Source organism: Hypanus sabinus, unplaced genomic scaffold, assembly GCF_030144855.1.
Source record: "Hypanus sabinus isolate sHypSab1 unplaced genomic scaffold, sHypSab1.hap1 scaffold_1515, whole genome shotgun sequence".
NCBI classification, from domain to species: Eukaryota; Metazoa; Chordata; class Chondrichthyes; order Myliobatiformes; family Dasyatidae; genus Hypanus; species Hypanus sabinus.
The window spans coordinates 14,904-86,992 of NW_026779591.1; the positions used below are offsets into that span (position 1 = coordinate 14,904).

At 44.2% G+C, this 72,089-nt stretch overlaps 1 protein-coding gene across 1 annotated transcript; it reads left to right on the forward strand.

The window, feature by feature from the left end:
- Window positions 1–22,540: 22,540 nt before the first annotated feature.
- Window positions 22,541–60,232, forward strand: LOC132387093 (NACHT, LRR and PYD domains-containing protein 3-like). The gene is made up of 10 exons (XM_059959444.1): window positions 22,541–22,712; window positions 32,822–33,055; window positions 45,909–46,075; window positions 46,333–46,504; window positions 46,602–46,667; window positions 54,693–56,406; window positions 57,441–57,527; window positions 58,472–58,642; window positions 58,798–58,965; window positions 59,129–60,232. The coding sequence occupies exons 1-10, from the start codon at window positions 22,667–22,669 to the stop codon at window positions 59,214–59,216; spliced, it is 2,913 nt and encodes a 970-aa protein (XP_059815427.1). The 5' UTR covers window positions 22,541–22,666; the 3' UTR covers window positions 59,217–60,232.
- Window positions 60,233–72,089: the final 11,857 nt, after the last annotated feature.

Consider the following 72,089-nt stretch of genomic DNA (forward strand, 5'->3'; position numbering starts at 1 on the left):
CATATTTCCAGCACACTGGAAGCGGACGTTCGGTACATTGTGTCCTTGCAGACGGAGGGTTAAACAGAGTAATCGCACCCTCGGGACACTGCTCCTCGTGATGTGTTCAGCATATAGATTAAATACGCAGGGTGACAGTATGCAGCGTTATCGCTCTCTTTTCCCACTCTTGAACCAGATTGTTGTTCCGTGGTCAGTTCTAACTGTTGCTTCTTGATCTTCATACAAGTTTCTCATAAGATCAGATGTTTAGTTATCCCTATATCATTAAGGACTTGCCACAGTTTATTATGGTCCACAATGTCAAAGGTTTTAGAGTAGTAATTAAAACATAGATAAGTACCTTCCTGGAATTCTCTCGATTTCTCTATTATACAGCGTATGTTTGCAATTTGGTCTCTGGTGCCTCTGCCTGTTCTAAAACCAGCTTGCACATCCGGCAGTTCTCGTTCCATATATTGCTGGAGGCCTGCTTGCATTATCTTTAGCATTATCTTGCTATCATGTGAAATTAGTGAAATTAGTGAAATTATTCGGTAATTTGAACATTCCTTTATATTTCCGTTCTTGGGAATTGGGATAAAAAACTCCCCCCCCCCCACCCCCCAGTCTAAAGGGCATTATTAGGTTTGCCAGATCTAAGGTCAAATTTCATGCAACACTCTTATACCATCACCCTTTAAAATTTTAAACAATTCAACTGGACTCCTGTCACATCCTGCAGCCTTATTATTGACAATGTTTTCCATCGCCCATTTGACTACACTTCCAGAATGTCTGGCTCGAGGCGATGAGGGAGTCATTGCAGGTGTCTTCGCTGTTGGGATATCTCCTGTACAATTTGGTGTTTTCCTGCCATCTCTATTTTTTAAAATATTTTTATTGATTTCTTACAAAAGAGAATACAGAGTACAGGAGGATATATATCATATGTCAATTACAATATATTAGAATCACGCTTACAGTCTCATTACCCCATACTCAAGTAAATTAAATTGAATGTTAATATTGAAAAGATATAATTTTATAATCAAAAAATATCTAAACCCACTACCAAAATAGCTGTTTGGTAAAGAAAGGAAAAAGGAAAAAAAAATCCTTATCATATAGTAAAACATATTATTAGCCAACATCTGTACTCGATAACAAATCAAAGATTTTGATAATAATTTTAAAAAGTTCCCCACAATGTGAGAAAGTCTTGTCTTGATTCAGAAATTGAACACCAAATCTTCTCTAAATTTAAACATGACATTGAGCATGAGTAGGCAGAGCAACATCTATCCAACTTAGTAACAACGCCCTCCTCGCTATAAGAGAAATAAAAGCCAAAATGTGCAAATCGGGTGTCTCCAAGATAATATCTTTTCTCCAACAATACTGAATAAGACAGTCAAATGGTTTGGTTTATAATTTACTTTAAAAAGTACAGAAAAGGTTTGAAATACTTTCTTCCAGTATTTTACAAGACTCGGGCGTGTCCAGAACAGATGAATTAATGAAGCCTCTCCATTGTGACACAATTCTGTCACAATGGGTAGATATATACGAATTGAAACGAGGCAGCTTATCTTTTGTCATGTGGGCTCTATGGACCACATTAAATTGTAAGAGGGAGTGACGGGCACAAAACGATGAGGTATTAACCAATTTTAAAATTTCATTTCAAGTTTCCTCAGAAATTATAATCTGTAAATCTTGTTCCCTGAGATGTTTAATTTTGTCTATAGCAAAGTCTTTCGTTCCCAACAACAAACCATAAATATTAGATATTGATCCATTATGAAAAGGTTTCAAATTAAACATTACACGTAATAAATTCGTATCAGGACTTTCAGGAAATGTATGTAATTGAGATCGCAGAAAGTCACTAATCTGTAAATGTTGAAAAATGTGGGTTTTTGGTAAGTTATATTTAGCTGACAACTGCTCAAACGAAAAGAGACATGCTCCAACAAATAAATCCTGGAAGCATTTAATACCCAGTCTATCGCAAACTTTCAACATTACAACAGTCATAGAAGATTTAAAAATAGTTATAAAAATGGGACTTGAAAGAGAAAATCTCAACAAACCAAAATATTGTATCCAACACCTCAAAGTATGTTTAACTACAAAACTATCAGTTAGTTTACTTAAAAATAATGGAATTGAGAATCCGAGAAGAGAGATGATAGAAAATGTATTAACAGAGTCAGCTTCTAAATAAACCCAAACCAGCCTGTTCTCTCGGTTAATATAATATAACCAAAACGTAAGATTCTGCATATTGATTGCCCAGTAATTAAACGTAATATTTGGTAAAGCTAAACCTCCATTCTTTTTTAATTTTTAGAAAATGAACTTTATTTAGTCGAAAATATTTACTTCTCCATATACATGATAATATCAAGAGGATAAAAAAAATAAAGATTTAGGAATAAAAACAGCTAAGGCTTCAAAAGCATGAACATTTAGACAAGTTATTCAATTTAGTAGAATTAATTCGGCCAATCAACGATACTGAAAGGGGCAACCATTTTGAGAGTACCCTTTTTACATAATTCAGCAAGGTAAAAAAAAAACCCTCTAAGTAAGATTCTTAGTAAATGCTACGCCGAAATAAGTGAATTGATTTCTTGCAATACTAAAGGGACTGTTAGTATCAATTTCTACCAAATTATTCAAAGGGAAAAGCTCAGTCTTACGAAAATTTAGTTTATATCCTGAAAACTGACTAAAAGAGCAGAAAAGTATGGAAGGTAATGAAGTCTCAACATTAGCAATATAAAGGAAAAGGTCTTCAGCATAAAGAGAAACATCGTGAGTGATACCTCTCCTTAAAATGCCAGTGATATCATTGGATTCTCTGAAAGCAATAGCTGAGAGTTTTAAAGCCAGATCAAGATTCAAAGGGCTCAAGGAACAACCTTGTCTAGTTCCATGTTGAAGTTTAAATGGTTTGGAATTCTGAGAGTTAGTAAGGACCCAAGCAGAGGGAGATAAATAATTTAATCCTTTGAATAAAATCGGACCCAAAATTAAATTTTCCTAAGGTTTTAAATGAATAATTCCATTCAACCCGATCGAAGGCTTTCTCAGCGTCTAAGGATATCACACATTCCAATGTGTCTTTAGAAGGTGAATAAATAACATTCATAAACGACGAATATTAAAATGGAAATATAGATTTTTAATAAATCCATTCTTATCGTCAAATATAACAGATGGTAAAATATTTTCAATCGTACGAGCCAGAACTTTGAATAGGATATTTGTGTCAACATTAAGTACGGAGATAGGTCTCTATGACGCACATTTGGTTGGGTTCTTATTCTTTTTAAGAATAAGCGAAATAGAATCTTCATAAAAAGATTGTGGTAAACTACCCAATTTAAAGGAGTCCGAGGGGACTAACTATAAATGAGATGTAAGCAATGTGCAAACAGCCTTATAAAATTCTCCAGAAAAACAGTCAGGACCCGGAGCCTTCTCAGAGTGCAATGAACATACTGCCTCGGCAATTTCCTATTTAGAAATAGGTGGATAGTTGAATAGGTGTTCTCGGTTATCATCAGAAAATGTAGGGATATTTAATTGATCTAAGAAATTATTCATTACAGTATTATCTTTCGGAGAATCAGAGCTAAAAATTTTAGAGGAAAATTCTCTAAACGTATCATTTATTTCTAAATGGTCAGTTATCACTTTTTGATGTCTTCTGCTTCCGTAAGGTCCTTCTCTTTCTTGTCTTTTACGATACTCATTTTTGCATTAAATGGTCCTTCGATTTGTCTAATATTCTTGAATAGATCTATTTAAAAAAAATTGTTGGCTTCTTCAGCTTATTTGCATCGTTCCTTTAAGTAAGTTTCTTTTTCTCTCCTTCCTATCGTCTCGAACCTTGTGTTCAGTTGGATGTATTTATTGCAACCTTCATTGGCCTTCACTTCTCTTCGCTGCTCAACCTCCACGGAAAGTCATTTTGTTTTCCTGGTCTTCTTCCTGTTTGCAATACTTTTTGTTGGCACCTCTTGTATAATGCACCTTACTTTTATCCATAGTTCTTCTGGATTTCTCTTCACCATGTTTATTCGGCATATTCCTGAAGGATGCGGGTAACATCAAACTTCTGGTACATTGGTTTTCCTAGTGCTCTTCAGTTTCATTCTGAATGTTGCAACAAGCAGTTAATGGTCTGAGATTGCAAGAGAACAGAGGGGCCGAGAAGGTTAAGTGCCCAGTTCGCTCAATGCGGTGACACCGGCTGGTGAAGAGGTCTTTCCCAAGCCATCCTTCAACAGTTAGGGTACTGAGTGCAGGAGTTGGGACATTATTTTATTTTAATTGAGATACAGCGAGTCGCGCTGGCCCATTAAGTCCCCCGATTTAATCCGAGTCTTATTACAGGACAATTTATAATGACCAATTAAACTGCCCACCTGTCCATCTTAAACCTGTGTGCATGTGTGGTTGGGGGGACGGCGGGAGCGGTGGTGCAACTGGAGGGCCCGGAGGAGACCCATGCGATATGCGATCACTGTGAGAACCTGCAAACTCTTACAGGCAGCGGCCGGAATTGAAACCGGGTCGTAAGAACTGTAAAGACTTGTGTTAACTACTGTGGGGCCGCTGTATAAGTCGTTGCTGATACTGTGTTTACAGTACAAAGTATGGTTTTAGCCACAACGTTTGAAAAGGCTCGGTTAAAGTTAAAAGAGTTCAGAGAAGATATGCGACTGTGTTGTCAGAACATAAGAAATAGGAGCAGGCTTTGGCCATCCGGACCATCGAGCCTGTACCGCCATTCAATAAGTTCATAGCTGATCTGCGTGTAAACTCAGCTCCATCACCTGCCTTAATTCCCCTACAATGTCAAAATCTATCTAACTGTTTCATAAATATATTTAGTGAAGAAACATGCTTCCCTGGGCAAAGAATTCCACAGATTCACCATATTCTGGGGAAAACAGTTTCGCCTCATCTCTGTCTTAAATCTTCTCCCCTGAATGTTGAGACAATGTCCCCTAGATCTAGTCTCATGTACCAATGTAAACTCTTTGCTTCTATCTTATCTATCCTTTTCAAAATTTTGCATGTTTCTATAATTCCCCTCTCGTTATCTGAACTTCAGTGAGTATAGTCCCAAGCAACTCAATTTCTCCTCATAGGTTAATCTCTTCATCCCTGGTTTCAACCCTGTGTACCTCCTCTGCACCGCCTCTAAAGCCAGTATATCCTTCCTCAAGTATGGAGACCAGAACTGCACACATTACTCCAGGAGCAGTCTCGCCAGTACCCTGTATATTTACAGCAGCACCCCCCTGCTCTTGAATTCAATCCCTCTAGCGATAGAGGCCAATGTTCCATTTGCCTTCTTAATTACATGTTGTACCTGCAAGCCCACATTTTGCGATTCATGGACAGGCACTCCCAAGTCCCTTGACACAACAGCATGCTGCAAACTTTCACCATTAAATAAATATCTGTTCTTCTATTATTTCTTCCAAAGTGGATTATCTCGCATTTAGCACTTTGTATTCCATCTGCCAGATCTTGGCCCACTCACTTGACATGTCTATATCCATCTGTAGACTCTCCACATCCTCTGTACAACTTGCTTTTCCACTCAGTTTCGTCTCATCAGCAAATTTTGCTACGCTACGTTCAGTCCCCTCTTCCAAGTCATCAATGTAAATGGTAAACAGCTGCGGTCCCAGCTCCGACCACCGCGGCACCCCACTCACCACAGAGTCCCAACCGGAGAAACACCGATTTATACCAACTCTCTGCCTTCTGTTGGTTAGCCAATCCGCTATCCATGACAATATACTTCCTCCGACTCTACGCATCCGAATCTCATTTATAAGTCTCTTGTGGGACACCTTATCGAACGGCTTCTGGAAATCCAAGTATACGACATCCAAGACTTCCCCTCTATCCACTGCACTCATTATGTCCTCAAAGAACTCCAGTAAATTTGTCAAACAGGAACTGTCCTTTCTGAATCCATGCTGCGTCTGTCTAATCGAACCACTCCTTTCTAAATGTTTCGCTATTTCTAAATTAATGACAGTTTCAAGCATTAACCTGACTACAGAGGTTAAGCTGACTGGCCTATAATTGCCCGTCTTTTACCTACAGCCTTTTTTAAGAAGTGGCGTGACATTTGTTGTCCTCCAATCCGCCGGGACCTGCCCAGAGTTTAGAGAGTTTTGATAAATGATTACCAACGCGTCTACTATAACCTCCGACAATTCCTACAACACCCTGGGATGCATCGCTTCAGGACCAAGGGACTTAGCTACCTTCAGGCCCTCGTTTTCACATCACTCTCTCTTTAGTGACAATGATTTTATCGAGGTCCTCACCTCCGATTTCGTTCATAACATCCCAGATTGGCATATTAGACGTGTCCTGCACCTTGCAGACCGGCACAAAATAGTCGTTCAATGTCATTTCCTTATCAACAATATCAATATCATCTTATCATCTTCCAAGGGACTTACGATTATATCCGGACGTGTATGATGTATCGCACTATCTCTATTAATGCATTGGTCGTAAAATAATTGTAGGACTCTGACCCTAAAATTGTTCAGAAATGTATTTAGAATAAAGTCTGGTATCTTTCGTGAATTTTATTTTAAAGAGAGATTTTGGTGAACGATGCGCGCCACTAGATGGCGCCTGCGTGAGTAATCAGATTGAATAAAAATTTTGCAGGTTCCTGGAATGTTTTGGATAGTTCCTGGTTTCTGTTGACATTTTCTGCTTTAGTTCTCTTGAATTTGTTTTTTTTTATTGTGTGATGTTGATATTTTTGTGTTAATCCCTGTGGCAAGGATAGGGGCTTTAAGTTCGCGTACCCTCCTTTCCATAGCCCGTCGGGCTTCCTCTCCGACTGACGCTGGCCAGTCTCTCTCGGGAGTAGTCTTGGCAGCGAGAAGTTGGTCTCCTCCCAGTCCAGGAAGTTCCGTATATGATACGGAGGAGCGCCCGTAAATCTCCAGGCAGCGGGTTAAACATTTGACAGTTCCGAGTGAGCTAATTATGAAAAGCTACAGGTTTTTAGTGGATCCGGGGCGTCGCTGATCGGACTGCGAACGTCAGCCGTGGTCCAGGGTTTTAAATTAGGGGTATCATCCACTATTATCCATGGGATTTGAGAGGTCCCTCTCCCCTGCCTGGTGGAAACTCGACCTTCTGTGAACAGAGCGTCCGTTCCCGCCCGTAGGCTCCGGAAGAATAGGGCAAGGGGGCAGGGTTCCATACCAGGCCAGCGAACATCTGGTTCCGTCACACCCTGGGCTAGCTATCCGTTCTGGGGTCTTTATTGTGGCAATCCCGCTGCCATTTCTATAATCTCGATACTATTTATGGGGAGTCATAGGGCGGCGGAGGCGCCAGCTGAGTTTACAGACCTCCCAATGGGGCTTCGGACTGACGTTAGAATCTGCCATTGGACTATTATTCTCCCATTTCTTGGTCTTTACCTTTGGGCGCCGGTGCCGCTTTCCACCTCTTCCCATTCAGAAAACCATGTAAGTCAGTTCCCAATTAGGATCCCCACGCCCATTCTCAGATTCTTCCTTCCGATATCCGAATTTTACCAAACCGAAAGAGACTCCATTGGGCCAATCTACCTGATCCAACACGTAAATCACTAGAAAAGGTAGCTGGGTACCTGTTGTCCCCTGTTTTCAACCAAACCTTATAGGCGGACGAACCCGATGGAGTTAACGTGTCCCACAATAATTGTTCTGTGTTCTTATATTTTGCAATCTTCCCCTCCGTGTCCTTATTCACTGGGGTCTCCGTGTTCGGATCAGCAGGGTGCCGTTCACCGGGGCGTCCTTTGTTCTTTTCTAGTTCGCTTGACCAAGACTTACTGGCCTCGTTTCCCATTTTAACATGTATTTCTATCATCGTTTATTCCAGTTATTAGTATTCTACGTTCTATTTCCTATGCTAACTGTGCTTCGTAATCAGCTGATTAAGATATACAGATACCAGGTTCCCCTTAAATTTAACAGAAATATATCGTCAATTAGGTCTGATCTCCTCTCCCAGTTTCATTCTTGTTCTTACCAGAGCTCAGGAACTGGGCACCGGCCGGTCAGGGGCGGCCTTACTCCCGCCTCGCCCTGGTCCTGATCTTGATTCCCGTCTCTCAGGGAAGTCTTACAGGCAGGGATGAGATTCCTGTCCGAGGGGCCAATTACTCTGTCGGGGTTCAGCTGGATCCCGTACACAGGGATCCAATCCTCGCCGCCAGATTGTCAGGGATTTTCCTTTCCACACAAGACTGGGACCTGGGTTCTCGTTAGGAGACTCTTTATTTACGTGACATGGAGAGCAGTCCCTCCGGAGAGAAACGCCCTCGCTTACAATCCTTATGGTTGATTCTAACGGGTGTGGTTTGTAAACATTTAATTATTTGGTATTGTTCTGAACAAGCTGAGGGAAAAAAAAACACTATAGTCACGTGGCCTCGTGGTGTACCGCTGAAGGCCAGTGGGCAGTGTATTTTGTCGACGTTAGAGGGCGCCATCAGGGTTTTATACTGATCCAGACATTACGCAACACAAACACGGAAGCTATACTCCCGCAAACGAATTCACCCAGCCCAGCTGACCAAATTTCTCCACGCAAGCGATAGAACCTTCCTCAGGACCCTGGTGCAACCAAAAATCCTATATCACACACAACAGACAAACCAATATATTGTACTATAATCCGGTTAATGGAATACAAAGTGCGTGCAGTAAAGCCCAGCACTGGGAAACAGTAAACATTTAGTAACCAGCTCGCTGTCAAGTGACGAGACCTCAGTGGTGGTGGGATATTCATTAGTCTCTCAACCCGAGGGAAGAAGTTATTACCCGGCATTCCTAGTGCTAATATGCATGCACCTTCATCCTGACCGCCGTGTGTCAAAGAGATCATGGGTTGGCTGGTAGGGATTGTCAACAATGCTTTGGCCCCTTCGTCTGCAACGCTCTCGGAAAGTGTCACAAACAGGGCCGAGTGAGACACCGATCAACCTCTCGGATGTTTTTACTCTCCCCTGTATTGTCTTGTGGTTCGATGCCTTGCAGCTTCCGTACCATACAAAGATGGCGCCGGACATGACGCTCTCCATGGTGCTCCAGTATACGCTGCTGTGGCCTCTTGACTTGTGTGGAGGTGTTGTGGGTCCAGGTTAGATCGTTTGTTATGTGCACACCAAAGAACATCATCCTCTCCACCCTCTCCAGAGCAGAACCATTGATGATCAATGGAAAGTGGTCGATCTCTGCCTTCTTGGTCCCCCAACATCGCTTCGCTTTCTCGTCTCCACGCTGACACTCGTGCAGTTGTTCTCGCACCATTTGACAAACCTCTCAACCTCCTCTCCGTGTGCTGATTCACCATTGTTGCTGATGATACCGACCACTGCAATATCATCACAGAACCTGATGATGTTGATTGAGCTGAGTCTGGCAGTGTTGACATCAGACAGCAGTTTGGATAGCGGCGGACTGAGTACAGAGTCCGGATAACCGAGGATGAGAGGCGAACGGATAGAGGCGTACAAGATATTGACAGTTATTGAGGAATGCTGTAGAAGAATGACCTAGGAATAATGGTGCAGTTCCCTGAAGGTAGAATCTCATGTGGATAGGTTGATGAAGAAAGCTTTTGGTATTCTGGCCTTTAGAAATCAGAGCATTGAGTATAGGAGTTGGGATGTAATGTTAAAATTGTACAAGGCATTGGTCAGGCTTAATTTGGAGAACTGTTTACAGTTCTGGTCACCGAATTATAGAAAATATGTCAACAAAATAAAGAGAGTACAGAGAAGATTTACCAGAATGTTACCTGGGTTTCAGCACCTAAGTTACAGGGAAAGGCTGAACATGTTAGGTCTTTATTCTTTGGAGCGTAGAAGATTGAGGGGGAACTTGATAGAGGTATTTAAAATTATGAGGGGTTAGACAGATTTGACGTGGATAGGCTTTTTCCATTGAGTGTAGAGGAGATTCAAACAAGAGGACGAGTTGAGAATTCGGGGGCAAAAGTTTAGGAGTAACACGAGGGGGAACTTCTTTACTCAGAGAGTGGTAGCTGTGTGGAACGAGCTTCCAGTAGAAGTGGTAAAGGCAGGTTGCATATTGTCATTTAAAATTGGATAGGTATATGGACAGGAGAGGAATAGAGGGTTATGGGCTAAGTGCCTGTTGGTGGGACTAGGTGAGAGTAAGCGTTTGGCACGGACTAGGAGGCCGAGATGGCCTGTTTCCGTGCTGTAATTGTTATATGGCTATTGTTCGTGTGGATAGTCAAAGGCTTTTTCTCCCAGGGCTAAAATGGCTAGCACAAGAGAGCATATTTTTAGGTGTTTGGAAGTAGGTACAGAGGAGATGTCAGCGGTATGTGTTTTTTTTTACACAGAGAGCGGTGAGTGAGTGGAATGGGCTGCCGACCGCGGTGGTGGAATCTTTTAACTCCGGGATGGCGCCACGGAGCTTAGAAATGTAGATGGCTGTGGGTAAAACCGAGGTAATTCTAATGTAGTGTCATGTTCGGCACAGCACTGTGGGCCGAAGGGCCTGCATTTTATTTAGGTTTTCTATGCTTTTATGTTTCTACAACCCAGAGGAGCAGCGGCGGGGCGGGATTAAGCTAGTGCGGGTCCTGTAGCATATGCTACAAAGGTGCCCTAAATTTAAAAACATGCACATACGTATTAAAACATAAATTATTTACTTGCACAGTAAAGTAATTGAATTTTTTTCATTTGCTATACAGCCAGATAATACGACAAATGTCCCGCAATTCAGTAATAGTATTACTTACATGCAGGTATCAATTTCAAATGTCAAAAGTAACAAAACTACAATTTAAAAGTTAGATTTTCTAGATTTGGCATGAGCAAGTTTGTCGATCTTACTGGAAATGTCTATTTCACGCAGAAGTTCATGTTCAATACTCATTGGTGTGAGATTGTTCAATCTGTTTTGACCCATGGTGCTCCTTAGTTCATTTTTAATGCTTTTCTGTTTTGAAAATGAGCATTCTCCACCGCAGTTGGTAACCATGAGTGACAAATAGATGCGCAACTAGACCCCGTCCGGTATTGCAGCCTTCAACCGAAGTGCAGCTCCCAATCTCCGGCCTCTCCGCAGACCGCTTCGAACGCACATCGTCCCGCCCACTGACACCACTCAGCCAATGAGAGCATGATTCTCCCAGCAGTACTCGCTGATTGGCTGAGAGTGTGTTTGAGAACGGGTTGCTACCGGGAGCTGGCACTGTCAGTCTCAGTTTGCTCTCAGAATCAAAGGAAGTTCCCCAAAACAAAGTGCACGACTTTAATATCAGAATGAAACTGCGTTCACAGTTTGTCGGAAATGCAGGAACTCAATCCACAGTACTTTGTCAAAAACAGATGGCTGAAGTCATTTACTTAAGTGTAAATGAATCGTCGACCCAAAACTCACTCTGACAGTGGTGAGAATACGGTGAGATGCCGATTTCACCAGGCTGCAGCTTGCAAGCATTTAGTGAGGGCGGGTCGCATCTGCTACTTCTGCTACTAGGTTAATCCGTCCCTGGGGAGTGGTGGGGTGGAGGGGTGACTTCTGTTACCCGGGAAGTATGGTCCCTTTGCCCCTGCCCGGGTAAATTGTCCGGCTCTGCGGGTTTGCGTGGGTTTCCCCTGGGTAGCGTCCTCCTCACCTCGGCTCCGGCCAGACTGAGTGTCTGTTCCTCTGGAAGGGAGGAGGCCTCACCTCAGCGGCACGACATTGAATTGGTTAAATTGTGCACAGGAAGCATTCAGCCTGTGAGGAATGGAGGCCACTTGCAATCCGTTCTGGTGTGTGTCCTCGCCACAGGCTCCTCGTGTCCCTGGGGTCATAAAGGTGTCTGTGCATTTCCTGTGCGGACTTGCGCATCTCCCCCCCCCCCCCTCCCGTTGCACGCAATCCGCTCCCTTGTTTTCTGCAGGTTTGTTACGTGGGATCATGAATGGTTAAGGACAGACAGATTTGAGGAGAACAGAACTAGCAGGAACAGAGAAACAAAACATGCCGACAATTTAACTGAGTAGAGGAGACAGGAACAAACAGAGTAGTTGTTGGAAATATCGAAGGGTTGCAGGAGTTTGAAAATCACGGACGGACCGATGATTCTAAAAATAGACACTGGTCGGATTTAATCATTGCTTGACGGGGATTCCAGTCTCAGTGATACACTCCCACCGGCTCTCCACTCCGAAACAACCCCACACAAACAGCAACAACACCTCAGGCTGCTGTTCCCGATGGGACTCGGCGTTTCACACCATCATCCGCTCAGTACGAATCAACAAGATTCAGACGGGCTCCGCTCCTCTCTCTGCAAACGGATCCGCAGTTCCCTCGGCGGGAGTTCACAGTCAATACAGATCAGTAAAAACTACTTCTTGCTCGCTGAGAGTTAACACAGGCACACCTGAAGGATGTGTGCTCAGTCGACTGCGGTACAATCTGTCATGTTTGTATTGTTACGTACTTGTGGTACATGACAGTGGTACCTTTGTCACGTGACTGGGGTTGAAGCTATACTGGACTTGAGGTAATGGTCTTGTGATGGTGGATTGACGTCATTTTCCCGCCAGCAGAGATCAAGTGACAGGTTTTTTTTCAGGTTATAAAAGGAAGACCCCACCCTGTGAGGACGGGCAGTTCGTGGCTGGATTTGCCAAGTTGACTTCATGCTACTGCGTGATTTACTGTGATAACGCAGTTTAGTTGAAAGATGAAGTTTTATCTAATGCCTAAAGTTTAAAAGGTCATTGCCAGCAGGTTCTTTACAATTCTGCTAGGTTGAGAATCAGTGGAGAGTGAAGATCGGAGTTCGGGAGTTAAAGATCGAGGAGAATCGATTTCTACGGTGAAACGGGTTCGGCCTTTGTTTGATCCTTATTGGGAAGGATTTCGTTGACTATTCTCGTGTTAATCCCTGGGAATAACAGAAAGGATTGAGGATAGTGTGGAAGGAAAGTTCAGTGCCTTTAAGCCGTTCCGTTTCGTAAACTCTTCGTGGGAAAGGTTCGACGCCGGGGATCGAAGCAAAGCGACGTGAAAGAGAATTTAAATCGTCTTATAAAGTCTCTCCTTTTAAATGGACTGTGAGCATTTCGAACTTTTGGCAATACCACTTTAAAGAACTGTTTTTGCAATATCGCTTTAAGAACCGTTTGAGCTGCCGCACAGCAGTTGATTTCCGGTTACGTTGGTGTTTGTTTACTTTTGGGGGGTTTGTTTTCTGTGTTTAATAAACGTGTTGTTTGTTATAAAAACCCTTGCCGAACTCATACATTTATTGTTGCCTGAATACGTAACAGTATATCTAAACTTACCTACAAGATCTGTGATGTATTCGCATGCTGTATTCTTAAGAAAGTTTTGTTGTTAGAATCTCAGCTGACCGAGAAAATTGCAAAATCTTGCGAAATTTCACGGACGTACATGTATGTGTAAGTCACGAGAGTCCTTTCCCCGCTCCCATTTTACCGCAGATCTGCCTTGTTTCCGAGGCTCCGCCCCCAGCTCTGATGATATAGATTACAGTCCAGACTTCCCTTCAGTTCTGTGTTGAAGCGGGTCGGCGGCGGCGGCGGGTCGTTTGTAGGATCCGGATTAGGAGACGACCATCACCCCCAGAGTCGGGAATCCGGGGGAGGGTTCACTGTCCGGGCGTGAAAACAAGTTCTCATCGGTGAGTACTGAGGCTGGTCCCCAGTGTGGACGTCTGATGTAAGGTAATGCACCCAGTTAACTTCCCCGATCTGGCGGCCTCTCTGCGCTTGCTGGACAGAACCTGCCGGGGTCGGTCTGACTTGTGGGACCTTCACAACATACCGACTGAGATGAGCCGCCGCTCAGCCCCTCTTGCCCTGGTCCTGGGAGCGAGATGGGGTGGTGATACCGAGACCGCACTCATCCACTGAGGTTTATCCCGGGAACATTACCTTCGTCACCCGGTCCCGTATCGGGTCCAAACTTCACCTGGATCGATAGCCGGTGTCTACAATTGTTTTACATCATTCCAGGGCGCGGGAAGCGGCCCTTCCACCTGTTGTGTTCTTGCAGACAGAGAAGGTTAACCCGAGTAATCGCACTTTCGGGACACTGCTCCATCTGTCTGAGTAGATCCATCTTTCACCCGTTCAGACAAGGCAGTGAGATCCAGATCTCTCACGGCCTCTCGTTCTGGGTGGCCATCGTTGTATTTATTTTTGTTGAATCCATGCCACTGTTCCGACTTGCCGAAGCGCAGTCAGTGTTTTCTGTTTTATAACCCCATTAAATGCAAGAAATAAGCTTTTTCCAGTTATCTGGGCTTGTCAGAAGTGTACAGTGTACATCGAGTTAGACTGTGGGATCAAGAGTCCAACTTATCACCGGGGAACATTCAATGTGCTTACAACAGCAGCCTGAATGGTTTCCTGGAGTCTGGTGCTATGTGTTTTCAATGTTATTTTAACATCTTCCATCCGGCTGAGAAGAGAGAATAGCGAGGGTTATGAGGATCTTTGATACTGCCTGCTTTACGGATGCAATGGGAAGTGCAGTCACAGTCCAGGGAGGGGAGTCTGGTTCCCGTTATGTCCTCAGCGGTGCCCACAGTTTCCTGCAGTTCCTTGCAGTCAAGGGTAGATGGTAGCCTTATGAAGGCGTTATGTGCCGGGATGGGACACTTTATATGGCGTTTTGATAAGGTCTGGGGAGGGGCAATGTGCCTAAGCCAAAGTTATTGTTGTTTGATCTAGGCTTGTCATTTTAGTATCTTTTTCTAACGTTTTATTCAGTGCCCGTGTATCGCTGAATAACCACCAGTGACTGTCCTTGATCCCTCACTCACATGGCTCCATCTCCTCATTCACTCACATCTTGTGCAACCTCTCTCCAGCCCGTGTGTACCCACCTCAATGATGTACAGTATATCAGTAAAGTTACCTGTAACATTTGACTCATTGTGAAGTGTTATCTTGCACATTCTATCTCACTGAGTTTTCCAGGAATCGGTGTTGTTAGCTAGAACGACAAGACGTTTAATTGAATGCTGCACCACCTAGTAGGGTAAGAGCTACAAGCTACAAACCCGGGTTATGACAGGAGAAATTCTAGCATGGATAACGCAGTAGTTGATATGTAAGAGACAAGGAGTGTGAATAAAGCGAGGCTTTACTGTTTGAAAGATTCCAGGGGAAATTACACGGGGGTGAAAGTGGATTGGATATTGTAGGGAATAGCACGAATGGGTTGAAAGACCTGTTTCTGCGCTGTTAGAGAATGAATCTAAATTGAGCGTCTCACTGGCGTCGCAAATGCTCAGAGGAAACACGTTGTCAGGCCCTGGAGATTTAAACGTTCAATTTCACTTCAAGAGAGCAAGCGCCTGTTCTGTAAACAGTATATGTTTATGTACATGACTTGACGAACGTTTCCTCATTTCTATCGACTCTTTCTCTGTCTCTTAAGTACATGGCAGAATGGACCGTCGAAGCTGTTTTCATCAGTAGTGGTCCAGGAACTAGGAAGAAAACCTCACAATCTATTTAGTTCTATCTAGCAACCTTATCCTCCATCATTCTATCCAGTAGCAGGGGTCGAACTTGATTGTATTGTCAAATGCAGGTTTACGTAATTCAAATGTACAGAAATTTGATAAACTTTTTCATCGCTTAACTAAGCAAAGACGGAAACGTCAGGAATATCAACACAATATAATGTGTTTTGTAAATAACAAATTATCGGCATTTGAAGCAGATTGATCGTATTCAACAAAGTCTTTTAATTTGAAACAGCTTCTCTTTAGATGTGTAGAGCTGGAACTAGCAGCAGATTGACTGGATGCACCTCGGAAGGGTCGAAACAGCAACTGGTATTTTCACCAAATTGGCTAAGTGTTCAGTATTCATTGTGGTCATAAGGAAATTCAGAGCATATGTGGTTTAGAACGTCACTTCATTTTTCGTTTAATACTGGTGGGGCTTTTCCTCAGTCACCAGGGAAACAGCCCACCAGAACTACAAAGAGAGTTGGAGCTTTTTAACACTCTGTTGTCACAGCCCTTTAGTGGAGATTCAGTGGCCTCAGGATCCAGTGTGGATTAGAGGATGCTTTGAGCATTTACTGTATGGAATATATGATGACTAATCAACGTTGGGATTGTATTTATGCAAATCTTTCTAGAACGTCACAATCATTTTGCAATCAGTTAATATCTGTACATCAAAAGGAAAGAAAAAAACCCTTATACTCTGTTTCCAGGGCTATATTTACCATTTAGTATTATAATATTTTGTTCCTGCTCCACTACGGGAAACGTGGCGGCTAACTGATTTGGTGTAGATCCCACTCAACAATAAAATGATCAACAATATGCCGAATTTATCTGTGGAGACAAGGTATAATGTATCCGGGGCCATTTTGTGAACCATGGCGCAGAGGTCAACCCGATCCCCGTCCAGACAACGGTTCCTCAGGTTACAATTCTGTCATGTAGAATGTGTAGGTGGAGGAGTGTTATTTTTTCGAACTGTGTATAGCTGAGACGCTGCAGCACATTAGCGGCAGAAAGGAGTCCTGGGGGTGTTGGACCATCTTGTTGCTCCTACAGACGGCACTGGGCATTCCTCCCTCCGCGATAAAGCAGACGTCTCGGACAGATAAGCACGGGTTGCGGGAATTCTGATTACACTCTGCTGTGTGAGGCAAGGGAAAAAATGTGCGAACCTCTGGTATATCACAAAGGTTTTGACACGTATAAAAGACCCCTCGTACACGCTGCTCAGGCGTATGAGGTAATGCGTTAGTGTTAATGCTCTGTGCTCACATGTTTGGTTCTGGAGTCCCTTTGGAAACAAAGAAGGGAATAAGTTGCCCTTCCTTCCCTCACAGTGAGTGGCTGTGAGTTAGTGGGCTGTTCCGTGTTTGCAGCAGTAAACATGGACCGGGGGTTAGTGTTCAATCAGTGTTTGGAAAGTCCCTCTCACTGTTCCCTTCGGTCAGATAGTGGAAACCAAACAGAAACTGCAGAAGGAGAAGGTAAAGACAGACGTCTCGGTATTACAGAAGTACCAGCATTACAGTGGTATATAGGGAATTACAGAGGTATGAGAAGGGAAATTGGCCAGAATTGATTGGAAATGATGGGAAATTACAGAGCAGCAATTTGTGGGAAGCTGGAGGGTTGGCAAGGTTGCAAACACAAACAGAAGACAAGAAAAGTTATTAAAAATGTAAAGTTTGAATACCAAAGTAATCGAGCCAATAATACTAAAGAGGTTCCTAAACGTTTCTTCAGATGCATAAAGTGTAAAAGAGAGACACGACTGGATATCGGAACGCTGCAAACTGGGGATATAGTAAATGGGACAAGGAATGGGGGCCGAACTGAATAAGTATTTTGCACCCGTCTTCATGGAGGAAGACAGTGGTAGTATATTGGTAGTTCCAGCTGTCAGGGGGCATCAGGTGTGTGAAGTTACCATAACTGGAGAGAGATTTCTTGGGAAACTGAAAGGTCTGAACTTAGATATGTCACCTGGACTAGATGGCGTGTCCCCAGAATTCTAAAAGCGGTCGCTGAAGAGATCGTGAGACGTTAATAACCTCCTTTCAAGAATTACTAGCTTCTCTAATGGTTCCAGAAGACTGGAAAATTGCAAATATCACTTCACTCTTGGAGAAAGGAATGGTGCCAGTTTGTCTGATCTCAGTATTTGAAAAGATATCGGAGTCTGTTATTAAGGGTACTTGGAGACCAGACATAAAATAGGCCGTAGTCGGCATGATTCCCTCAAGGGAAAATCTTGCCTGACAAATCTGATGGAGTTCTTTGCAGAAATAACAACCATAATATAGAAAGGAGAATAGGTTGATGCTGTGTATTTGGCTTTTCAGAAGATCTTTGTTATGTTGTCAGACATAAAGCTGTTTAACGAGCTACGAGATCACAGTATTGCGAGAAAAAAATCTGACATGGATAAAACAGTGGTTAATTGGGAGGGAGCTAAGCGTAGGAACAGCATGAACCTTTTCTGAATGGCTTCCAGTGACTAGTGGTGTTCCTCAGGAGTGTGTGTTGGGACTGATTATATCTACGTCATATGTTAAAGATTTGGGCGATGGAATTGATGTCTTTGTTGTAAAGATTGCAGACCGTATGAAAATAGGCGGAGGGGCCTTTGTTTTGATGAATTAGAAAAGGTACAGAAGTACATAGACAGATTAGGACACTCGGCAAAGAAGTAGAATACAATATACGAGAAGTATATGGTCATTCATCTTGGTAGACGAAATGAAAGGGATAGCTATTTTCTACATACAAAAATAAACTGAGATGCAAAGGTACTTGGGGGTCTTTGTGCCGCACTTGGAGTATTGTGAGCATGTTTGGGCCTCTTATCTTCGAAATGAATGTGCTGAAAATATATAAGATTCAAAGGTTATTCACAAAAATGATTCCACGATTGAATGTCTTGTCATATGAAGCACGTTTGATAGTTCTGAGCCAGTATTCACCGGAATTCAGAAGAATGAAGGGTGACCTTTTTAAAACCCGTCGAGTGGTGAAAAGCCTTGATAGACTTGCTGTGGAGATGATAACCATATATAACCATATAACAACTACAGCACGGAAGCAGGCCAACTCGGCCTTTCTAGTCCGTGCCGACTCTTACTCTCACCTAGTCCCACTGGCCCGCACTGAGCCCATAACCCTCCATTCCTTTCCTGTCCATATACTTAGCTAGATTTACTTCAAATGACTATACCGATCGTGCCTCTACCACTTCTACTGGAAACTAATTCCACACAGCTACCACTCTCTGAGTAAAGAAATTCCCCCTCGTGTTATCCTTAAACGTTTGCCCCTAACTCTCAAATCATGTTCGCTTGTTTGAATCTCCCCTACTCTCAATCGAAAAAGCCTATCCGGGTCAACTGAATCTATCCCCCTCATTATTATAAATACCTCTATCAAGTCCTCCCTCAATCTTCTACGATCCAAAGAAAAAAGAACTAACTTGTTCAAACTTTCCCTGTAACTTCGGTGCTGAAACCCAGGTAACATTCCAGTAAATCTTTTCTGTACTCCCTCTATTCTGTGTTTCCTCTGGTGGGATAATCTACAAGCAGGTGACAGTACCCCAGAAAAGAGAGGCGCCCTATTAGAACGGAGTGTGCTGGAATTTATTTTACCATGGTATGTTGAATCCGTGGAAGTTTTATTTTGCCACAGACAGCTGTGGTGGCCAAATCTTTGTGTATATTTAAGACAGAGGTTGATTGATGCCTGGTTGGTCAGAGCATGAAAGGGTATGGTGAAAAGGCAGGAGATTGGGAATGAGAAGAAACTTGGATCAGTCATGATGAAACTGTACAGTGGACACGATGGGCCAAATGGCCTAATTCGGCTCCTATATCGTATGGTCGAATGGAGATAGAACATATCAGAGAACGTAGAATAGTACATCACAGGAACACATTCTTTTTGAATTAGACTCGGAATCAGTTTCCTGAAACTTCTTCTAAATCACTCAATTTTTAACACATCCTTTCTCATGTTAGGGGCCGAAACCTGCTAAGGATACTCCAAGCGTTGCATCATCAGGAATTTATAAACTCTCAACTGTACATGACTTCTTTTATATTACAGTTCTCTTGAAACGAATGCAGAGATCGCATTTGCCCTCTTTACTACAAATAAACCTATATATTAACTTGTAAGGAACTTGCACAAGCACTGCCAAGACTCTTTGTGCCTGTTGACATTTTTTTTTAATTTTGAGCCCAGCTTGTCCATTATCTCCACACAATTAAAATTGGAAATCTGTTTGTTATTCGCATGTACCGATGTGCAATGAAAATCTTGTTTTGCATACCATCATACAGATCAAAAGAACACAACAGTAAATTAAGGTGATATAAGGTAAAACAATAACAGTGTGTAACAAAGTATTATTGTTTCAGAGAAACTGAAGAGCAAGTAGGCATATGGTGCAAGATCATAGCAAGTTACATTGTGAGGTTAAAATGCATCTTATCTAGTTGGGGACCATTCAATTTGCTTATAACAGCAGAATGGATGGCGTCCTTGAATCTGGTGGTTTGTGTTTTTCAGTGTTTATTCTTCACCCCAGATGGAAAGCGAGAATATCCAGGATTGTAAGGCTATGCTGCCTGCTTTGCTGATACAACTGAAAGTTCAGACACAGTCACCGGCAGGTAGTCTGGTTTTCCTGATGCCCTCAGCCGTCCACAGGTCTCGGCAGCTCCTTGAAGTCACGAGTAAAGCAGGAGCCGTCCGAACACTTAAGGTATCCTGTTGGGGATACTGTCTACGGCAGGTTGATGAAATTTGCTGAGGGTCAAAGGTCACATGACAAAGTCCCTATTGTTTGTTCCATCTCTCTCATTTGAGAATATTTGTATGTAATAAAAGGTATTATAAATTTAGTATCTGTTGTATTGCTGGAGGACCATCTGTGAGTGTCCTTGATCCCTTCTATCACCTTGGCAATTCAGCTTATTTTGTTCAGGCTCTATCCTTTTTTTTTTTGTCATGTCAATGACATATATCAAACATCCCGTTCAACCTCAGTCCAGCCTGCATCGCACCAGCTCAATAATATATATCGGGCATTTTGCTCAACCGCTGTCCAGCCTGTATCCCGCCACCTGAACGATATATACCTACCATCGTGTTGAACCTCAGTCCAGCCTATATCCCGCCACCTCAATGATATGTATCATTTGCACCTCTTGTCGCAATGAGTCATTCAGGACTCAGATGTTGTAGCAAGAACTACCAGCGATTTAATGGAAATCAGCCATTACAATATTAGTTTCACAGTTACAAATTTATTGCAGTATTAATCATTGTCATAATGAAACTCACAGCAGATGATGTGAAATCAGGCATTTCCCCTTTCGTTTATTTTCGGTTCCTTATCGTTTGAGTGTGCCTTTCATTTGTAGCTTGTTAATACAGCTAACTGTGGGACCATTTTCAAAGACTGTGAATCTGTATAGCAATGTCAGTTTATTTTGTCATACACGGAAAATATTTCCCATTCACAGTGTCAGTCATACCCTGGTTTATCTTGCTAAATTCCAACAATTCGCTGTTGTCGTTATTAAATTCCCTCTACTATTTTGTAACCTGACTTCCCAGCTGGTCCAGAGCACAATGCACCTTTGGCAGCCTTGCTCACTGCCTGCTACATCCTATCTCGGTATAATCCACATATTTGCTGCTCCAGTTTGCCACATTTTCAACTGTCATCTAAATCATTAATATCAATGCCAAACTTCCAGTCGATTTCCCTGCAGTACCTCGCGAAACTCATGCCTCCATTTGGACAGTCAACGATCTGCAAGCAGTCTCTGTTTTCTCCACTTGCTTCATCCTGAGTTCCAATGATCTTTCCCTTTCGGACTAGCCTCCCATGCAGAACTTTGTCAATCGCCCTGTAAATGTCAATGTAGGCAATGACACCCACTTTCCCATCATCAATCTTATTATAAGTTCCTCAAAATCTCAATAACTTGATTAGATATGACCTGCCAGTTTGTCTAATCCTCGGCCAGTCGTCCGAAATCCTATACATTCCGTTTCTTAAATACCTTACAACGACAAACACAAGACGGATGGCAGGCTCACGTCCCTATAATATCCGTTCTAATATTTCGAGCCTTTCTAACATATATAAGCAAAACTAGCTGTCCTCACATTCTTGGTCATTTTGAATGTCAGTGCAAGCGCTCGAACAGTTTCAGCACTAGCGCCTCAGAGGCTAAGAGCGAACACGTTGTCCGGCCTTTGTGATTTATCCATTTAAATTTACCTCTAGACAGCAAGCTGCTGTTCTGCAATCTGTACACCTTCTAGGACTTGACTAACCTTTCTTCATTTCAATAATCAGTGTATCTGTCTCCCATGTAAATAGATGTAAAGGAAAGTCATTGTCGATCTCCCCCATCCCATTCGGCTCCATACCTAGATGTTCAGGAGTTCTTTTGTGACAGTGAATGGGGCAGTAAGGAACCATCGGGTATGATAAATAAATTTTCTTGCTAGCAAAAGGTCTGTTAGTCCTGGAAATGTGCTCATTGTAGTTTTTGTTTACTAAGTTCTCAAGAAGGTTTTCTGGAACGAAAAGCTTTATGCATGAGGAACATTTGCTGGATCTGGGCCTGTTCTCTAAGGAGGTGAGTTGGCGCTATAGGAAAACCTTGTATGCCTGGATACGCGGACGGGAAGAAGATGTTTTCATCATCAGGGGAGTCCAGGATCTGAGGGCACAGCCTCACAGTCCATTCAGTTGTAAATAGGACCCTTCTCCTCCATCCAACAATCTGTTTGGAATTTCGCCTGTATTGTCAACAAAAGTTTTCCGCTTCTCGAAAGTACATTAATTTGATAGAATTATTGACATTTAATTCAGGAAAGAAAGAAAATTCATGGATATCATTGTATTTTATAATATTGTATTGCAATGTATTGTATAATAACCCATTACCGATAATTAGGGCAGACAGGGCGTATCCTGCAATTAAAATTTTGATTTTCAGCCAGCTCTACACTTGCTGAAAGTTCCGTAGAACTGAAGCAATCAGCGGATTTACTGAATGCACCTCGAGACATGGTTGAAACCACAACTGGAATTTTAGCTGCCCCATTACCAAAGAGTTGAGTTCCCAGTGTTCATTGTGTTCATAATGAAACTCAGATGATTTGAGGTTTGGTCTGCTGTTTACTTTTCTGGTTCGTTCTGGTGATCCACTTCATCAGTCGCAGGTGTAACAGGTTCAAGGGGTGTTGAAGATTTTCATCTCTCTCTGGTCACTGCCCCTCAGTAAATGCCTTGATCATTTACTGTATGGAATATATGATGCCTGTGTTGGAATGAATAGAAAACTAATGAATGTTGGGATTGAATCTCTGCAACTCTGCTCAGGATGTCACAGACAACTTGCACTCAGTGAATAGTTGTGCATCAGAAGAAATGAAAGATCTCAACTGAGTTCCAAGTTTACTATTTTACATTAAAGACATTTTCCTCCTGTTACACTACCGGAAATATGCCGGCTAATTTACCTGGGAAGAATCCCACTCCACAATAAAATAATGAACAAATGTGCTCAATATAACTGTGTAAACAAGTTGAAATGTATCTGTACACACTTTGTTCCCGTACCCGGGATTCAAGCCCGATTCCTGTCCAGAAAAGTGTCATCAGTTTTCAGTTTCGTCACGGGTTAATGGAGGAGTCTTGGGCTTGAACTGGAAATAGTTGAGACATTATAGCATATTACCGTCAGCACAGAGTCCTGGGAGTTTAGGACCATGGGTTATAATGCTGGTATAGGGACTCCAGGAATATGGAACTTGCAGAGTTTGTCTTTCGGATAGATTGCGCTTCTACAGGTGGATCTGGATGGAACTCCTCCCGCAATGAGGGAGAGGTTTCGGGCAGATAAACAGTGCTTGTGGGGAATCTCTGATTGCCGAATGGTTAGATCTGTTCCTCTTCCCACAGCTGTTCCTTACCTGCTGAGCTTTTTTAGTAATTTCTGTTTCAATTTATTACTTTCACTCTGGAAACATTTAAATCTCTTGGAGATAGGTCTGTGGATAGGCCGTCATTTTGTGATAGTTAGAAGAGCAGAAATGAAACCTCAGCTTTTATCAGTAAATTATGCAGGTACCAATTTACCTGTCATTCCTGGAAATATGTTCTGTACAGCTTTTGCTAACGAGGTTCACAATAATAATGTCAGGACTTGGGCTTCATGGACGAAGAGCATTTCATTGCTGTTAACATGTGCTCAGTAGAGTTGGGAAGGATGGTGCTGGGGGGGGGTGGTGGAGGTTTGTGAAATGAAATGGATATTAATAGATTTGTTCACTGGGATTATAATATTTGTCTTCCACATTTAAATTTCTATCAGTTTCGTCTTTAGGAACATAGAACAGAAATATTTTGTTCGTCCTTTGTATTGTTAAGGTGCTTTATTATCTCTCTGATTAAAGTGAGACCTGTGGTGAGAGCTTTATTGGAAGAAAACCCCAAAACCACGAATGTAGACGAGGGAACAACAAGAAGTTAAACAGCTGGAGGACTGAGAACATAAATTGGAGAAAACCCTTCTGACTCGGAGATTCCATTGATTCAGTCAGGAGAAAACTTGTTGAGTCTCATTCACTCAAACACTGGTGCTTTAGACATTACATACCTGTACAAAGGAAGGTAGGCACTAATTGGAGTGAGACAGAATGTGCATAAAAGTAACAGTTATGCACCTGTGAGATCCAGTTGCAATCACTCCATTACTGGTATTGTGCTGTTAACCGCCCAGCTCTGTAAAGTCGCTCACATTCCCACACAACGTTTGTTCACTTTAATATCTTTTATCTTCCGAAGTAACTTTTGGTCAGTTTAGATATTTCCTTGCTTGGCCGTGTCACGTCATAATAATCTCATTATTATTGGATTGGGGAGCATGCCTTGTGAGAAGGTTGAGTAAACTCGGCCTTTTCTCCTTGGAGCGACGGAGGATGAGAAACGACCTGATAGAGGTGTACAAGATGCAGAGAAGCATTGATCGTGTGGATAGTCATTGGATTTTTCCCAAGGTTGAAATGGTTGCCACAAGAGGACACAGGTTCAAAGTGCTGGAAAGTAGGTACAAAGGAGATGTCAAGGGTAAGTGTTTTATTCAGAGAGTGGTGAGTGCGTGGAATGGGCTGCCAGCAACGGTGGTGGAGGCGGATGCAATAGGATCTTTTAAGAGGCTCTTGGATACTACATGCAGCTTAGACAAATGGAGGGCTGTGGGTAACACTAGTAATTTCTAAGATAGGGACATGTTTGGCACAAAAACGAAGGGCCTGTATTATGCTGTAGGTTTTCTATGTTTCTATGACGGATCCATCTTTCATCCCCTCCACTGTCTCGTGTCTACAACAACAGAACCCCCGACTATTGAGCTGCCAGTCCAACCACTCCTGCAACAATGGCAGGAGGATCATAATTCCGGGTGTTAATCCATGCCCTGAGCTCATCCGCTTGTTGTACGATACTTCTTGCGTTGAAATATACGCAACTCTGGAAATGAGTCGCACGATGCTCAACTTTCTGTTGTTTCTGACTTTGCTTGAGTTGTTCACAACATCTTCCTCCACAACGTCTTCCCGAACTGCTCTGACACTCTGGTTCCCATCTCCCTGCAAGTCTGGTTTAAACCGCACTGTTGAAGATGAAAATATGACTTCCACTCCAGTTAATGTGTAACCAATCTCTTCTGCTCGGGTTCCAACGTCCCTGTAAGAAAACACAAAGATCCAAAATTTTATGCCCTCCCTCCTTCGCCAAACCATAAGTCACAAGCTTTCTTCCGGCCTGAATACCACGTTGCACTGATAGCAATCCTGAGATTACAACGCTGGAGTTCCTCCCTTTAACTCATCACCTAACGCCCTGAACTCTCTTTGCCGAACCTTGTCACTCCTCCTACGCCATCACTGGTACCGAAATGGACCACGAGTTCTGGCTGTTTGCCCTCGCAGTTTAGAATGCTGAGACTGTATCCGGGATTTCCCGGACCCTGGCTCGCGAGAAGCAACATAACATCCCGGAATCTTGTTCTCATCTATAGATCCTAATTTCCGTTCCCATATCTAGAAAAATAGAGGGCTATGGGTAAGCCTGTTAATTTTTAAGCTTTTGGACAACTTTGCGGGTCGAAGGGCCTGTATTGTACTGCAGGTTGTCTATATTTCTATGCTCTATCTACCGAATGCCCAGTCACCATAGCGCGCATCTTTTCCACACTTCCGCTGTAACTTTTCCGTGCTCGGTCTACCACAGACAGAAAATGCAAGTTAACCTGTAGGGAGTCTTACAGACGAAGTCCCAAGGCCCTTTGCGCCTCGGTGTATTGTATTTTCTCCTCATTTAGAAAATAGGCAACATTTTCATTTCTTCTACCAAGCTGCTTACTTCTCGATACTGTATTACATTTACCCCTTCTTTGCACATTCCTAATGTCTAAGGTCTACTGTAGCTCCTCAAATTCCTCAAAACAACCTGTCCCTCCTCCTATCTTCATGTCTTCTGCAAAGAGTTAAATAAGGCCCTCAATTCCATCATCCAAATCATTGCCATTTAAATTAAAAATAAGCGGTCCCAAGAGGCACCCCTGTCGATAACCTCAAGTCACCGTCAGACAGGAAGAAAAGCCCCATTATACTTCCACTCTTTGTCTCTTGCCAAGTAGATACTCTTTTACCCATGCTCGAATATTTCATACAATACCATAGCTTGTTAAACACCGTCAGGTGTGGCACCTTATCAAAGTTCTTCTGAAAATCCAAGAACATAATATCGATTGATTCCCCTTGAAAAGCCCTGGTTGCTATGGCCAATTTTATTAACTGCATCCACGTACCCCGAAATCATATCCTTAACAATCAATTCCAACATCTTCCGAACCAGCGAGATGAGACTAACGAGTCTCTAATTTCCTTTGTTCTGCATCACTTCCTCCTTGAGATCGGAGAGGTTTTTGCAATTTTCCGATCTTCAGGAACCATTCAGAAAACATGTAATTCTTGCAAGATTATTGATAATGCGCACACAATCACTTCAGCCATCTCCTTCATAAACCTGGTGTGTACATTATCTGGTTATGTAACTTGTCTGCCTTTTAGTTTTCCCAAGAACCTTCTCTCTAGTAATGGTAACGTCACACATTTCATGTCCCTTAACAGCTGGAGCAACGACCATACGGCTAGTGTCTTCTACGGTGTTGCAAAAACATTGAGCTCGTCGGCCATTCCCTTGTCCCCATTACTACATCTCCAGCATCGTTTTCCAGTGGTCCGATATCCACTTTCGCCTGGATTTTACACTTTATGTATCTGAAGAAACTTTTGGTATCCTCTAGTATTATTGGCTAACTTACTTTTGTACTTCATCTTTACTTTCTTTATGACATTTTAGTTATCTTCTATTGGTTTAAAAAGTTTCCTTTGCTTCGGCTTGCTAGTAATTTTTGCAGCATTAACTGTCCTATATGGCATTTATGGCGGTTTTGATTAGCCATTGTAAGCCATGGTTGTGCTATCTTGTCACTAAGACTAATTCTTCTTCTTTGGACGTATGTATCAGGACGTTTCCGAATTGCCTACATAAATTCCAACCATTGCTGAACTGACTGCATGCATGCTGTTGTTATTTTCCAATCAATTCTGGCCAACTCCTCTTCTATGCCTCTGTAATTTCCGTTACTCCATTGTAAAACTGATACATCTGACTTTCACTTTTTTTCTTCTAATTTTAGGGTGAATTCAATCATAGAATAAACACTTTCCCCTAAGGGTTATTTTACCTTAAGCTTTATAAACAACTCTGGTTCATTGCACAACGTCCAATACAGATTAATTCATTCCTTAGTGGGCTCAGCCGTCAGCTGCTCAAAAAAGCCATCTCGTAGGCTTTATCGGAATTATCCATTTTGGAATCTCACACCAACCTGATTTTTCCAATCTACCTGCATATTGATATAGCCCATGGCTATTGTAACACTGATATTTTGGCAGAAGTTTTCTATCTCCCGTTGAAACTTGCAAAGACCACATCTTAAATAGTATATTACTCCAATAAGGGGATTTTGTTACGCTTGCAGTTCCTTAGTTCTATCCACAAAGACTCAACACCTTCCGACCCGAGGTCACCTCTTCATAATGACTCCATTTGTTTTGCTACCAACAGAACCACACCGTCCCCTTTGCCTTCCTGGCTATCCTTTCGATACAATGTGTATCCCTGGACATTGAGCTCCCAGCATCATCTCCTTTCAACCACGATTCAGTGAACCCTGAAACTGTTCTGGTCCGGTCCGGAGCCCGCAGTCCAGGACTTGATCTGGTCCGCCGACTCCGGACTCCGAGTCTTGTGGCCGTCCCTCCTTTGAATCTTGATCCAATAAGTCACACCTGTGGATCGTCGTGCCTTTTTGGACTCAAGGAGGCGCACCTGATGCCCATCGGCTGGCAGGTGTAGATAAGGGGCTCCGGAACAAAGTCCAGTTGGGGGGTCGTTCTGTTTGTCTTGTCCTGCTTCTCTTGTACGCTCTGGTCCAGCTGTTCCGTCCGGTTTTCCTTGCTGGCGCTATCGCGCTGTTTGCCTGTCTATCCCGTTCTACCCGTTCATCATGGCTGCCCTGCTTGCGCTTTTCGCCTGGATTCGTTCTGTTCATCCTGTTCGCCCCGGCTTGGTGCACTCACCGCTAATCAACTAGCTCTGTGAGTCAGTTCCAGAGTTACCCTGGGCCGAGTCCCCTACTTAAGACAGGCCAGGTTACCGTTGCCTGGCGGAGGACTTTGCCTCATTCCTACCCCTCGCTTCCGACGAGATGTGCCCCGCACCTGCTCAGGTTTCCCGCGTCTTGCCCAGTCCCGTGTTCCTGCCTGGGAGGCAGCTCTGCCCAGGAGTTATGCAGCCCGCCAGAGGCTCTGTTCACTGCATTCCTTGTCCGAAAGATCCATCCTCTAGCCTAGCCAAGACCCTGCCTTGCCATGAACTCCAGGGTCCTGCCTGGCCATGAACTCCAAGACCCTGTCTGTTCATGAACTCTAAGACTCTGTCTGGAAATGAACTCCAAGACCCTGCCTTGCCATGAACTACAGGGTCCTGCCTGGCCATGAACTCCACGACCCTGTCTGTTCATGAACTCCAAGACTCTGTCTGGAAATGAACTCCAAGACTCTGCCTGGCCATGAACTCCAATACCCTGCCTGGCAATGAACTCCAGAATCCTGCCTGGCCATGAACTCCAAGACCCTGTCTGGCCATGAACTCCAAGACCCTGCCTGGCCATGAACTCCAGGACCCTGCCTGGCCATGAACTCCAAGACCCTGTCTGGCCATGAACTCCAAGACCCTGCCTGGCCATGAACTCCAGGACCCTGCATGGCCTTGAACTGCAAGACCCTGCCTGGCCATGAACTCCAGGACCCTGCCTGGCCATGAACTCCAAGACCCTGTCTGGCCATGAACTCCAAGACCCTGCCTGGCCATGAACTCCAGGACCCTGCATGGCCTTGAACTGCAAGACCCTGCCTGGCCATGAACTCCAGGATCCTGCCTGCCCATGATCTCCAGGATCCTGCCTGGTCATGAACTCTAATACCCTGTCTGGCCATGAACTCCAAGACTCTGCCTGGCCATGAACTCCAAGACTCTGCCTGGCCATGAACTCCAAGACCCTGTCTGGCCATGAACTCCAGGATCCTGCGTCAGCATGAACTCCGGGATCCGCCTTGTCTTGCCTGAACTCCGGGAACCGACTTCCTCCTACCTTGTCTGAACTCTGGGACCCTCCTGCCTTCTCTGAAAAAGCTCTGTATCCCAGGATCACCTTTGAATGCCACGTCCCTCATGCACGTCACGATTTACCCATCTTATTCTATCCTTTAGTTGTTCCTTTCCTGCCCCAGTACTTCAGTGCCTGCGTCCTGCATTTGGGTCTATTCCATTTCCCCCTATGACAGAAACATCGTATCTACCAGTCTGTAACTGATCTATAAATGTATCAATCTCCATTTTGTATGCTGCACGCATTAAAGTATGACACCTTTTCTACGGCAGTTCACATTTTTCGGTTGTTTCCGCGTTTTGTTTACAACACATCACGTTGACTGCCGTTTTACTCTGTCATCAGCCTCTCCTTGCTATGAGTCTCACTATACGTTGTCCATCTAACTCGTATTCAGCACTATCGTGCTGGTTCCCATTTCTCTGCCAAATTAGTTTAAACCCACTGGAACAACTATAAACGACACGTCGGCAAACAGTTAGACCCCAAGGGGTTCAAGTGAAGCCCATTTTTTAAAATGTCTTACCTTCCCCAGGAGAGCTCCTAGTCATCCATAAATGAGAACCACCAGCCCCTGCATCAGTTCTTCCATCACGCATTCACGTGCCAAATTATCCCTTTCTTACCAGCACCCGTACGTGACACAGGTGCAGATCCAGGGAGACCTGTTTCTCAGCATTCCACATCGCTCCCTGAAACCCTTACTCACATTGTCTACCGATGTCACTGGCGTCAAAGTACACCAAGGCCTCTGGCACTTCACCGTCACCCTTCGGAGTGCCATGGACACGATCCTGGCACCAGGGATGCATCATAACATCCGGATGTCTCCAGCGCGTCTAACGAACAACGTCTCTGTTCTTCTAACTAAGGAATCTCCTATCATCACTGGTCTACTTCTCATCTCCCTACTTTTCTGAGTCACAGCACCGGACGCAGTACCATACACCCGGTCACTGTAGTTCCCACTGATAGGTGGTCCCCCTCAATGGTAACTAAAGTTCTATACTTATTATTGAGGGGAACGGCCACGTGTGTGTTCTCAGCACTAGCTGAGCGTTCACTCTGTCTCCCAAAAGTCACCCAATTATCCGTCGGCTGGAACTTAGGTGTATCTACCTACCGGATGCTCCTATCTATCATCCTCTCCAGTATGTCGAGATTCATCATGCAGCTTTCTCTCGGGAGCTGCAGCTCAGATCACGGGATACATGTGTTTATCTGGGAGACTAGATGTCTCCCAGAATTCCCACATCCCGCGAACATTGCGGAACAATTCCCACGTAGCCATTCTCACGATACTATGAAGTCATAGACGAGGAATGAACAAATAAAAGCCGAGGAAGTAACTTACAAGACAATTTACCTCACGCATACCTTATCTCAACAAAGCCACTCTCAAGTCTGTCACGCTCTGAAGAACGGCCGCTCGAAGAATGGACGTCCCGCTTGTATCTGTCTTATTTTATTGACTCTTTCTAATGAATATTTTTTGCTGATTCGTCTCTCCTCAACAAAGAGAAACTGCCGAGAAGCTCTTCCGTTAAAAACTCGATTGAAAGCTAAATATTTAAAAGCACTCCCTGACGTCGATTGCACAACTCAGATAAAACTGCCGCAAAACTTTCCTTATTAAATATTCGACGCAGTTTTGAATGAAATATAGCTCTTACGATACTCTGCCTGTTGCTGATTGTTCGCTCTTCGAATCAGACAAACTGCCGCGAAGTGATGCCTCAAAAATCGATCCTCATTCCGACTAAGAGAAAAGTGAGTTAGTCTGATTAAGAGATACAGAAAATTGGCTAGAAATTCTGCTCTTTTAAACCTTCAATGCGGATATCACTAAACGGTAGCTGCTTTTACGCAAATGCTAGGAGAAGTACACATCTCCTATTTACTGTCTGGCAATGTCAGGATTCATACTCTTCCAAATCTGTGTTTATCGCCACTCCAAATTAAAATCATCTTAATCATTCATCCAAAGTTTATGAATTGAACAATATCAGACGGTTATGTCTCCCATCATTCTTGTCTTACTTCTAGGAGTTTGTTTTTTGTTGAAATGTTTAGAGATGCGCAGTATTGGATATACTGTACACCACATGTACCGATAACAAAAGTGCATATTCTGGCACGCAATGACTTTACACAGCCTCACTTAGAAGATATTGCAACGATGTTTAAGAAAATCTTGTGTTTGGATGAGACTAAAGTGAGACTAATTACGCATCTGCCAGGTAATATCATCCCTACTGTGAAACCGTGTGGAAGTTTCAGCATATTATCGGGATGCTTTTCAGCAGCAGGGATCTGGAAATCTGTTCAGGATTGGGGGAAGGAAGAATGCTGCTAAATATAAATAAATCGTGGCTAAAACTTGTTGGTCTCTGACAGTCAGCTTAAGCTGGAGAGGAAGATCGTCTTTCAGCTGTACAACGACCCAAAGGATATCGCCAGGACAAAAATGGAGTTGCTTCAAATAGAGAAAACTGATGTCTTGGAGTGGCCCAGGCCACTGTAAAAAAACAAAAAAAAAATCAAAAACTGCAAGGTAAGCAGTTTAAAACTATAGACCTGTCTTTGTTCCGTTAACAGCTGCTAGAGGTGATTCAAATAATTACGGAGCAAAGACAGGTCTATAGTTTTAAACTGCTTACCTTGCAGTTTTTGATTTTTTTTTTGTTTTTTGATCATTTAGAAACATAGAAACATAGAAAATCTGCAGCACAATACAGGCCCTTCGGCCCACAAATTTGTGCCGAGCATGTCCCTACATTAGAAATTTCTAGGCTTGCCGACAGCTCTCTATTTTTCTAAGGTTCATGTACCTATCCAAAAGTCTCTTAAAAGACCCTATCGTATCCGCCTCCACCCCTGTTTCCGGCAGCCCATTACACCACTCACCACTCTCTGTGTAAAAAGCTTACTCCTGACATCTCCTCTGTGCCTACTCACCAGCACCTAAAACCCGTGTCCTCTTGTCGCAACCATTTCAGCCCTGCGAAAAAGCCTCTGTCTACCCACATGATCAATGCGTCTCAGCATCTTATAGACCTCTATCAGGTCATCTCTCGTCCTCCATCTGTCCAAGGAGAAAATACTAAGTTCACTCAACCTGTTCTCGTAAGGCATGCTCTCCTGATTTTGGGCTCAGCTGTTGAACAAAAAGGGAGCATGTGATTCACAAATACAATCCATGGATCAAAATCCATGGTTGTAATATTAATTTATGTGACCCAAGGATCGGGGGCTGAATACCGTTTCAAAGTCGAATCTGGTCAATTGAGGAAGCCGCTTATTTGGGACATTGTTTGAAAGTCGGAATTTCTATCATTTATTTGGGACACTGTACCACTTAATTGGGACAGGAGACTGCTGCTTCATTATCTTTAACCTGGGTTTGCATTTTGCAGGGAGCAACGCAACTGACATGGGTGGCATACTTTCATGCTGCGGAGCTCTGCTGGAACGCTGCTGCAAGGACAGAGTAGCTGATCGTGCCACAGAATCGAGTGACAGTGAACGAAGAGATTGTATCGAACGTACTCAATATAATGGAGATCCAGAGGCAGAACCCATTTTACATGAAGAGGCTGCTTTCAGCACAGATGTTTTGGAATCGTCTGAAAGCTTTGGAAATAGAGCAGGTTAGTAAATTTCAAGCAGTTTCAAATTAACCATTGAGTATCATGTAAAATATTACATAAGAACACTGCCTAATTCTGAAATTGGTGAGAAGACAGCTTACTATGTCAGCAGATTATAAAAGGACAGACACGTTTGATTACTCTGCTGGACATTTTTATAAAATGTAGCTGTTGAGGTAGATGAGCGTGAGTCAGTGGGCATGTCATACAACGTATTTCTCCATCCGTTCCTACATCGAGCACGGGGTAAAAATCCATGCCGCCAATTATACGCATACGTCGAACTAACCTATCAGCCCAAACGTCTTTGGAGTGTGGAAGAAAACCGGAAGCCCATGCGTTCACGCAGAGAAATATCGACCCCATAGGCAGAGCCTCTTCACAACAAACCTGGCACAAGTTGAACAACCTTGCAAGGAAATATGAGCATACCCTGCTCAGTCATATTTTGCAAAGCTAAAAGGGATTTATCCGAAACGGATGTTGGCTGTAATTACAGCATGAGAAGTGTCAGCTAAGTACTGGGCAAAGCGGGATGAATACTGTTCAACATTTCACTTATTAAATTTTAACTTTTTCATACTTTACCATTTGTTTTGTTTCCATTGTGTAAAGGAGCACGTGATCCACAAATAAAGAAGTATCATTTAAATCGATCAACATCTCTGGTTGTAATAAACATTTATGTGACTCTAGGGTGGGATTGATTACTTTAATAAGGCAGTCGAATCCTTTAATTGGGCCATCAATTAATAGGCCGGACGCTTATTTAAGACACCTCCCTAAGAAAACAACTCAGATCGAGAAAATATCTGCGATTTATTTCATTTATTTGGGACATTTTGCCACTTAATTGGACCAGGAAACTGTAGTCAAATAAATCTCCCCTAGCGTCAGTTTCTAATAGTTCTTAACCAGCATCAGCTCCGTGTTTCATTCCGCTTCAACATGGATTTGAAGTTTACAGATAGCAAAGCAAACGAAATGGGAGGAGCACACAGTAAAATTCTATCAGAAAACCTACCGCATGAGGAGTGTGATCATGCCACAAAATGGAGTGAAAATGAACACAAAGATTCAAAAGCTATGCACAAGTGGAGCCAATTCTCATAATGGGTTTCCCTTTGACATAGATGTTCCGGAAGTGTCTGGAAGCTTTGAACCTGAAGCATGTTGGTAGATTGCAAAATAGTTTCAAATAAACCATTGAGTACCTTGTCAAATACTTCATAAGAACTGATTCTGACATTCATGAAACGATAGCATACAGTTTGAGCAGGTTTATCAAAGGGCAGACATGTTTAATTAGAAGCTTCACATCAAAAGTAGCCGGACAAATCGATGAGCAGGAGCCAGTGGACTTGACATACAGTGTACACCACACCCCATCCCATCCTTCATACAACACGTCAGGATATGTTCGCGCCACCTAATATATGCAAGTAATCAATTAAGCTACTAGCCCAAACATGTTTGGAATTCGGTAGGATACCGGAAACACAGGGAGAACGTATAGGCTACTTAACCAGCTGCGGGATTTAAACGCAGGTCGCTACTGCATAAAGACACTTTGCTAACCGCTATGCTACAATGCCGCCCTAACCTAAAATCCTAAACTGTTCAAACATTCCCTCTAACCGAAGTCCTGTAACTCAGGCACATTGCTGTATATTTTTCTCTGCGCTATATCAATCTTATTGATATATTCCCTATAGCAGGCAACCAGAACCGAAATCTGGGTTATTAAGCTGCCAGTCCTGCCTCTCCCTCAACCAAATCTCACCAATCGCTACATTATGATCCATATGCTAAGCTTATAGGCCTTATGAACAATATTCCCTGCACTAATATAGACGCAATTGCAATCAATTTCCATTCATGAATTTATGTACAGGCCTGGCATATTTTCCGTGCAGCTCCTCCACTATCTGCCCATTATCCAGTAATCGTACCATCTGTCCAGTGGTTCCCATTCCCTGCAACTCTAGTTAAAAAGCCTCTGAGTGCTGATAGTAAACCTCCCCGCAATGATATTAGTCCGTCCATCGTGAAATTCAAGTGCAGACTGCTATGTCTATACAGATCTCAGCTTCCCTGGAAGAGAGCCAATGATCGACAAATCTGGTCATACCTCCTCAAACAACTCGTAGCTACATTTTAAACTGTGTTATCTTCCTTTTTTCTGGTCTCGGTAGCACTAGGGACAGGTAACCTCCCTGAGATAACAAACCTGGTAGTCATGTCATCCTGCCATTTAATTAGCACCCAAGTCCCCAAACACTCTTTGCAGGACCTTGTTACCTTCCTACCTATTTCATCGGTACTGAAGTGTACGGATACCTGAGGCTGCTCACCCTCCCAGTTAAAAATGTTACAGACTCGATATGAGATGGCCTTGTCTCTGGCATCTTGGAGGAAACCTGACAATCGGGGATGCTGTTCTACCCTATCACTACTGCCTGCCTGCTTTGCCATCGTCTCTTCTGCCTCACAGAGCCAGGCAGTGGCAGACACCTGACGCTGCAGATCACCTCTGCTGAGCCATCCTCCCGACAGTATCCGAATCAGTATACATGCTATTGAGAGGAACGGGGACAGGGATACCCTGCACTGTCTACTATCTGCTTAGTCCCTACTGACTATTACACAATTAACTGTGTTCTGCACCTTAGGTATAACTACCCGTCCTTATTACCTGTCAATCAAATCCTCAGCATCCCAAATATTCCAGAGTCCATCCAGCTCCTGCTCCAGTTTCGCAATGTTCTCTGGCAGAAGCTACAGCTGGATGAACTTCTTGCAGATGTAGTCGGCAAAGACACTGGAGGTCTTTCATTCTCACATCCCACAAGAAGTGTATTCCACTGTGTTGGCATCCTCACTCTCTGATTGTGCAATAAAAAGGAGGAAACTTACCCTTAAGTCAAACGATATTCTTTGCCTCTACCCGCCGAACTTCTTAAGCAAATCCTTTATGGGGACCAATGGTCCACTATCCGGAGGGCAGAATCCGAGTCTGCAACAGACAGTGCTGGATGGTCTTAAAGGGGCTTGAAAGGGGCTGAGGAAGTGGTGGACACGTTTTCTGACAGGTTAGATTTAAAATACGCAATTTTGCCTTTACTGTTGATACAGTTCTACTTATGTTGAGAAACATCAGGCAAATTTCATCCGAAGACTGGCAACCATTTTGATACCTGGGTACACTTCTGCTCTTCCATCGTCGTCGATGAAGACCTCGACACTATTTGATGATGGTGTCGAGACTAGGGCCTAATTTGGATTTAAGTGAGGGAGAGTTGCACAACGTCAGCCTCAAACTCTCTTCCCAATTCCCATCTGGTTCCGGTGGCAGCACAAGAGTCGAGACGGCTGGAGATGGGACTGGGCGCAGTGCATGACCAGGACAACTGTGTCTTGTTCCACGACGCTTGAAGAGATCGCCTTCTTGACCGTTGGACCTGCCATTGGTCTCGTCCGCTCTGTCCGCCGGAGTCTGCCTTCACATGCTGGGATAGACAACTCCCTATCTCACCGAGGGTTTGATACCCGTCGGCTACCCTCACCTGGTTTAGCCGGCTTGTCGAACCCGTTGTCCGGGGTGTGGCCGCTGTCGCAAGCAAACAGCTGCGGGTAACCACAAATGAGAGTGGGGATCAAAGGTGGACAAACCTCTCTGAAAAGGACGCGACATGTTCCCCACCAGAGGCGCTACCCCTTCCTTATATCCCATACAATCCCTTGCACAGCAGAACCAGGGAGAATCGCACGTCAAAGAATTAAACTGGCAGCTGAAAGGAGGAGAGAACTGTGTGGAGTTTTAAATAGCCGATATGGTAGCATTGCCGTAACTCTGCAGTTCTATCAACGTTGGGCAGGATACAGGTTCAGAACTCACTACAGTGTCTGGAATAGTGATATGATAGCATAAATCAGTGGTGAACAGCCAACGTCCATAATTTTCAGCACCAAATTTGTACATATAACCCACTCAAGGAACACGACCTGACCCCGTTAACCTCCCTCAAATATAGCATTTAGTCTGATGTCAAGAAATCTCAATTTTGCTTTTATCAGACCTTAAAACCTACTCCTCCTTGACTTCAGAGACTCCCATATGCCTTCTGGCAAACTCTAGCTGAGATTTAATGTGAGTTTTTTTTTTTGTTTTTAACAGTGCCTTTCTCTTTGACACTCTCCCATAAAGCTGCGACTTGTGAAGCACCCAGGAACAGTTCTTGCCTGTGCAGTCTCCACCATTTCAGGGACTGACGCTTGTTAGTCCTCCATTGTCATAGGTCTGTTGGTGGCCTGCCTCACTGGTGCCCTTGCACGGGCACTCAGGTTTTGAGAACATCTGCTCTGGGCAGATTTACAGCTGTGTCATTTTCTTTCCATTTCTCCATGATTAACTTAACTGTACTCCAAGGGAGACTTACTGACTTGTTAATGTTCTTTTATCGATCTTCTAACCTTTTCATGGAGTTGCTTTGAGTGTTCCTTTGTCTTTAGGGTGTATTTTCTGCCAGGATACTGACTCACCGAAAGCTGGGCCTTCCAGATACAGCTGAATTTTTACTACAATCAATTACAACACCTAGACTATATATAAGACTCCAAAAACAGATATCCATTAAACTAATTATGTGAGATCTAAAGCCAATTGGCTGCCCCAGTGCTGATTTTGTGTCTCATGTTAAAATAGGATGAATGCCGATGCAATCAAATATTTTGTGTTTTATATATGTTATTAATTCCGATGACATTTCAAGAGAGCTGTTTTTACTTTGAACACAAAATTATTTTTATGTTGATCAGTGTTAAAAAGCCACATTAAATCTCCAGCATATTAGAGTTCCACAATGTTATGATGACCATGTAACCTACTCTAGAAACGGCTTAGAACTTCCACCTTGGATCCCATGCCTCCTTACTTTCTCAATAATCCTTACATGGGGTACTTTATCAAATGCCTTGCTGAGATCCATATACTCTACATCAACGCTCTTCATCAACGTGTTTTGTTACATCCTCAAAAATTCGGTCAGGTTCATCAGGCATGACTGGCCCTTCACAAAGCCATGCTGGCTATCCCGAAACAGATTATGTCTCTCCAAATGCTCTCTCGGTATCTTCTCCAATATTTTGCTTATCACTGAAGTAAGTCTCATTGATCTTTAGTTTACTGTGTTATCTCTACTCCATTTCTTGAACAGGGGAACAATGTTTGCAACCTTCCAATCCGATGGAACCTCTCCCGTCCTTATTGATGATGCAATGATCATCGCCAGAGGCTCAGCAATCTCCCTACTCGCTTCTCTCAATAGCTTGGGCTATATCTCGTCCCGGCGGTTATCTAATTTAATACCTTTCCAAAGTTCTAGTGCATCCTCTTTCCTAATGGCTATACACTCAAGATTTCAGTCCACTGTAAGTCATCCCCACATTTCGTGGTGAATACTGAAGCAAAGTATTCATTAAGTAACTCAGAATATTTGAAATAATCGGCAGATTCAGAAACTTCTGTTGAGAATATAGCGGTGAATTTTAACTAAACCAAGTGTTACAAGAGTGTAGGGAGCGAACCCAAGGACAGGACACGGGCCGGAGATTGAGTCTAAATTCTTACACGGGTGTAAACGCCGAACAGCAAATAGAGCTCTGATATGGAGCCTTGACATGGAGCCTTGATTTAGAGCCTTGACACGAAATCCTGACGCGGAGCCTTGACTCAGAGAAGTGGAGTCTGAGAGGTAAACCCGGAAAAAGGAGCTAGACAGAACAAACGGTTCTAAGCGGTCAGGGAACGTAGTTACATCATAGGAAAAAAGACCAACGGACTGGAGACTAGTGGTTGTGACGCCGAGGTTCTTGTACTGCAGTTCTTGGTGGAGACCAGGTGTTCTGTCATCAAAACGAATTAGCAGTAAATGGGAAATTAACAATCGGAATTAAGGCATAATCAAAGGGGATTAGGAGCAGAATAGGGGATTAACGATCGGGACCAGGACAATGCCTCCGCCCTCAACGGGATCCTCCATGCGAACCAGCAGGCTTGTTCAGATGGGCCGGATGGAAATCACGAATGAGGGAAGGGTCCAAGATAGATAGATAGATAGATAGATAGATAGATAGATAGATAGATAGATAGATAGATAGATAGATACTTTATTCATCCCCAAGGGGCAATTCAACATTTTTCCAGTGTCCCATACACATATTGTAGCAAAACTAATTATATACAGTATTTAACTCAGTATAAATAAATGCATCTAAAATCACCCTCCCAAAAATCATTAATAAATAGCTTTTAAAAAGTTCTTAAATAGTTTACTAAAGTGCATTGAGTGGTAACTTAATCTCAGTCCTAACCCCGGCACTTTAACATGTCTTGCCCCTGGTGGTTGAATTGTCGAGCCGAATGGCGTTGGGGAGTAATGATCTCTTCATCCTGTCTGAGGAGCATTGCATTGACAGCAACCTGCTGCTGAAGCTGCTTCTCTGTCTCTGGATGGTGCTGTGCAGAGGATGTTCAGGGTTTTCCATGATTGACCGTCGCCTACTCAGCGCCCTCTTCTCTGCCACCGATGTCATACTCTCCAGTTCTGTGCCCACGACAGAGCCCGCCTTCCTTACCAGCTGATTAAGACGTGAGGCGTCCCTCTGCTTAATGCTGCCTCCCCAGCACGCCACCACAAAGAAGAGGGCGCTCTCCACAACTGACCGATAGAACATCTTCAGCAGCTCACTACAAACAAGATGAAGGAGAAGGCAATCCAGAAACGTTGCTCCAGCTGTATCCCTCCCAATCGAACAGGTACCGGATGCCCCTTCCTCGGCGGCCCACATGCAGTATTCGCCAGACGGTGTATGGTGGGTGGTCGTCAATGATCCGCCCGGATGGAGGGTGTTGGGCAGGAGGGTACAAAGGGCAGACAGAGACCGGTTTCAATTGGTAAACATGGAATGTAGGATGGATGTGCATAGGTCTGGGCAGTTTGAGTCGAACTGACATGGGGTTTATAATACGCTCAATCGCGAAAGGTCCTAGGAAGAGAGGGGCGAGTTTCATGGGCCGAAGGGGATAGGTAGCACGGAAATGGCCGGACTGGCTGCAATGTAGACACTCACCTGCTCTCAGTCTCCGGAGCCGCTCAGCGGGAGAAAGGCGGTTCCGTCCCTGCAGCATGAGTTCCTCTGCCGGGGCGGTGGGAATGGCAGGAGGAGAAAGACTATGGCGTTCTATTGGACGATTGTCCACCCTGGTAGCTGGGGAGATGAATGAATCCAGTTTGTCATGGTCATCTCTGAGCCAACTCGCTGAGACCACTCCGAAATACATAGAAACTTAGAAAACCTATAGTTGTGGTGAAACTGACCCTACACTAGCTATTACTAGGACTACCGTAGCCCTCTATTTTGAAGCTCCATGTACCTATCCAAAATTCTCTTAAAAGGCCCTTTCGTATTCTCCTCCACCACTATTGCCGGCAGCCCATTCCATGTACTCACCACACTCTGCGTACAAATAATGGCCCTGATATCTCCTCTGCACCTACTCCCAAGCACCTTACACCTGTGCCCTCTTGTGGCAACCATTTCTGCCCTGGGAAAAGGCCTCTGACTACCCACACGATCAATGCCTCTCATCATCTTATACACCTCTATCAGGTCAACTCACCTCTCATCCTCCGTCGCGCCAAGGTGAAAAGGCCGAGTTCACTCAAACTATTCTCATAAGGCATGCTCCACAATCCAGGCAACATCTTTGTAAATCTCCTCTGCATCATTCCTATGGCTTCCACATCCTTCCTGTAGTGAGTCGACCAGAGCTGAACACAGTACACCAAGTGGGGTCTGACCAGGGTCCTACATAGCTGCCACATTACCTCTCTGCGCCTAAACTCAGTTCCACGATTGATGAAGGCCAATGCACCATATGCCTTCTTAACCACAGAGTCAACCTTCGCAGCTGCTTTGAGCGTCCTATGGACTCGGACCCCTCCGATCCTCCAGACTGCCAAGAGTTTTATCATTAATACTATATTTTGCCATCATATTCGACTTACCAAAATGAACCACTGAACACTTATCTGGGTTGAACTCCATCTGCCACTTCTGAGCCCAGTTTTGCATCCTATCAATGCTCCTCTCTAACCTCTGTCAGCCCTCCACACTATCCAGAGCACTTCCAACCTTAGTGTCATCAGCAAACTTACTAAGTCATCTCTCCATTTCCTCATCCAGGTCATTTATAAAAATCACGTAGAGTAAGTTTCCCAGAACAGATTCCTACGGCACTCCAGTATTCACCAAACTCCATGCAGTGTATGACCCCTCTGCAGCCACACTTTGCCTTCTGTGGGCAAGCCAGTTCTGGATCCACAAGGCAATGTCCCCTTGGATCCCATGCCGCCTTAGTTTCTCAATAAGACTTGCATGGGTTACCTTATCAAATGCCTTGCTGAAATGCATAAACACTACATGTACAGCTCTTCCTTCATCAATGTATTCAGACACATACTCAAAAAGTACAATCAGACTCATAAGGCACAACGTGCCCTTGACAAAGCCATGCTGACTAATTTCCAAATTTCCATAAATCTTCCTCTGAGGATCTTCTCTATCGATTTCAGGATAGCAATCTCAGGATTGCTACCAGTGTCACGTGCAGGTGGGTTTAGAAATAGTAAGATAGTGCAGATCAACTCGTGGCTGAAGACATGTTGAAGGAGGGAGGGCTTCAGATTTATAGATAATATTTATAAGATTTATAGATAATTGGGCAATTTTCCAGGGAAGGTGGAACCTGTTCCGCCGGGACGATTTACATCTGAACTGGAGAGGAACAAATATTCTTGCAGGTAGGTTTTCTAGGGAGGCTCCAGTGGATTTAAGCTAGATCAGATGGGGGGAGGGGAACCGGCGTTTGGGAAAAGATGTACGGGAGAAGCGAAAATAAGAAGACAGTAACGTTCTTTGTACTGTTAGAGATAAACAGAGCGGAAGAAGTGGGGAATTTCTTAAATGCATTTATATTAATGCTAGGAGCATTGTAAGAAAGGTGGATGAGAGAGCATGGAATTATACCTGGAAATATGATGTTGTAGCTATTAGTGAAACATGGTTGCAGGAGGGGTTTGATTGGGAACTAAATATTCCTGGATTTCGTTGCTTCAGGTGTGATAGAATCGGAGGGACAAGGCGGTGGGGGAGGTGTTGCGTTGCTTGTCAGAGAAAATATTACAGCAGTGCTCCGATGGGATAGATGAGAGGGTCGTCTAGGGAGGCTATTTAGATGGAATTGAGGAATGGGAAAGGTCTAGTAACACTTATAGGGGTGCATTATAGACCACCTAATGGGGAGCGAGAATCGGAGGAGCAAATTTGCAAGAGGTAGCAGATATTTGTAGTAGGCACAGGGCGGTGATTGTCGGAGATCTTAATTTTCCACACATAGACCGGGTTGGAGTTTCTAAAAAGTACGCAGGATAGTTTTTTTTGCAGCAATACATAGAGATACCGACTAGTGAAGGGGCAGTGTTGGATCTCCTGTGAGGGAATGAAATAGGTCCGGTGACGGAGGTATGTATTGGGGAGAACTTCGTGTCCAGTGATCACAATACCATTAGTTTCAATATAATAATGGAGAAGGATAGGAATAGACCCAGGGTTGAGATCCTTGATTGGAGAAAGGCCAACTTTGAGGAGACGAGAAAGGATTTAAAAGGAGTGGACTGGGACAATTTGTTTTGTGGGAAGGATGTAAAAGAAAACTGGAGGTCTTTTAAAGTTGAAATTTTGAGGGTACAGAATCCTTATGTTCCTGTTTGGTTAAAAGGAAAGGTTAAAATTTGAGAGAGACATGGTTTCAAGGCATATTAGAAGTTTGTTTAGTAAAAAGAGAGATATCTACAATTAACATCAGCAGCATGGAGTAAGTGAGGTGTTCGAGGATTATAAAGAATGTAAGAAGAATCCTATGAAAGAGATTAGAAAAGCTAAAAGAAGATACGAGGTTGCTTTGGCAAATAAGGTGAAAATAAATCCAAAGGGTTTCTACAGTTATATTAATAACAACAGGATAGTGAGGTATAACATTGGTCCCTTAGAGAATCAGAGTGGGCAGCTATGTGAGGAGCCGAAAGAGATGGGATATATTTTGAAAAAAATATTTTCTTCGTATTCACTGAGGAGCAGGATATTGAATTGTATAAAGTAAAGGAAACAAGTAGGAAAGTTATGGAAACTATAATTATTAAAGAGGAGGAAGTACTGGTGCTTTTAAGGAATATAAAAGTGGATAAATCTCCAGATCCTGACAGGATAATCCCTAGCACCTTGAGGGAAGTTAGTGTAGAAATAGCAGGGGCTCTGACAGAAATATTTCAAATGTCATTAGAAACGGAGACGGTGCCAGAGGATTGGCGTATTGCTCATGTGGTTCCATTGTTTAAGAAGGGTTTTAAGAGTAAACCTTGCAATTACAGTCCTGTCAGTTTGACGTCAGTGGTGGGTAAATTAATGGAAAATATTATTAGAGATGCTATATATAATTATTTGGATAGACAGTGCTGATTAGGAACAGTCAACATGGATTTGTGCGTGGATGGTCAAGTTTGACAAACTACCTGAATTTTTGAAGAGGTTACGAGGAAAGTTGACCAGGGTAAAACAGCGGATGTTGACTATATGGACCAGTGAGACCTGTAACATGGTTCCGAACGGAAGGGTAGTTAGGAAGGTTCAATCGTTAGGTATTAATATTGAAGTAGTAAAATGGATTCAACCGTGGCTGGATGGGAGATATCAGAGAGTAGCTGTGGATAATGGTTTGTCAGGTTGGAGGCAGGTGAATACTGGTGTGCCACAGTGGTCTGTATTGGGTCCAAAGTTGTTTGTCATATACATTAATGATCTGGATGATGGGGTGATAAATTGTACCAGTAAGTATGCAGATGATACAAAGGTCGGTGGCGTTGTGGATAATGAAGTAGGTTTTCAAAGCTTTCAGAGAGATTTAGGCCAGTTAGAAGCGTAGGCTGAACGATGGCAGATGGAGTTTAATGCTGATAAGTGTGAGGTGCTACATTTTGGTAGGAATAATCCAAATAGGACATACATATTAAATGGTAGAGCATTGAAGAATTCAGCAGAACAGAGTGATCTAGGAATAATAATGAATTGTTCCCTTAAGGTGGAATCTCATGTGGATAGGGTGTTGAAGAAAGCTTTTTGTATGCTGGCCTTTATAAATCAGAGCATTGAATATAGGAGTTTGGATGTAATGTTAAAATTGTACAAGTCATTGGTAAGGCCGAATTTGGAGTATTGTGTACAGTTGCGGTCACCGAATTATAGGAATTATATCAACAAAGTAGAGAGAGTGCAGAGAACATTTACTAGAATGTTACCTAGGATTCAGCACCTAAGTTACAGGGAAAGGTTGAACAAGTTAGGTCTTTATTCTTTGGAGCGTAGAAGGTTGAGGGAGAACTTGATAGAGGCATTTAAAATTAAGAGTGAGATAGATAGAGTTGACGTGGATAAGCTTTTTTTTCCGTCGAGATTAGGGGGATTCGAACAAGAGAACATGAGTTAAGATTTAGGGGGCAAAAGCTTGAGGGTAACAGGAGGAGGAATTTCTTTACTCAGAGAGTGGTAGCTGACTGGAACGAGCTTCCAGTCGAAGTGGTAGATGCTGGTTCGGTATTGTCATTTAAAGTAAAATTAGATAGGTATATGGACAGGAAAGGATTGGAGGGTTACGGGCTGAGCGCCGTTTAGGTGAGATTAAGCGTTCGGCACGGACTAGAAAGGCCGGGATGGCCTGTTTCCGTGCTGTAATTGTTATATGGTTATATATTTATAAATTATGAACCACTGAGGTAAGACTCACTGGTCTATAATTTCCTGGTCTTCCACTGCTCCCTTTCAAGAGTAACAGAACGATATCGGGAAAGGTCACGGGTATGCTGGCGAATTATTTTAATTTATAAATATTGCCTTGACTCTGTGTCTGGGTTTAATTTAATATCGGCAATTTACAAACTATTTGTGAAGGGACTGATCTGAGAGATGAGAGAGAGAGAAACATCTCTGCGCGAACTTAGGAGTACAATTACTGTCTACATGCTGTTCTTATTAGCAGTCTGTGATGCACATTAACACAGTGAGGTATTCCAGAACACAAGTCATTCTGCAGATGCTAGAAGTTTCAAGTAACACAAAGACACACTGAATACTGACAGAACTTAACAGGTCAGGAAGCATCCATGGTGAGGAATAAACAGTTGACGTTTCAGATCATGACCACAAGGAATAGAATGTAATGTGGCAAAATCTAGAATTTCTGTCCCCTCATTTCCAGTCCCAATGAATGACCTTGGCCCGAAATATCAATTGCTTATTCTCCTCCATGGATGCTGCCTGACCCGCTGAGTTCCTCCAACATTTTGTGAAATATCCCAGAGATTTGCCAAGGAAGGGATTGAATAGGCAGGCAGAGCACCAGAATCTGACCAGAGCAAAGCAGTTCTAATGGGCAGTACGAAGATAGTTATGTCCAATGGTCTCTGTATTCTTAGGAATAAGCAGTGTCCTTTCCAGAGTCGACGTTTAATCTCGGGGACAAGAAAGATCTTCTTTCAGCAGATGTAACTATACATCCCAACACCCCACAATCCACACCCCACCAACCACACATTCCGGGACCGCGCCCATTGCCCCAGATACTTCAGAATATGTTTTGTGACCTGCTGCGCACCATCTTCAGCTACCAGAGAGAAAGTTACTGCCCGATATGGTGTCAGGCCTCAGTAATTTCCTTAATCCTCCCCATTTTCCTTCACAGGTCCGAGTTCAGTGATCACCGAGCTCTTGGCAAGCTGGAACGATTTCCAGCTGCTGCAGCTGACGAACTTCTACGGGGACAGGCTGGAGCAGGCGATGGAAGGAGGGGTGCACGAAGTGAGCCAGGCGTTAACGGTCGAGAATCAGTTCAGCGGAGAGGAACATCGGGTGAGTGGAAGGGAGAATGGGTTTGACTTCTCGCGCATCACGTGTCGGAAATCTGTCTCATCGCATATGAAATTAGATAAAAGAACAGCGAGGACATAAATACTGTTCATACAACCTCAAACATGTGAATCTGAACCAGTGATAGAAAAGGGTGAAAAGGGTGACGGCCCAGTGTGATCCCGTTACAGAGCACATCATTTACTTCTTATTCTCTGTGTGATGTCAGTCCCCAATATGTTCACCGTTACTCTTCACAGAAAATCACTGATCTCGCTGATAAGGGAGAGCGGGCGGACAGTTCTAAACTCCTCCTGAGCCTGGTGATGGAGAAAGGCTCCCGCGCCCGGAGGGTGATGTGGGAAACCTTTGTCAAAATGCGGAATGCAGTCCCAAAGTTCGACAAAATACTGAAGGAAATACAGGGATATGGTGAGATGATATCAGAGATTAATTTAAATTTGGATTGAAACACAGAACACTTAACAATTTTACACATTATTCCCTCAATTTCTTCAAATTCATACAGGCTGTGATCCCTCCCATCGATCAAACCCCGCTCAAGATTTACTTAACGTTCTCAGTGAGCTGAAAGGTAAGTGAACATGCATCGAACATTGAAGGGTTATACACTGGAATAGGCCATTAGGCAAATAATATTGTACCGAATCAGCTAAGATGTAAATCAAATGCACTCAAACTCTAGTCTTTCCTTCCTGCACCATGTCCATGTGCCTCCATCTTCCTTCCATCCATAGGCCTGTCCAAACGTCTCTTGAAAACTTCAAAGAATTAGCAGGCAGTGCTTTCCAGGCATCTATGACACTGATTAAAAAAAACTATCCCTCACATCCCCCTTCATTTATATACTCTCTCACGTTCAATGAATTCCCTCTGGTAATAGACATTTCAACCGTGACAAACCGATTTTCTCTATCCACTCGATCTATTCCTCTCATAATCTTGTAAACCTGTGTCAGAGCCCCCCTCGTCCTCCGATGATCCAGAGAAAACAAGCTAATTTTATCCAGCCTCTCATGATAGCACATGCCCTCTAAACCAGGCAGAATCCCGGTGAACTTCTTCTGCTCCCTCTCTAAAGCCTCAACATCCCTCCGGTAGTGGGGTGATCAGAACGGTACGCAGTGGCCCAGATGAGGCTGAGGCGGAGTTCATCAAGTTGAAACTTGGCCTCTGTTTCCACCAACAGTTGTAATTTGCGTCGGGCGGTTCAGTTTTTGAGCCCCAAGGATCTGACCAGGTAAATATTGGAACTGAGACAGAGAACACAGTGAGACACAGGGAAACGTGTTTGCTAGAGGGAGAGTTTTCAAAGGACATTTTGTGGAAAGAGGCAGAGAGCTGGCGAGTTTGAGGAAAGTGGTCACACCGCTCTGGGGCCTGCAACTGCAGATCCCCACCGGAGTGAGTGGAGAAGGGGCGATCTGGAGAATGGAAAATAAACTTATATTTCTTCACAGCAAATAGTGAAAACCTTCCCTTGCCAGGCACTGCCCCTCCTGAACAGCCTCACCCTGAACCATTTTCCAAACTCCCCCAGTTCCCGCAAATTATATTTTCTCAGAGTTGGGCGTCCACTGAAGTTCCAGTCACAGAATAGTAATAATAGCATCACTTTAATTAGAAAAGCAGGGAACATCCCAACTGGTCTGTTCAACCACAGAGCAGCAGATGAACCCGCTGTGTTCACATCTACACTCCCGAGTGCAAACACTGCTACAGTGTTAGAGAGGGTGAGACTGGGGGACAGATTCCACAGCTCAGTACACAGAAGCTGAAATTCCTGTCTGCCGGTGTTGTGTGATGGACACTGTGGAAGGATGAGAGATGGGAATTAGGACAGGGAAACCGAGGGTTGTGGATTGTGGCAAGGAAGGTGCAGAGGACTGAAAACAATCATAATTAATATTGAGATTATGTAAATTCTGAACGTCTGGATAAGAAGCTCACTGCATCCGTAAATACAATGTGTCGGTGAAAGTGGAGCCCGAGGATTGGATCAAGAGATTGTGAGGCTTCATAATCACAGAAGGAGTTGGATCACAGAACGCTACATTTAACAGAAGAGAGGGTTCTTTGACTCCTGATGAAGGGCTTCAGCCCGAAACGTCGTCACTACCTTCTCCCATGGATGCTGTCTGGCCCGCTGAGTTCTGTCAGCATGTTGTGTTTTTATTTATTTCCAGCATCTGCAGATTCACTCGTGTTGTATTTCAACAAACATCGTTTTCCCACGCTCCCCATCTCGCCGAAATCTGTTGAATGGAGAACCCACACATTCTCAGCAGGGTCCTGACACACAGGGAGATCCCACACACCCCTGACAGGATCCTGACACACTGTCAGACACCCACACCGTAACAGGGTTTTGACACACTTTCAAACCCCACACACTGCTGACAGGGTCCTGACACTCTCTGAGACCCCGCTGTCAGATTGCTGACACACTGTGAGACAGCACACACTCCCTCCAGGATTCTGACACATTGCGTTTGCACTTGCCTTCCTTACCACAGACTCAACCTGTAAATTAATCTTCCGAGAGTCCTACACGAGGCTGCACCTCTTGTGTTTGAACCTTCTCCACATTTTGATAAATGTCGGCTCTGTTGTTCTTTTTTTACCAAAAATGCATTATCATATATTTTACAGCACTGTATTCTATCTGCCAATTTTTTCCCTTTCTTCCAATTTTATCTTGGTAGGCAGCCTCTTGTATGGCACTTTATCAAACGTCTTTTCAAAATCCAAGTAAATGAAATCCATGGCCTCTTTTTTTCCCACCTTTCTTGCTAATTCCTGTAACAACTCTTAACTCTTAACAGATTTTTCAGGCAAGATTTCCCTTGGCAAGGTTTCACACTGACTTTGACTTATTTTATCATTAGGCTCCAAGTACCTCATCCTTAATAAGAGCCTCCAACACTTGGCCAATCACTGAGGTTAATCTAACCAGAATATAATTTCCTTTCTATAGCCTTGATCACTTATTACAGCTGTTTTTAAGTTGCCTTGTTAAATTTTAAAAGCTTGCCAATTACCCGACTTTTACTCACTTTTGCTAGCATATGCCCTTCCCCAGCCTTTTAGCAGTCCTTAACATCCTTTGTTAGCCACGGTTGTCTACCCTTGCCATTTGAGAACTTATTCCTCTGTGGGACATACATATCCTGCGCCCTGTGAACTATTCCCAGAAACTCCCGCCGTCTCTGCTCCGCGCAAGTATCCTTCTTCAATCCTCCGCTGCAAGCTCCTCTCTCATGTCTCTGTAATTCCATTGCTATACAGATACAAGTCAGCTATGCTTCTCGGTCTCAAATTGCACTATGAATTCAATCATATTATGATCACTGCTTCCTCAGGGTTCCTTCACGTTAAGCTTCCTAATAGCATCTGGCTAATTACACAGTACCAACTCGAAGACAGACTTTCCAGAGCAGTGTCAATCACTAGCTGCTCTAAAGCCATCTCGTAGGCGTGCAACAAATTACCTCTCTTGTCATCCAATACCAACCTGAGTTTCACAATCCTCTTGCATATTTAAGACCCCATTGCAATTTTGTCATTACCCTATAGCATGCCTTTCCAGTGTGGATAATATTTGAAGGCCGATTTAAGTTTCCATTAATATTTTCTTAACTATTGCAACTTCTTAACAACAACTATAAAATCAACATTCTCCGACCCTATAATACTTCTTTCCAAAGACTTAATTCTATCACTTACCAACAGAGCCCTTATAAGCCTTCCTGCCGGCCCTTTCGATCGAAAGTATAGCTTTTGACGTTAAGCTCCCAACTGTCGTCTTCTTTCACCTACGACTCAGTAATGCCTTTCATCTCATACCGACCGATTTCTAATTGTGCAACAAGTTCATCCACCTTATACTGAATGCTACGTACATTTATATACTGCACCTTCCATTCTGCATCCTTTGTCCTTTTGAAATTTGCAACGTTGATACAATTTCATTCTTTGCTCTGACTGCATTTGTAGCCAGTCATGCGATTGTCCTTCCTTCCATTCATGTTACACCTATCAGCTACTTGTAAAGCTGATGGCTGATCCCCAGCTCTATCATTCTGGTTCCAATCCCCCTGCCATATCAGTTTATACTGCTTCAATAGCTTCAGTAAATCTGCCTTCAAGAATATTGACACTCCCGGAATTTAAGTGCAACACGTCCCTTTTGTCCCGATTATTCAGAAATCTGATTCCCTCCTTCCAGCTCCAATTCTTCAGACATGCATACCTCACTGTTTACCTGTCCTTACTGTCGGGTGGCACAGGTAGGAATTAGGAGATTACTACACTTGCAGTCCTACCTATCAGCTTCCTTCCTTTGTAACTCCGTGTATTTTTTCAGCACCCTAAACACTGTGAGACCCCCACACACCTCTGGCAGGGTCTTGACTGTCTTCGTGACCCAACACACCCCTGAATTGATCCGGACACACCATGAGACCCCCACACCCCTAGTACGGTCCTGAGACACTGTGAGACCCCACACATCCTGACAGGGTCCTAAGACACTATTAGATCACACATACCTGGCTGGTTCCGAACACTCTTGCGACCACACAAACCCCCGGCAGGTTCCTGAGATCACACACATCCCTAGTAGGGTACTGAGTCAGTGTGAGATCCCACATACAACCGACAGCGTCCTGACACACTATGAGACACCACACACCCCTGGCAGGGTCCTGACATATTGTGATCCTGCACACTCCTGAAAGGCTCTGCAATCTCAGTGAATTCCTGTACACACTTGGCATGTTTCCGACATCCTTATATAAATCTGTTCTCATCTGTAGTTTAGCTGCAACTAACTGTCCCTACACCTCATCCAGACCATGTATTACATTGACATCTGCCTTCTCCTAATTCAGGTCCTCAATTCAGGGCATCGCCATTCCTTTCCATAACAGAGACACAATGCTCTCCACCGCCACTCCAAGCACTTGTCCAGATACATTATCTCCTGCCTAGTAGATACAGGTTATTCTAATAAAACTTATTGTAAGGCCGGCAATGGCAGGAAAACTAACATGATGGAATTGTTTGGTCTGAACTAGTTAGTTCAGCGGAAAGAGCTGTGGGTTAGGTAGTGGGATTTTGAGTGTTTATCAGCACATGGAAGTGTGATGTTAGAACCATAGAAACATAGAACATTACAGCACATTGGCCCTTCTTGGTTGTACCGAACCATTTCTCTGCCTAGTCCCACTGACCTGCACCTAGACCATCTCGCTTCATACCCCTCTCATCCATGTACCTGTCCAAGCTTTTCTTAAATGTTAAAAGTGAGCCCAAATTTACCACTTTAACTGGTAGCTCATTCCACACTCCTAACACTCTCTGTGTGAAGAAGCCCCCTCCCCATGTTCCCTTTAAACTTTTCCCCCTTCACTCTTAACCCATGTCCTCTGGTTTTATTCCCTAGCTTTCAGTGGAAAAAGCCCGCTTGCATTCACTCTATCTGTACCCATCATAATTTCATACACCTCTGTCAAATCTCCCTTCATTCGTCTACGCTCCAGGAAATAAAGTCCTAACCTATTGATCCTTTCTCTTTAACTCAGTTTCACACGTCCCAGCAACATCCTTGTAAACCTTCTCTGTATTCCTTCAACCTTAGTAATATCCTTCCTGTATTTTGCTGATCGTAACCGCACACAGTGCTCCAAGTTCGGCCTCACTAATGCCTTACACAACTTCACCATAACATTGCAACTCTTATACTCAATACTTTGATTTATAAAGTCCAACGTTCCAAAAGCTCTCTTTATGACCCAATCTACCTGAGACGACACTTTTAGTGAACTTTGTATCTGTATTCCCACATCTCTCTGTTCTACTGCACTACTCAGTGCCCGACCATTTACCTTGTATGTTCCACTATGATTTGTCCCTCCAAAGTGCCTTGCCTGACACTCGTCTGTATTAAACTCCAATTGCCGTTTCTCAGCCCATCTTTCTAGCTGGTCGAAATCCCACTGTAGGCTTCGAAAACCTTCCTCACTGTCCACTACACCTCCAATCTTTGTATCATCAGCAAAATTGCTGATCCAATTTACATTATCATATAGATCATTGATATAGATGATAAGTCACAATGGACCCAGTACTGATCCCTGTGGCATACCACTACTCACAGGCCTCCACGCAGAGAAGCAATCCTCCTCTACCACATTCTGGCATCTCGCATTAAGCCAAGGTGTAATCCAATTTACTACCTCTCCATGTACTCCTACCGACTGAATCTTCCTAACTAACCTCCCATGCGGGACCTTGTCAAAGGCTTTACTGAAGCCCATGTAGACAACATCCACTGCCTTCCCTTCATCCACATTCCTTGTGAACTCCTCGAAAAACTCGAATAGATTTGGTAGGCATGACCTAACATGTTGAATCTCCCTTATAAGCTCCTGCCTATGCAAATACTCCTTCCAATAATTTACCTACTACCGACCGCAAATTTACCGGTTTATAATTTCCCGGTTTAATTTTAGAACCTTTTTTAAACAACGGAACAACATGAGCTATCCTCCAATCCACCGGCACATCACCCATAGATACTGACGTTTTTAAATATATCTGCCATGGCCCCAGCAATTTCAACAGGTAGATAGGTTCGTAAAAAGAGCTTTAGGCACATTGGCCTTTATAAATCAACGTATTAAGTATAAGAGTTGGAATGTTATGGTGAGGTTGTATAAGGCATCGGTGAGGCCGAATCTGCAGTATTGTGTGCAGTTTTGGTAGTAAAATTTGTTGATCTTATTTGATTGAGAGAGACGGAATTGGCAGCCCAATTTTCTAGAGTTCTGATATTTCAGATTTGAGGGCGAGGTTAAAGTGATTGGGGAGCATTATTTACTGATCTTGGAAATTTGGCAGCTGCACTGAGAGGAAATTCTGGCGAGTTCAAGCACTAAGGCAATATGGGGAGTGCTCAAGGTTAAGGCAGATGCGATCATCCCCAGTAGAGATACCAGCTGCAATATGGCCTCTTCATTAGTTCAGATATTACACACATTATTCCCAGAACACATCCCACCATCGGAGATGATTCCTGAAATACACTTGCAGTAAGGAAAGACGGGACAGAATATGCTGGGTCATCAGCAACACATGGAATGTTAAAATTACCTTCTGCAGTAAACTAGCTGCTATTGCATCTTTCCAGAATTTACCTGCATATCAAATCCTCTATCTCTACTGGGGATGATCGCATCTGTCTTAACCTTGAGCACTCCCCATATTGCCTGGGAGAGCCGTTGGGAGCAGTGAACACAAATTCTGTTGTAATATGGCTGTGAATACGGACAGGTCTGCAGCTAAATTGAGGAAGGCAGAGTTTAATGTGCCATCAGTCTGGCACTAAAACGTTATTGGCAGAGGTTCGCATTCCCGTGCTGTTCTATGTTCCATGCAGGTCCTGGAGCAGCTGAAAACCTGAACCACCTGCTAACGAAACTTCCCGGTCTCAGTTGCTTTCTGCAGCACCCGATTTGAAATCGCCGTGGTCTCCAAACTTGTATTTAAAGTCATAGACCATAGAAACACAGAAAAAATAGGAACATAGTAAAGCCAGAGCACAATACAAGCACTTCGACCCACACATTTGCGCGGAACATGCCCGCACCTTAGAAATTACTCGGCTTACCCATAGCTCTCCATCTTTCTAAGCTCCATGTACTATCTGAAAGTATTTTAAAGGACCCTATCGTATCAGCCTCCACCACCGTTGCCGGCAGCTCATTCCTTGCACTCACCACTCTCTGAGTAAAATAAAAACTTAACCCTGACATCTCCTCTGTACCGACTCCCCAGCACCTTCAACCTGTGTCCTTTTGTGGCAACCATTTCTGCCCTGGGGAAAAAGCCTCTGACTATCCACACGATCAATGCCTCTCATCATCTTACACACCTCTATCAGGTCACCTCTCATCCTCCGCTATCCAAATTGTGTAGTCGGCTCAACTATTTTCTGGAAGAACTCAGTGAGCTGATCAGCATCTGTGATGATGGGGGGGGGGGGATTGTTTGCTTTTTAATGTCAAAATGCTGACTGTCTCAATCTCCTGAAAAGACAATGACATTTTCTCCCCCCCCATCACATCCCACACAGTGGACATACTGATCAAAGACAGTACTTCTTGAATCAATGACGGGGAGAGGGGAGGGATAGCTGTGATTCCCGATCTGCTCCTTTGTTTGAATACCCACTACACTCTTCTCTATCTCCATACGCCACGTCAATACTGGACTTTCAAAGTTCTTCCACAGGAACAATGACATCTCTGGCATTAATGGGAGGATGTCCAGTACCGGACAGTTGGGGGTCAGTAAACTACCAGGGAAATACTCGCCTTCACAGCACAGTTAATATGAAAATGTGATGATCTGGTTTTTATCTGGACTAAGTCACTCTGTCCAGTCGGCAGTCTGTTAATTGAATTTACTTTACTGCACGAACATCCATTGATGAATCCAATTAATGCAATAGCTTTGAGCTAACACTTATGTGCTTAAATACTGAGTTCTGAGTTGAGGCATCTAACAGTTTGTCCACTGTCTGTTCCCATGGAAGATGTTCAACAGAAACACAAGGAGACTCTGCGGGCACAAACTGAAACACTGAGAGTGAACACGATCCTGATGAGGGAGAAGGTGAAGGTTTTCCAGCTGGTTGATCGATACGCTGAGCTCACGGTCATTTCTACTGTTGGAAATCGGAGACTGGTGGAACATGAGCTGCTGGCAAGAGGCAGAGACCATGAGGACTGCACAGAAAAATTCCGGTTCGATCAGTTGTTCCAGAGCAGCTTTTCCAGGAGTAAATCAAAATCTGGGATTTCGGCAGCAGTAGCCGGAGTCGCTGGGATCGGGAAAACAACAATGGTACAAAAGATTGTTTATGACTGGGCCACAGGGAAAATATACAAACAATTCAAGTTCGTCTTCAGTTTTAAATTCCGGTATTTAAACTCTATCAACTGTCGAATAAACCTGAGGGAATTGATTCTTGATCAGTATCCTTACTTCCGGAATATCCTGAGGGAGGTCTTGAAGAACCCAGAGGGATTGCTGTTTATATTCGATGGTTTGGATGAATTCAATGACATAATTGGTTTTGCTGACTGTCAGAGAGATACAGATCCTCAGCACACATGCATAGATCCTGAATCCTGGTGTAAGGTGTCTGATATTGTGGTCGGTTTAATCCAGCACAGGCTGCTCCCAGGGTGTTCGGTGCTGGTGACAACACGCCCCACTACGTTACAATTATTGAAAAAGTCGGAGATAAATCTCTGTGCTGAAATCCTGGGATTTGTTGGTGAGGAACAGGAGAAATATTTCCACAGGCATTTTGAAGATCAGACGGTGGCAGAAGCTGTCTTCAAACACGTGAAGCAGAACGAGATCCTGTACACCATGAGCTACAACCCCTCCTACTGCTGGATCCTCGCTCTGGCACTGGGCCCCTTCTTCACACAAACAGTCAGGGACCCGCAACAAGTTCCCAAGACCATCACCCAACTGTACTCTTACTATATTTACAACATCCTGAGAAATCACGGCCGTGAGATTGAGAACCCCCGTGATGTGTTACTCAGGGTTGGTCAGATGGCCGTCAGAGGAGTGTTCGAGAGGAAAATTGTGTTTACAGATGGGGATTTGATCAACTACAAACTGCAGCCTTCCCAGTTCCTGTCCGGGTTCCTCATAGAGCTTTTGGAAAGAGAGGATTATGACCGGAGCGTGGTGTACACATTCCCACACCTCACCATCCAAGAGTTTGTAGCTGCAGTCGCACAATTCCTGAATCCACATCCCGGGGATATCTTGAAATTCCTCACTGAAGCCCACAACACGACAGATGGGCGGTTTGAGTTATTTCTCCGTTTTGTTGCTGGTCTCTCCTCCCCAATGACCGTTGCGGGCCTGGAGGAGTTTCTGGGTCCATTTCCTCATCAAACAACCTGCCGGGTTATTGACTGGGTGAAGGAGGAGGTTAAACGCCAGAGTGGAAACACATGGAGTGAAGCTGGTAAAAGGAGTTTCCTGAACACATTGCACTACCTGTTTGAGTCTCAGAATCGTGGACTGGCTCAGGCCGCACTGGGATCTGTGGAAACACTTTCATTCAGTGGAATGACACTGACCCCGATTGACTGCGCGGTCCTGTCTCAGGTCATCGGACTCTGTGATACAATAAAACACCTCGACCTGGGGAACTGCCACATTCAGTGTGAAGGAATACAGCGGCTGGGACCCGGGCTGCACAAGTGCCAGGATTTGAGGTAACTTGATTTATCTTTTACTCTGATCTGTGAAACTGTTCCATAGGGATTTGGGTAAAACTGTAGTAAATCAGATTGAGAAGAATTGTGACAAATGCCCAGGGTATCGGTCAGTAATTCCCCAAGGACGGGAGGGTTCTGTGGTTCCTTGTGAAGGGATGTTGGAGACTTCATCAGATCAGTGAACAACGGCCATTGGTTTAATGGGAGTAAATCACAGGAATGTCCGTGTTTCTCGCTGCCTGTGACACGTCCATTGACAATGTTCCTTCTCACTGTTACTGACACCCAGACCGATACTGACTGCAGCAGGTGGGTCAGAGATTCACACCACCTTCCAGGTGAGAGACAAGAGACCGTCATCACACTGTCCCAGTGAGAAAGAAAGAAATAACATTGTGAGATTTTCCACCCCTGCCCACAACCATAGGCGTATCACCTGTCCCGATTGTGGGCTTCATTGAAAACCCACACCGCCTGTGCCATGTCTTTAGGCCATCCCCTCGTCTGCCAGATTCTTTTTTTCCCATTGATATCCTCCTGTGGGACCGCTCATCCCCATCCCATTTTCTCATGGGGATCTCTCTGCTCCCCATTTCCCATACATTCTGTGCCATCTCTCCTTCTTCCTTCTACACCCCATTCCACTTCCTCCTGCAGATTCTTTCTGCCTATCCCTTTTTCTCAGGTGGGTCTCACTGACACTTTCCCATTCACAAATCTTCCTCACTGTGGCACTCTCTCCCACTTTTGACCCGGGCTCCTTCCACACCTTTTCACGTCTGGAACACTTTTCTATCATTCAGAGTATGAGACAGAATATGTGGAGTTTGCAGGGTCACATTGACTGACTAAATTACTGACATTCGGTGAATCCCCTTGAGCTGGGCAGTGACGGACATTGACAGTGATGGGAACTCTGATCAGTGATTTTCTGGAGGGTTTAATGTTTCCTGAAATATCCGAGTGAGAGAAATTCCCTCAGACCCACGGTTTGAATCACTTTGTTCATCATTTTTTCTGTTTGTGCCTAGCCTTGGTCACAATAAGCTGGGAGATTCAGGAGTGAAACTGGTGTCTGCGGCTCTGAAGAACCCGGGGTGTGAAATACAGAAACTACGGTAAGTACTGGACTGTGGGAGATAGTGTTTACAGTCACTGGGTGTCTGACACTGAACATTAATGTGATCAGTAATTGTGTCACTGATAAACATTGGGGATTTGTACCGTCTCCTGTTTCTCTGCGCCCACCCTCACTCTCTCTCATCTCCAAGTTGACCCGTGTCGGTCTCACAGATTCGGGTGCCGTGTATCTCGCCTCCGCTCTCAGTACAAACCGATCACTGGCAGAGCTGAACCTGAGTGATAATATATTGGGAGATTCAGGAGTGAAACTGGTGTCTGTGGCTCTGAAGAAGTGGAAGGGTAAAATACAGAAACTGGAGTAAGTACCATATTGTGGGAGATTGTGTTTACAGTCACTAGATGTCTGACACTGAACATTAATGTGATCAGAAACTGTGTTACTGATAAACACTGGGGATTTGTACCGTCTCCTGTCTCTCTGTGTCCTTCACCCTCACTCTCTCTCATCTCCAGGCTGTGGGATGTCGGTCTCACAGATTCTGGTGCCGAGGATCTCGTCTCCGCTCTCAGTACAAACCCATCACTGACGGAGCTGGACCTGAGTGTTAATAAACTGGGAGATTCAGGAGTGAAACTGGTGTCTGCGGCTCTGAGGAAGTCAGAGTGTAAAATACAGAAACTGTGGTAAGTACCAGACTGTGGGAGATTGTGTTTACAGTCACTGGGTGTCTGACACTGAACATTAATGTGATCAGTAATTGTGTTACTGATAAACACTGGGGATTTGTACCGTCTCCTGTCTCTCTCTGTCCTTCACCCTCACTCTCTCTCATCTCCAGGCTGTGGGAGATTGTGTTTACAGTCACTGGGTGTCTGACACTGAACATTAATGTGATCAGAAACTGTGTTACTGATAAACACTGGGGATTTGTACCGTCTCCTGTGTACTTGCGCGTTACCCCCTGTCTTGTATTTGCAGGTTGATTGACGTCGGTCTCACAGATTCTGGTGCCGAGGACCTCGCCTCCGCTCTCAGTACAAACTCATCACTGACGGTACTGGATCTGAGTGATAATATACTGGGAGATTCAGGGGTGAAACTGGTGTCTGCGGCTCTGAGGAAGTCAGAGTGTAAAATACAGAAACTGTGGTAAGTACCAGACTGTGGGAGATTGTGTTTACAGTCACTGGCTATCTGACACTGAACATTAATGTGATCAGTAATTGTGTTACAGATAAACACTGGGGATTTGTACCGTCTCCTGTCTCTCTGTGTCCTTCACTCTCACTTTCTCTCATCTCCAGTTTGTGCCGTGTCTGTCTCACAAGCGCTGGTGTCGACCACCTTGTCTTCGCGTTCAGTACAAACCCATCACTGACGGGGCTGTACTTAAGTTACAATTTTCTCACAGACCAATCTGTGACTGCTCTTCGCCGCCTCATACAGACCCTCCCGAATCTGCAGCGGATCGAGTGAGTGTTTGTGTGAATGTTCAATTGATAAAATATTAGCGGATCCGCGGGTATTCTGGTGATAGTTGTCTGTGCGTGTCGTTGAAACATTAACCCCGGTCCCCTGTTACTGACACTATTGTGTAATCTGTTTATTTCATCTTTATTCTCCCATCTGTTTCAGGCTGATTGTGAATAAGTTCAGTGAGACCGGGAGGAAGGAACTGAGTTCTTTGGATGAAACCAGACCCGGTCTGAGAGTATCCGTGTGAACATTCGCGCCCACGGAATTGGGACATTTTTTGCCGAATTTCCCCGTACTCCCTTTTAAGAGCTGCCTTCCCTATTTAATAACCAATGTTTCCAACGGACCACGCTCCAGCCGAGTGTCCTGTGACGTCACAAGAGGTCTGGCGTAATTACGTGTCCTGCCCAGCGGCGCTGCTATCTCCTGGTGACTGGTTTCGGGAGCTCCTCCAAGTGAAGCGCCAGGGACTTACACAGTCTGGGACCTCAGTGTTCCTGGGATGGATTATCCAGGGAGAGAATCCTTATGCTCACTTCGGGCTGAAAACGGTACATTCCACAGTGTAGCCGATATAATGATGTTAAATTGACAAATCCCTCGGCAGTGACCCTGGATCTGCAGCGATCTCGGACACCTCCGTGAAGTGTGATTTTATACTCATCGGTCCCCCGACCAGAATGACGGTGAGAAACGGGACTGATTATTCAACCGGTCACTCGTTGTCGCCGGTCAGTCAATTATGTGTGACTGACAGGGAGGTTGCAGCCCCTCTTTGAGTATCTGATGGGACTACTGCTTAGGTTCTGGCAGCATCTTAGCTCGGCGCTCCTCATATACGGACACCCAGTACACAACGGGGTGGGACCCTAGGAGGAGCTCCTGGTGCGCTTGCTCCTGTGCCTGGCAGTGATACTCATTTACCGATCTCGCAGTCAGAAAATGGAGGATTCTACCTGATCTGCCTGCTTGCCCCTCTTCCGACGATACGTTCGTGACCGGCTGTCTTTGGACAGGGAGTATCCGATCGCAATAGGTACATTGGGGGATCATCGGGAGCGGTGGCCCGCAGGCATCTGACTGTTTAATGGACGGTAGTAATCATATTTTAATCTGAGTGTACTCCCTGTCTTCTGTATACGTTGCGCAAATAAACTTTTATAGTTTTGTTTAAAAAAATAATGAGCAACATATATTCATGGAGGTCAGACGTTGTTGAATTTACATTTGCCACGATGCAATCATTAAACCGATGTAAATTCCTTTCTTGGTGTCGGTCTTGAGTTTTATTCGAGGAGAGAAACGGGTCTGAGGTTACTGCTGCTCCGCGGAACAGTGCAAAGAAACAGTGGTCCATAGTGCCTCAAACTGCAGGCTGAGGTAGGTCGGTCTCACAGTCTGGTGCCCAGGAACTCGGTCGCTGCCCAGATCCGCGCACCCTTCTCGCTCTCGCAGACAAAACGACAAAAGCCCATATATTGTATTAAATCTGACCTGCGTCCACAAAGGCCCCGAACAGGAGAGGCATGGACAATAGAGCAGCGGTGAAGCTCCCAACGCACCTTCCCATCACACACTCCCAGGGTCAAACTCTCTCTGCCTCTTGCCACAGCACAATCACGTGATCAAAACAATGTAAAGCTCTCTCCATACCGCCCATGACACTCTCCCGTGGTCAGACACAGAAAGACGTTTCGTACACACAGTCCCATCAGATAATCTTGGGATCTGACACAGACTGAAGCTGCCCACGCATCGTCCCATCACACGCACACAGGGACAGACACAAAGGGAGGCTCCCGCCAAACCTGCCTGTCATACAATCTCAGGGTCAGACACAGAGTCAGTATCGCTCAACAGCGACCGACCGCATACTCACGGGTTCATATAGAGACTGAAGGTCCATCCAGACCGTCCCATCACACCCTCCCGGAGTCAAACAGAGTACAGCTCCCTCCACACCGTCTCATCACACAATCCCAGGATCAGACAAAGACTGAACCTCCCTCCACACCATCCCATCACACAATCTCGGGGTGTACTCGCCTTTCACCGGTGGGTTACTCCAAGCGGAGACTGATGGGACGAGCCCCCGCTACGCGCTCGCTCTCTCTCTCTCTCTCTCTCTCTCCCTCTCTCTCTCTCTCTCTCTCTCTCTCTCTCTCTCTCTCTCTCTCTCTCTCTCTCTCTCTCTCTCTCTCTCTCTCTTTCTCTCTCTCTCTCTCTATCGTATTACGGCGGTTGGCACCCAGCTTAATGGTGCATTCCCGCCTCCTTCTGCTCCAGAGTATGCGATGGACTCACATTCTAAATCCCTTCACCCAATCGCACACATACACATACCCTAACCTACACTTTATCCTCCCCATCCTAGTACCCTATTTCTGTTTATCCATCATATCCTATAAAACAAAACCCTGTGAATTCCTGCACCCCAAATTCAGATTAATTCTCATCGTCTCTCTCTGTATCCCATACTTCCTGCAACTCAGAACTACATGCTCTACTGAATCCACTTCCTGACTTTCCTCACACCGTCCTGTCTGGTGTTTCCCTATCAATTTCAATGTTTGGTTTAGTGCACAGTGCCCCAACCTTAAACTGGTCCGCACAATTCCGCACAATTTCCTCTCTTCTGTATCTACTTCCTACCCTAGTACCTGCAACACTTCGTTGTATTTGATGTAAATGCCTCCCTTTCCCCTCCCTGTCCTATCTTTCTTGCCACATTTGGTTAATTTATTCACAGATTATACACTTAAATTCTGCTTTACTGATAATAATGTGCATTTCTATATTTTCTTTCTTTCTTGCCCTCTTTGCCAACTCATCCACCCTTTCATTGCACTTCACCCCTACATGAGCTGGAACCCATAGAAATTTTACCTGACCTCCCTGATTTGCAACTCTTGTGACTGACTGAAGGACTTCATGAAGTACATCTTGCCGGCTGTTTGAGTGAGAGGACCTTAAACTTGCTACTACTGAAGATGAATCTGAGCACATCAACGCTTTGACTAGTCCAGTTTTCTCCAACCAACGCAACGCAACCAACACTGCCATCATCTCCACTGTATGCACCACTAACTTATCAGATGTTCTTCTGCTGATTGCAATTGCTTTTGCTGGTATAGCCACCCCACACCCTGTCACTGCTGTCTCAGGTTCCTTGGCACCATCGGTATAGACCTGAGTATAATCACTATACTTTTTCATCACATGGCAGTTAAATGCAATTACCAAATCAGTTTTATACTTTCCTTTCCTTTTTAACTATAACACATGCCAGTCTACGTCAGGCCATACCAGCTTCCATGGAGCTGCAACCTGATACATTACTGAAGGACTTATCCTTAGATCAAACACTCCACATGTTCTAGCAATATTACTCCCTACCCGACTAAACTTTTCCCTCTGAAACCTCCTATTTTCCCAGGACTCCTGCAACACTCCTTTAGCAGGGTGAGGAACATTTTGTCCCTGCAAATTAACCGAGTAGTTTGCCATCAATTCCATCCTTGCTAATTCCAAAGGCATTATTCCCATTTCTACCTGCAGGGCTGATACTGGTGCTGTTTTAAAAGTCCCACTGCACACTCTCAAGACCTGAGCCTGAATCACATCCAATTTCCTTATAAGAGACCGAGCTGCTGGTCCATATGCTACACTTCCATAATCCATCACAGATCTTACTAAAGCCACATATATTCTCTTTAATGCTGAACAACTTGCTCCCCATTCCCTACCAGTCAAACATCTCATCACGTTTATTACTTTTTTACATTTCTCCTCAACTTTCCTGATATGGTCTGCCCGCGTTAATTGTGACTCAAATATAACTCCCAGAAATTTAAATGATCTAACCCTTTCTAATTCAATCCCATACATCCTTAACTTCTTCCCTACTTCAATTCTTCTCCTAGTGAAAAATACAGTTTGAGATTTTTCCACTGAAGATCTACATCCCCAATCATAACCCCACTCTACCACTTCATCAATTGCTCTTGTAATTTCCTGATTATATGCTCCGTGTTCCTTCCTGTTTTCCACAAGGCCCCATCATCCACAAACAGAGACCTACCTATATTCATTGGTACCTTTGTAAAGACATCATTGATCCCCCGCTACCCTCAATCCCCGAGCTATTTATATTCACAGTCAACCAGATGCTCATCAGGTGGTGGTGCTTGAGTGAAAGCCGAAATGAGGGACAGTCGAAGGGCCTGGAGTCTGGAGTCAACGGACCGGACCGTGAACAGGAATGCGGATTTCGGACAGGACCATGATAGAAATTTGATAGGGAGGAAGAAAAGTCTGATGTAGCAATATTTCAGTGGAGTGAGGGAAATTACAGTGGTATGAGAGAGGAAATAAATTGGAAAGAGCTTCTGGCAGGGATGCCACCAGAGCAGCAATGGCGTGCGATTCTGTGAAAAATGAAGGAGGTGCAAGACACGTGTATTCCAAAGGAAAAGAAATCCTCAAATGGAAAAATAGTATAACCACAGCTGACAAGGGAAATCAAATCTTTTGTAAAATCAAAAGAGAGGGTATATAACGAAGCAAAAATTAGTGGGAAGGTAAAGGATTGCGAAGTGTTTATTTTCAACCTACAGAGAACAACTAAAATCATTAGAAGGGAAAAGATGAAATACGAAAGCAAGCTAGGAAATAATATCAAAGAGGATAGTAAATCTTCTTTTCTAAGATGTTTAAAATAAAAGATAAATGAGAGTTGGTTTGGCAGCGCTAGAAAATGAAGCAGGAGAAAAATAACGGGCTCAAGCTGATAGCTGATGAACTAAGTGAGTATGTTGCATCAGTCTTTACCGTGGGAGACACTAGCAGTGGGTCTGATATTCTAGTGTGTGAAGGAAGAGAAGTGGGTGCAGTTACTACTACAGGAGAGAAGGTGCTCAAAAGGCTAGAAGATCTAATGGTGCAATAGTCACCAGGAGCAGATAAATTACACACTAGAGTTCTGAAAGAGGTAGTACTAGAGATTGTGGTGGCATTAAAGATAATCTTTCAGAAATCATTGGACTCTGGCATGGTGCCAGTGGCCTGGTAAAATATCACTCGACTCTAAGAAAAGAGGAAACCAGCAGAAAGGTAATTATGCAAAATGCTGGTGGAACATGGCAGGCCTGACGAAGGGTCTCGGCCCGAAACGTCGACAGCGCTTCTCCCTATAGATGCTGCCTGGCCTGCCGTGTTCCACCAGCATTTTGTGTGTGTTGTTTGAATTTCTAGCATCTGCAGATTTCCTCGTGTTTACTCTTTAGAAAGGAAATTATAGACGATTATAGAAATTATAGAAGATGTTAAATTCAATTGTTAAGTTAGAGGTGATGGAGTACTTTGTGACGCAGGACAAGATAGTAGAAAGGTAGCATGGTTTCCTTCAGGGACAATCCTGCCTAACGATCCTGTTGAAATTCTTTGTGGAGATTACAAGTAGGGTAGATAAAGGGGGCGTGGTAGCTGTTGTATATTAAGGCTTTCAGAAGGCCTTTGCCAAGGTGCCACACAGAAGACTGTTTATCACATTAGAAGCCCATGATATTATAGGAACATTACTAACATGGTTAGAGCATTTGTGATTGGTAGGAGGCACCTATGTGCATAACAGGATCCTTTTTCTGGTTGGCTATCGGTGCCTTGTGGTATTCCGCAGGGGTCATTGTTGGGACCAGTTCTTTTTAAACTGTATATAAATGATTCAGATGACGAAACTGATGGCTTTGTTGACAAGTTTGTAAATAATACAAAGATAGGTGGAGGGGCAGGTATTGTTCAGGAAACAGGTAGGATGCAGAAGGACGTAGACAGATCAGCAGAATGGGCAAGCAAGTGGAAAATAAAATACAATGTTGGGAAATGCATGGTCATGCACTTTGCTAGTAGGCATAAATGTGCAGACTATTTTCTAAACGGGGAGAAATCCCAAAAATCTGAGATGCAATGGGATTTCGGAGTCATAGAAGCATAGAAACATAGAAAAGCTATACCACAATACAGGCCCCTGTGCCGAACATGTCCCTACCTTAGAGCTACCCACGCTTTACCTATAGCTCTCTATTTTTCTAAGCTTCATGTAGCCATCCAGAAACCTCTTTAAAGACCCTATCGTTTCCGCCTCCACCACCGCCGCCGGCAATCCATTCGAAGCACTCACCGTTCTCTGCGTAATAAACTTACTCCTGGCATTCCCTTTGTACATATGGCGCACACAATAGACACACCGGCAGATTCGCAGATGAACCTTTACATCACCTAGATAGACTCTTTAGGGCCCGGACTGGAGTTGAGGGAGCTGGTGAATGGCCAGAGTAACATTTTGTCCTCTTACAGCAGTAGGCTCCGGGATGGAGATTTCTGGGGAGGAACAAATGGACAAGGGTAACACGGAGGGAGAGATCCATGCCGAAAGCGGAGAGAGGAAGTAAGTATATCTTTGGTTTTAGGGTCCATTTGGAGATGCTGGATGTTGTGGAAGACGACGTACTAATACAGAGATGCACTGGGTGGTAAGTAAAGACTAAAGGAACTATATCACTGTTAATAAGGAGGTAATACATGGTGAACAGGGATGTTTCGGAAACGATGGAGAAACGTGATAGGGCAGCATCAATGGTGGCGGAAGGGAAGACCCGCTTTTTGATGAAGGAGGGATTCTCTGAATGACTGGACAGAAAGGCTACATCTTGAGAACAAATATAGAGGAGACGTTGGATCTGAGGAAAGGGAATAGCATTTTTACAGGAGACACGTTGGGACCCCCATGATAGCATGAAAATGGATGGATTTGGCAACGATGTTGTTCGACAGTCTGTCCAGGAAATGGAGACAAAGAGATCGAGAAAGGGGATGAGGTGTCAGAAATAGACTGTGAATTTAAAGACAGGGTTGAAGTTAGAGGCAATATTACTGAAACTGACGGGCTCTACATGGGTGTATGATGAACCAACAGTGCTGTCGTCAAAGTGGCGGAGGAGGAGTTGAGAAGTATTTTCGGGGAAGGCATGGGACATGGATTGTTCGACCTATCCAACGAAGAGGCAAGCAGGGCTGGGAACCATACAGACGTCCGTGGCGACCCAGAGGCCGATGCAAGTGGGAAGAGAGGAATGAAAAAAAAAAATTGATTGTGAAGCCCAGTTCTGTTTGACGAAAGAGGGTGGAGGTGCAGGCGAACTGTTTGGTTCTTTATTAAACCTACAGTACAATACAGGCCTTTCGGCACAGAAGTTGTGCTGAACGTGTCCCTACCTTTGAAATCACCAGGCTTAACCATAGCCCTTTATTTTTCTAAATCCCATGTACCGACCCAAATGTCTCTTGAAAGACCCTATCGTATATGCCTCCACCACCGTTGCCGGCAACCCATTCCACGTACTCTTCACTCTCTGCTTAAAAAATACTTACCCCTGACATCTCCTCTGCACATACTGCCCAGCACCATAATCCTCTCTCGTCTTCTGTTGCTCATTTCAGCGCCAGCAAAACGCCTTTGACTATCCACACGTTCAATGTCTCTCGTCATCTTTTACACATCTATCAGGTCACCTCTCATCCTCCTTCTGTCTAAGGAGAAAAAGGTCGTGTTCACTCAACCTGTTTTCATACGGCATGCTCCCCAAAACAGGCAACATCCTTGTAAATCTCCTTTGCACCCTTTCTATGGCTTCCATATCCTTCCAGTAGTGCGGTGAATAGAACAGAGTGCACTACTCCAAGTGGGGTCTGACCAGGGTTCAATATAGCTGCAACGTTAACTTTCTACTCCTAAATTTATTTCACAATGAGTGAAGGCCAATACCCCATATGTATTCTTAACCACAGAGTCAACATTCGCAGCTGCTTTGAACGTCCTATGAACTCGGACGCCAAAGATCCCTCTGATCCACCAGGCTGCCAAGAGTCTTACCATTAATACTATATTCTGCCTTCATATTTGACCTACCAAAATGAGCCACTTCACACTTACCTGCGTAGAACTCCACCTGCCACTTCTCAGCCCTGTTTTGCATTCTATCAATGTCTCGTTGTAACCTCTGACACCCCTCCATACTATCCACAACATCTCCAGCCTTTGTGTCATCAACAAACTTACTAACACATCCCTCCACTTCCTCATCCCGGTAATTTACAAAAATTACGAAGAGTAAGTGTCCCAGAACAGATTCCTGAGGCATGTCACTGGTCACCAACTTCCATGAAGAATATAACCCGCGTACAACTACTCTTTGCCTTCTGTGGGCAAGTCAGTTCTGGATCCACAAGGTAATGTCCCCTTGAATTCCATGTCCCTTACTTTCTCAGTAAGCCTTTGATGGGATGCCACATCAAATGCCTTGCTGAAATAGATAGACACTATATCTACTGCTCTTCTTCATCAATTTGTTTAGTCACATCCTCAAAAAATCCAGTCAGGCACGTAGGGTACGACCTGCCCTTGACAAAGCCATTCTGGCTATTACCCAACATATTACATCTCCCTAAATGTTCATAAATCCTGCCTCTCAGGATCTTCTCCAGCAACTTAACAATCACTGAATTAAGACTCGCTGGTCTATAATTTCCTGGCCAATCTCTACTCATTTTCTTGAATAAAGTAACAACATCTGCAACCCTGCAGTCCTCCAGAACCTCTTCTGTCCCCACTGATGATTCAAAGATCATTGTCAAAGGCTCAGCAATCTCCTCCCTCGCCTCCCACATCAGTCTGGGGTACATCTCATCCGGTCCCGGTGAGTTATCCAACTTTATGCTTTCCAAAAGCTCCAGCACATCTTCTTTCTTAGTATCACATGTTCAAGTTTTTTAAGCTTCTTCAGGTCATCATTAAAATCAACAAGGTCCTTTTCGATAGTGAATACTGAAGTCGTATTCATTAAGTGCCTCTGCTATTTCCTCCGGTTCCATGCACACTCTCCCGCTGTCATACCTGATAGTTTCTATACTTTCACATCTTACCCTCTTGCTCGTCACATACTTGTAAAATGCCTAGGGGTTCTCCTTAATCCTACCCGCCAAGGCCTTCTGATGGCCCCTTTTGGCTTCCTTCTTAACCTCCTTCCTGTTCGCTTCTAATATTCTAGATCTCTAAATTACCGAGGTCTCTGAAACTTTTGAAATCTTTTCCCTTTCTTCTTGACTAGATTTATTACAGCCTTTGTACACCACGGCTATACACTTCCATAAGTTCCCTGTCTAATTGGAACGTTTCTATGCAGAACTCCACACAAATATCCCCTGAACGTTTGCCACATTTCTTCCGTTCTTTTCCCTGAGAACATCTGTTCCTAATTTAGGCTTCCAACTTCGTTCCTGATGAACTCATTATTCCCCTCACTCCAATTAAACGCTTTTCTAACTTGTCCGATTCTATCTCTCTCCAATGCTATTGTAAAGGACACAGGATTATGAACACTATCTCCAAAATGCTCTCCCACTGAGAGATCTGACACCTGACCAGGTTCACTTCCCAATACCAAATCAAGTAAGTCTCTCTTCTTGTACGCCTATCTACATATTGTGTCAATAAACCTTCCTGAACATACCTCACAAATTCCGCCCCATCTAAATCCCTTGCTCTGAGGAGATGCCAATCGATAGTTGGGAAATTAAAATCTCCAATTACGACAACTCTGCTATTATTACACCTTTCCAGGATCCGTTTCCCTATCTGATCCCTCGATATCCCTGTTACTAGAGGGCGGCCTATAATAAACACCCAGTAGAATTATTGATAGCTTTCCTGTTACTAAGCTCCACCCACAGAGACTCGGTAGACAATCCCTCCATGGCGTCCATCTTTTCTGCAGCCATGACACTATCTCTGATCAACAGTGCCACGCCCCAACCACTTTTGGCTCCCTCCTTTTCCTTTCTGAAACATCTAAAATCATACACTTGAAGTAACTAATCCTGTGCTAGAGACATCCAATTCTCTGGAATGGCTACCACATCATATCTCCAAATACTGATCCACGCTCTAAAGCTCATCCGCTTTGTTCACAACACTCCTTATGTTAAAATAGAAGCATCTGAAGCCTTCGGTCTGAGCAAGTCCCTTCTCTATCACCTGGCTATCCTCCCTCTCGCACTGTCTACAAGCTTTCTGTATTTGAGAGCCAACCTTCTCTTCACCAGTCTCTTCAGTCCAGTTCCCACCCCCTAACAAATCGAGTTTAATCTCTCCCCAGTAGCCTTAGCAAACTCCACGACATTATATTCTTCCCCCTGATATTCAAGTACATCCTGTCTTATTTGTACAGGTCACAGCATCCCCAAAAGAGATCCCAATGATCCAGAAATAGGAATCCCTGCACCCTGCTCCAATCCCTCAGCAGCGCATTTATCCTCCACTTCATTCTATTCCTATTCTCACTGTCGCAGGCCGTAATCCCGAGATTACTAACTTTGCGTTCCTGCTTCTGAACTTCCTTCCTTACTCCCTGTAGTTTTTTTTCTTCTGGATTTCTTCCCTTTTGCGACCTGTGTCATTGGTACCAATGTGTGCCACGACTTCTGGCGGTTCTCCATTCCACTGCAGGATATCTGGAAAGCGGTCTGAAACATCCCGAACCCTGGTATCTGGGTTGGAATCTACCATCCGTGTTTCTTTCCTGCATCCAAACAATCGCCCGTGTGACCACCTAACTATAGAATATCCTATCACTACTGCCTTCCTCTTCCTTTCTCTACCCTTCTGAGCCACAGGGCTAGACACTGCGCCAGAGGCACGGCCACTGTCGCTTCCACTCCTCCCGAACAGTACGCAAACAGGGGGTAGTTATTGTCAAGTACAGCCGCAGGAGTATCCTCTAGTATATTACCCTTCTCTTTCCCCCTCTTGACTGTGACCCGTGGCCCCGGTGTGACCACCTGCCTGTAACTCCTCGCTGTCACCTCCTCGCTCTCCCTGACCAGACGAAGGTCATCGAGCTGCAACTCCAGTTCCCTAACGCGGTCCCTTAGGAGCTGCAGTTCGGCGCACCTGGTTCAGATATGGTGTCCGTGAGGCTGGGAAACGCCAGGACGCCCTGCATCTGACAGCGAGCACAGAAAACTAGCCTCACGCACATACTTCCTCCTTTCCACAGATTACACCGGTAAACCTACCTCGCCTGGTCCCATTCCCGCCTAAGCCCGTTGAGCCAAAGCCCTATGACTCTTCTGCCCGCTCCGAACGCAGCCCGCTGGATATAGTGGCCTTCTTTTTAAACATTTCGCCCTCTACTGCCTGTCGTCACGCCGCAGCCTCGCCTCTTTTTTACCCCGATTAGTAAAGCGTGCCTTCGCTCCGAAACGTCAGCCGTTCACTCGCAGCCTTCTTGCTCCAGTCTTTATGTAACCTTGATAAAAGCAGATAATTGCAGTGGAAACAAAACGGTACCATCTGGTTTATTTTCGTATGCAGAGGGGTGAGGAGTTTTGAAGTCAATGCCTTGCATGTCCGGAGTGGTGGATCACTCAGCACAGAAACAGGAGTGATATCCTGACCACACAAGATAACTTATCTATCCTAATGTTTTTTTCAAAATTTCCAGAACATTCTTTCTCTTCACCCCGACATGTTGCAGCACATCAGCCCATTTAACACGCTCAGAAACATCCAGATCCCCCTTATTAGTGAAGAGTGAAGTAAAGTGTTCTTTCAGGAACAGCCATACCTTCCCCGATGCCAACGCATGTGTCATCTTCTATCCCAGATCAGTTCCTACATTGAATCTAGTCATCGTCTCTTCGCATAGATCTAAAATGCCCTGGGGCTTTCCTTGTTCCTCCTTTGTAAATCCTTCTAAAGACCTTTCTAGCTCTCATAATTCCATTCTTCGTTCGTCACTGGCTAACTCGCAACTCTCTACAGTCCTATCGGAGTCTTGCTTCCGACACGTTTAGCCTCTTTCATCTTCTTGACGAGATGATCCACATCTCTTGTCAACCGTTGTTCCATCGCCCTTCTGTCCTTTCCCTGCCTCAAAGCCACAAACCTATCCAGAACCACATGCAAGTGCAGTAGGAAATACCTCCACATTTCCGTTCTGCATTTCCCAGAGCACATCCGTTCCAGATTTCCAGCCACATCGCATCATAGTTCCAATTCCTACAACGAATTACTTTCTGAACTGAAACAGAGCAATGGGGAGATCGTGCAACCGTATGATTCGAGAAATGACACAGTCTGTAGTGTGGTAGTGGACAGCGTGATTAGTTCGGAGACCGACACGTGCAGTGGGGAGAGAGGGGGACAGTGTGATTAGTTCGGAGACTGACGCGGACTATGGGGCGAGAGAGGGGCAGTGGAATCAGTTTCGATACTGACAGTGGCCTGTGGGAAGAGAACGGGGCCGTGGGATTAACTTAAGGATTTACACGGGCTGTTGGGAGAGAGTGGGACAGTATATTTAATTTAGGGACTGACACGGTCTGTGGAAAGAGAGTGGCACAGCGTGATTAGTTCGGAAACTGACACGGGCTGTGGGGAAAGGCTCTGACAGTGTGATTAGTTCGGCGATTGACGCGAACTCTGAGGAGCGAGTGTGACAGAGTGTTTAGTTTGGAGATTGACACGGCCTGTGGAGACGGAAACGGACATTGTATTTATTGTGTGAACTGACACGGGCCGTGGGGAGAGAGTGGGACAATGTGATTCAAACAAGAGGACATGATTTGAGAGTTAGGGGGCAAAAGTTTAAGGGTAACACGAGAGGGAATTTCTTTATTCATAGAGTGGTAGCTGAGTGGAATGAGCTTCCAGTAGAAGTGGTAGAGGCAATTTTGTTATTGTCATTTAAAGTAAAATTGGATAGATATATGGACAGGAATGGAATAGATGGTTATGGGTTGACTGCGGGTTGGTGGGACTAGGTGAATGTAAGCGTCCATACGGACTAGAAGGGACGAGATGTCCTGTTCACATGCTGTAATTGTTATATGGTTATATGTGATGTTTGGGGACTGACACAGGTTATGGTGGGAGCAGGATAGTGTGATTAATTTGAGGACTCTAACGGGTCTGTGGGCAATCAGAGGACAGTGGTATTACTTTGGAGACTGACAGCTGTCTGTGGGGCAATGGTGCAGTGAGATTATTTTCAAAATGATACGG

Bases quoted from the DNA above. Each gene is read 5' to 3' on its own strand.
- LOC132387093 (XM_059959444.1), top strand. From the start codon at position 22,667: ATGGTTGAAACCACAACTGGAATTTTAGCTGCCCCATTACCAAAGA. The intron at 56,407-57,440 runs GTAACTTGATTT...GTTTGTGCCTAG, and splicing joins CACAAGTGCCAGGATTTGAG to CCTTGGTCACAATAAGCTGG. The intron at 58,966-59,128 runs GTGAGTGTTTGT...CATCTGTTTCAG, and splicing joins CCGAATCTGCAGCGGATCGA to GCTGATTGTGAATAAGTTCA.